The 72,089-nt window shown below is 44.9% G+C and overlaps 3 protein-coding genes across 7 annotated transcripts in view; 1 reads left to right on the forward strand and 2 right to left on the reverse strand.

Moving 5' to 3' along the window:
• LOC127299841 (uncharacterized) overlaps window positions 1-2,659 on the reverse strand; it is a 2,885-nt gene extending 226 nt beyond the window's left edge. The window contains exons 1-5 of one of the 5 annotated variants that reach the window (XM_051329880.1): window positions 2,324-2,659; window positions 1,497-1,995; window positions 1,223-1,264; window positions 982-1,051; window positions 781-854 (exon numbers count right to left, since the gene is read on the reverse strand). In XM_051329880.1, the coding sequence (XP_051185840.1) occupies window positions 781-854; window positions 982-1,051; window positions 1,223-1,264; window positions 1,497-1,631 (321 nt within the window). In that variant the 5' untranslated portion in view covers window positions 1,632-1,995; window positions 2,324-2,659. Of the gene's footprint in view, window positions 1-662; window positions 1,996-2,323 lie in introns of all 5 variants that reach the window. The other 4 variants (XR_007850736.1, XR_011744955.1, XR_007850735.1 and 1 more) reach the window with 4 other exon arrangements.
• Window positions 2,660-25,788: 23,129 nt separating this feature from the next.
• LOC127299839 (IQ domain-containing protein IQM3) lies at window positions 25,789-29,717 on the forward strand. Its single transcript, XM_051329878.2, has 9 exons — window positions 25,789-26,130; window positions 26,459-26,573; window positions 26,728-26,793; window positions 27,046-27,134; window positions 27,286-27,373; window positions 28,228-28,374; window positions 28,493-28,585; window positions 28,789-28,890; window positions 28,984-29,717. Exons 1-9 carry the CDS (start codon window positions 25,925-25,927, stop codon window positions 29,494-29,496), a joined length of 1,419 nt encoding a protein of 472 aa, XP_051185838.2. The 5' UTR covers window positions 25,789-25,924; the 3' UTR covers window positions 29,497-29,717.
• A 422-nt stretch (window positions 29,718-30,139) lies between these two features.
• Window positions 30,140-31,248, reverse strand: LOC127303558 (protein BUD31 homolog 3-like). The gene is made up of 2 exons (XM_051334277.1): window positions 31,084-31,248; window positions 30,140-30,295 (listed from the first exon to the last, which is right to left on the reverse strand). The coding sequence occupies exons 1-2, from the start codon at window positions 31,246-31,248 to the stop codon at window positions 30,140-30,142; spliced, it is 321 nt and encodes a 106-aa protein (XP_051190237.1).
• Between the last annotated feature and the right edge of the window lie 40,841 nt (window positions 31,249-72,089).

Raw genomic sequence — 72,089 nt, forward strand, 5'->3', positions numbered from 1 at the left:
TCCTATTTTAGTATCAAAGTGTCAAAAGCTGGAAGCGTATATTGAATTATACTATTACTTCACAAAACAGGGACAGAATGGATAAAAAATGATCAGTACTCTGGTCCAATGGTATTAACTTCAGGAACGGAACATTTATCAGGAATTCATATGGAAAACTGTTTATTGTCACTTGTCAGCATCCATTTCTCCTCTACAATCATATAACGTCCCAAAGATACATAGTGGTACAGGAATAAAGAACTATAGGATGTACCAAAATTTATATGTCCTTTATTATATGCATATCTAGGTACACGATCCATGACAAAGTTGTACATACAGATATGTTTAACTGCATTCATGAAATGTGTGTTAATATTAACTGAGCCAACTCTTAAATAAAAGTTCATAACTAAGAAGAATTACCACAACAAACAAGTATTGCTTGATAAACATCATAAACTGTTTTTTATGAACTTAGTATATGATTACATACATAGAAAAAGTGTGTCAGGATAAATAAGGGGTGTTGTACAACAATATTTTACTTATCATAATTGTATAGTCAATATGAAGAAATAATTAAACTGGATAGAGATGGATGAAAAGAAATGGTCTATTGCAACGAGACTTCTCCCTGAATTATGCAATGTGGTGTCTATCAAGGATTATGTGTATACCTTCATCAGGTCTGTCGACATTACCCTTCCCTGACGATTCGTGATTTGCCCGTGCTTATTAGTGAGATCAGCCACCCACAGCAAAAGAAGACGGTAACTGCAACTTGCAGATCCTCACCTGGCAGACCCTGCCACACAAGTGATCTTCACAAGGACTGTTCTGAATTTGCGCCACCTCGGAAATGATGTTTCCTATATTATCAAGATCAATTATATGAAATAGTTTAGTTAGCATTAATCCCATCTAGGTAAGCTCCATGACATACATTGTGAGGCGTTATACACTAAGATGATTGAAATAAGTCCAGTTGGTACGTACCATTAATTGGCAGCAACAAACAAAAGCTAGGACTATGAATATTCAAGAAATGGCTCCCTGCATAAAAGAGCTAACAAAAGTACCAAAGAATAAGAATAATATGAGCAATTAAGTTTAGATTCTGCTATGTATTCTTCATTCTTTGAGACAAGTCACACTGGAGCCAACGTATAACATGCAAGGTAGATAAACAATTATGATGAGATGGTTTACAATAGAAAGAGAAAATAGGAACGCTAACCAGTTGTAGATGGACCCCAACAACATTATGAGTTTGTATGGACTGCAAAATTGAAGATTATCTCATAAATCCTCTATAATTTGTTTATCCAAATAAAAACAGAGACATTAATATCTAAATCCTTTAATTAGTGGGAACTGAAACATTAATATCTGAAGCCTTTAATTAGTGGGAACTAAAACATCAGGAATGCTATTCTTTGAAGTGCGACAGGCCTTAATCTGAGAAAAAACACCCAGTCATGTGCATGGAGAGCTTTAAGCAAGGAACATACATACAGTTTCCTGGATTCGACTGCTGAGGCACTGTGGTAGCTCTGTGGTAGCTGTGGCAAGGTGTTGTCATCCTCTCCTTGCACTGCTTTCACGTGACTTTTTAATCCAATCCTCATCGCAAAACCACAGTTCATCTAGCTTCCTCCACGCATTTGGGGATCCTTAGCCTACCAAGGTATTGCCTATACACAACACACTACTGAACGCTAACCCACATGAACTTGGACTAACAAATTACATCACAATGTTTGTGTACATGTATGCAGTATAACTGTTGCAGGATCTGATTGAGCAATGCTGAAGTGAAGCAAAGAATAAATTAAGGCTGACGAAATTTCCACCTCCCCCACCTTGTAAAAGTCTATGAAATGCATTCAGATCACAAGCATGTATCTCACGGTAATATTTCAGATGACTAGAGAGTTTTATTTTAGACCTGGGATGGCTAGAGAATTCAAAACCTTCATATAGGCCACTGATGTTCTCTTCTCAGTTATCCTGCATAGAGAAATTACGTATATATAATCTGAATTCTGAATATGCAAGCAGACTGAGAAAACATGGGGCGTCCAGGCGGAAGTCATAAATATTGTGAAAAATAAATGTAAATGACTCAAACCACATAAAAAATGAACTGTCGGAGACAACAATTATCAGCACATTCCCATCTACTAAACCACGGCAGTTTTCACAAACAGATTTATCGCTAATTCCATTTATCAGAGACAAACTAAAATGGGGAAAGATGGAGTAGCAATAAAATAAAATATCAGATAAATTGTTGGATCTGCAATAAAAAAATAATTGGGGGATGAACTCAGGGCACCTTGAGACGTGCAGAGGAGGTTGTTGGCATTGTAGGGCGACGAGCTCGAGGTCTAGGGAGCGGGGTCGCCGCAGGTCGTCGACAAGGCTGACGGTGGCAGTTGGCATGTTGGAGGTCAACAAGATCGCCGAGACGGGTCACTGGTCGGGGACGACGCCCTCACTGGATCTCATGGATCGACGTGTTGAATGTTTTCTTGTGACGAAGCCACTACAGATCGGAGCTGTGCGTGCTGGTGTGGAGGATCCGACGAAAGAGACTTCGGAAGCGTTGCCTGGTAGGGAGGAGGAGGCGGCGCAGTAGGGTTTCACCTCGGTGGGGAAAAGGATGACTAGCAACTAGTGAGAATAGATCTCGTGATTTCCTTTTCTTATTTTGTTTTGGGTGGGCGCGCGACGGAAAGCAAAAGGAGCGCGACCGTGGGAGCCCGCGCACAACGAAAAATTTCCCTCTAAAACTGAAGGTTTAGCTGCGGACTTTCGCCAGCCTATATAATTCAGAACGGATGAAGCCTGCAACGGTTATTTACGTATCTACGGGAAAAAAATTATACATATATTTAATTCGTTGCAAGATATGTGTTGCTTAAAGGGGGGTTTTCTTGTAGTGATGCAGTGCCGGCGTCCCTGCCGCCGCCTATTTGGAGGCTACCGGTGGAGATGCTCTAAAGTACTAGATAATTCTCATGGACCAACTAGAACCAGGAAACGTGAATGTCGTTTATGACTCACCTAATTATGTTAGCCATGACCCAACGGAGACCGAGTCTACCTTGGTACACAGTATACTATTTACGTGTCATCTAGATCGATGATCGATGCAAATATCTTCATGTGCATCCATGTAGTACAACTGTACCCAAGATGGGGCATGGCTTTGGTTGTGTAAATTCAGAGATTATTAGGTGTCAGGTCAATTACAGTGTTCGTTCGTTGGAGCAATCATGCACATCACCATAGTGAAAAAGTGCGTGAACAAGATATATCGATTCTGTTGCCCGATGTTCCTAGCTAACTAGCTCGACGTACGACGGCGACGTGCAAGATATATAGATCGTCGGTAAATCACGATTTCTCCATGGAGCACCACTGGTCGAGGACCAACGTCCACACGAAGCTTACTACCTGCCAGGTCGGCATCGGTCCCTTGTCTCTTTTACTTTTAGCGAAAATCGATCTCCCCTCCTTTTTTCCTCTTCTTGAAATTGGAAATGGTTCTCCATCCTTCCTTGTCCTTCCCTCCTTGGAGCCACGGGGCGAGGCACGTATGAGCTGCGAACGTCAAATGCTGAACATCGACTGTTTTATATTTCCCTCTCTGAGAAAGGATCTCGTCAAAGCATGATGGATGACCGCGCTGATGGCTAACCGGTCCAAGCACGGAAGCGAAGCAAAGCAAAACAAAACCCTGTCATTTCCTCGATTTTCATGATATACACAGTACTGGGACATCTATTTGTAGTTAATCAGCAAATAGATTTCGAAAAGGCGTATGATAAGGTTAAATGGTCTTTTCTTCAACAAGCCTTACGTATGAAGGGTTTCCCGCCAAAGTGGTGTGAATGGGTTGCACGCTTTGTTCAGGGAGGGAGTGTAGGTATTAAAGTCAATGACGATATTGGACACTATTTTCAAACCTTGAAGGGCCTTCGGCAGGGTGACCCTATGTCACCTATTTTGTTCAATATCGTGGCTGACATGTTGGCCGTTCTCATAGCTAGAGCTAAAGAGGACGGTCAAATCAGAGGGTTGGTACCTCACCTTGTGGAGGGTGGGATATCGGTTCTTCAATACGCGGATGACACTATTTTATTTATGGAACATGACTTAGAAAAATCCATAAACATGAAGTTAATTCTTTCTTTCTTTGAACAATTATCCGGTTTAAAGATAAACTATCATAAGAGCGAAATTTATTGCTTTGGTAAGGCTAAGGAGGTAGAGCATGATTATCGAACAATATTTGGTTGTGAGGTAGGGTCTTTACCTTTTAAATATCTCGGCATACCCATCCATTATCGGAGGTTGCTGAATAAAGAATGGAAGCCTGTCGAGGATCGCTTCGAGAGGAAGCTGGCGTCATGGTTAGGAAAGATGCTTTCCTATGGTGACCGCCTTGTCCTGATTAATTCTGTTCTAACTAGCCTTCCGATGTTCCTTTTATCTTTTTTTGAGATACCCAAAGGGGTAAGAAAAAGATTGGATTTCTATAGGTCTCGCTTTTTCTGGCAAAGTGATGACATAAAAAAGAAATATAGATTAACTAAATGGAACATTATTTGTAGACCGAAAGATCAAGGGGGTCTTGGTATTGAGGTACTCGACATAAAGAATAGATGTTTACTTAGCAAATGGTTATTTAAACTTCTTTCTGAAAAAGGCGTGTGGCAGGAGCTGCTGCAAAAAAAGTACCTACGAGGTAAAACGCTCTCACAAGTGCAAGCCAAACCCGCCGACTCTCCTTTTTGGAAGGGGGTTATGGGGGTGAAAGATGAATTCTTTCATCGAGGATCATTTATCGTAGGAGATGGTAACAGTACTCGATTTTGGGAAGATGTTTGGCTAGGTGATACTCCTCTTTCTGAACAATATCCATCTCTATATAATATTACTCGATCTAAGAATGTCTTAGTATCAAACGTTATGTCTTATGCACCTCTGAATATAGGATTTACTCGTGCACTCACACATGATAAATGGGAGACTTGGATTGTTTTAGTCCGTAGACTTATGGATGTATCTCTTAGTAATGAACCGGATAAGTTCAAATGGCGCTTAAACACTTCTGGGATTTTTTCGGTAAAGTCCATGTATGCCGATTTCTTGAATGGGCATACAGTTTTCCTGAAAAAATATATTTGGAGGATAAAGGTACCAATGAAGATTAAGATTTTCATGTGGTTCTTGTATAAGAAGGTGTTATTAACCAAGGATAACCTTGCAAAAAGACGGTGGAATGGGTGTACGGATTGTGTTTTTTGTGGATCTAAAGAAACAATTGATCATTTGTTTATTTCCTGTTCGTTCTCTCGTCTTGTTTGGAGGGTGGTTCATTTCACTTTTAATATTCCTCCCCCCGCTAATATTACTAACCTGTTTGGCAATTGGTTAAATGGGATTGGTAAAAAAACTAAGGCGCTCGTTCGAGTAGGGGTTTGTGCTTTAGTTTGGGCGATCTGGAATTGCCGTAATGATGTTGTTTTTAACAGGGTTTCAAAACCAAACTTCTTACAGGTTATCCATAGGGCTGCTTCATCAATTCACATGTGGTCCTACCTTCTTCCCACGGAGCAGCGGGAACCTTTGGATACTGGATGCAATCGGCTGATGGCGGTTGTACGGGCTATCTTCAGCCAGGGTGGTTGGCTGCATACTAAACGTATCCATGATGCATAAGCGAGCCATGTTTTTCTTATTTCGTTGGCTGATCTTTATATCAACCCTTGGTGATCCATAAGTTGTAAACCTTGATATTTGATACTCGTGTTGCTATTAATAAGTGAAAAGCCGTGTGCATCGTTTCGATGCAGAGGCTGGGGCTATGCTCCCATTTCTAAAAAAAAGTTAATCAGCAAATGAAAACTGTTGTTGATCTGTGAGATGGGCAACAGCTAAAATGTGATTTTAGGAGAATTTTTACACCACAAATGATGAAAATGTGGCTTGAGTTAGTAGAAATTGCTCACACTATTACTTTTTCTGTAGAAGAGGATCAACCTAGCTATTTGGAAATATGAATCAAAAGGTGTTTACTCCTCTAAATCTCTTTATGCAATAATTAATTTTAGAGGGATCCAACCAGTCTTTCTGCCTTCTGGTTGGGAGCTAAAAATCCCACCTAGGGTGCAGATCTTCCTCTGGCTTATTCAAAAATCTTTGGTTTGTGAGCTTAGACATAGGGGTATTCAAAAATCTTTGGTTTGTGAGCTTTGTAGTGAACTGGAATCTATTAAACACCTGTTATTTGACTGCTTAGTATCTAGATTGCTTTGGGTTGTGGTGCGAGAGATCTTTGAAATATAAATTGTTGATTATTTATCCCTTACATCCAAATGGCTTTGCAATAAGAGGTTTGAGCAGTTTAATATTGTTTCATATGCTGTTATGTGGTGCATTTGGAACAATAGGAACCATTTGGTGTTTAATAGAAAAACTTGGATTTCTATGAAACAGGTGTGGGGTTTGCTCCTATCATACCTAAGGATTTGGCATATTCCTTTCAAATCCCTGGAGTGGGATCTGGTGGAAAATTTCAAAAGCGCCCTGGTGAGAAAACTGAAGATGATGCTGTCGCTGATGCCGGACTGAAGTGCACTTCCTTTGATTGGATCTCGACTTGGAAATCTTCTACGACTTCTCTCCACCAGAGGCGCGCCTCCGAAGCTTACCTGCTGAAGCACCCAGAGGAATCTGACAACATTCATGTGGTGATCTGATAGCTTGTTCCCTGGCGTGAGGCGGCTGTGCTTTAGCTTGCATATATCGTAGAGGTGCTTCGCTGTTTCGAAGTCGGTTTAGCTGGTTTTAAGGAACCGTTGGTTTATGTGTTTTGTATGTTATTTACTCCTGGATCGTTTCAGGTGCTTAAGATCCCAGACTAGCTGGTGGGCTAGATCCTTTTCCTTTCCTTATCGTTAAAACGTTGTTATGTTTCATTTTCAATGAGAATGGAGCTGGGAAGCGCTCCCTGTTAGTCTAAAATTTTTTTTCATGATATAATCTCAAATGACATTCTCCCGTGTAGGGACTTCATGTGCATAAAATCATTCAGTTTCGTTGCATACCAATACGGCTAAAACTTCTAGAACATAATGAAACTGAATGAAAAATGTGGCTGTACGAATCGCCAAGCACGAAACATGCACCGGACCTCCCACACGTGGAACAATGGCCATGTTCGGCTCTCCTCGGAATTAGTCTGCCACTAGGCACTAAGAGCATCTTCAGCCGTACCCGAGGAGGCTCCCGGCAGCCCCTTTTATTCATCCGAACAGTAAAATGGTTTAGTTGCGTTTTCGGTTCCTCGTTTTTGTTCGGATTTAGACTTTATCCATCCGGTGAGTCCAGGTCATCCTCGGCTCTCCGGGACGCTCGGGAAGTCCAGAAGGAAATAAAAACGCGGGAAACGTCGAGGAAAATTCTCGCGCACCTGGTGGCCCCGACTTATCGGCGAGAAAGGCCGATCGTCGTCCTCGTCGCATTGTCTTCCGCGCTGTAAAAGCCTGCCGCCGGTCAGCCTTCGCCGGATGCGTAGTTTCCACGCGGCGAGTTAATATCGTCGCCTCGAATTCACGCGCGGCTCCCTCTATTTATCGCGGAACTACCGTATTCACGCCGTCTCCCTTCTCTCCCCAGCCCAGTCTTCTCTCCCCAATCCTCCTCGAGCGAGCAATGGCGGGCTACGACGACGGCGCGGCGAACAACAGCTTCGGCCGGAGTTCCCTACACCAGTGGGAGGCAAGACTACTCCACATGGTGGGCTACCCGGCGCCGCCGGACTTCCGGGCACCAGGAGGATGGCGCCTAAGCGCGGAGGGCGTCCCGATCCCGCCGCCACCAGTGGGAGGCGACGCCCTCGACGCCGAGATCGACGCCATCCTCGTCACCCTCAGCGGCGAGCAGCGTGCCGCGGAGCGCTTCTTCCCCGACAACTATGTCACGTGGAACGAGTTCTTCCGCCGCAGGTACGAACGAGAACTCGCGGCGTACGACGGTCCTCCCCTCCTCCCGCGCGCAACAACGCCGCCCCGCCGCCGCTGGTGGAGCGCATCGCGCCGCAACCTCGAGAATGTGCTCGCGCACATCAAGGGCGGCAACTACCCCGTCCTGGGGATGCCTTCGCCGGCGGTGCCTTCCGTGTCGTGCCGACACGGAAGCTCCTGGATGCCACGGCGCATGGTGTCGTTGTCCTCGCCGGGGTCGGCGTCAAGGTCTACGATGCGCAGCTGCAGATCCGCTCCTCCAGCAGAGACGCCGAGGACAATGGTGAAGACGGAGCCGGCGTCGCTACCGCCGACCAGAGGGCGCAGCAGCGGCGCCCTCTTCATCCGCGAGGGGGCGCGCACCTCGTTGTCACCGGCGCGCGGGAGGAAGAGGAAGCCGAAGAAGGAGGACGCAGCGGCTGCTGTTGCGTCTGACCTCGCCGCCAAGGAGGTCGCACGGGCCGAGGAGGTGGCGGTCCGCGAGGCGATCGCGAGGTCGCTCAACGATCTCGTCCCCGCCGACAATTCCCTCCCCATGGACGCGGCCCTCGCCTGGTCCAGGCTGGACTGGGAGAGGGAGGAGGTGGAGCAGCAGCGGCAGCTGCTGGACCTAACCGCCGTGAGGCGCCGCACCGCCGCGGCCACACAACCCGCCAGAGGCGTGATGACCCACAAGTATAGGGGGTGTATCGTAGTATTTTCGATAAGTAAGAATATCGATCCCAACGAGGAGCAGAAGGTGTTGACAAGCAGTTTCGATGAAGGATTCACTGTAAATGCTCACAGACAAGTATTCAGGGGGTTTAGATGTAACAGTTGAATAAAGTACGAGTAAGTAAAGTGCGAGAGTAACAATTGCAGCGAATGGCCCAATCCTTTTTAGCACAAAGGACAAGCCGGTTTGTTTACTTATAATGACCAAACGTTCTCGAGGACACACAGGATTTTAGTCTAGTGCTTTCGCTACATACGGCTAAATAATCTTCATTGTTATGATAAGTGTTGTGTGGGTGAACCTATGCTAATGTACCGCCCTTCCTAGGACTAATACATACTTGTGATTATACCCCTTGCAAGCATCCGCAACTACAAGAAAGTAATTAAGATAAATCTAACCACAGCCTTAAACTCTGAGATCCTGCGATCCCTCCTGCATCGATATACCAACGGGGGTTTAGGTTTCTGTCACTCCGGCAACCCCACAATTAACAAACGAATACAAGATGCATTCCCCTAGGCCCATAAATGGTGAAGTGTCATGTAGTCGACGTTCACATGACACCACTAGAAGAATAACACCACAACTTAAATATCATACCATTGAATATTACTCAACCATAGTTCACTACTAGCATTTAGACTTCACCCATGTCCTCAAGAACTAAACGAACTACTCACGAGACATCATATGGAACATGATCAGAGGTGATATGATGATGAATAACAATCTGAACATAAACTTGGTTCAATGGTTTCACTCAATAGCATCAACAACAAGTAGAGATCGATACCGGGAGAGTTTCCCCTATCAAACAATCAAGATCAAATCCAAATTGCTACGGCGGTGACGGTGTCCAGCGGTGGAGACGGCAGTGATGATGGTGGAGATGATGATGATGGTGATGGAGATGATGTCCAGCTCGATGACGGTGACGATGGCGTCGATTTTCCCCTCCCGGAGGGAATTTCCCCGGCGGATTCCTGCCCGCCGGAGAGCTCTTTTCTCTCTGGTGTTCTCCGCCCCGCAGAGGCGGCTGTAACTCTTCGCGAGGTACCCTCTGTGGCTTAGGTTTTCGGGACGAAGGATTTCGCGAAGAAAAGGAGGCGAAAGGGGTCGTGGGCCCCCCAAACCACATGGCGGCGCGGCCAGGCCATGGGCCGCGCCGCCCTAGGGTGTGGGCCCACCCTGGGTCCTCCTGGCTCCTCCTTCTGGCTTCCTTCGTCATCTTGAAAAATAGGATTTTTGGTATAATTTCCTTTCACAGTTGATCTTCCGAAATATTGCGTTCTGACGGTGCTTTTTCCAGCAGAATCCTGGCTCCGGTGCTTGATCCTCCAATAATGATGAAACATGCAAAATAGATGAAATAACATAAGTATTGTGTCCCAATATGAAATATATCAATGAATAACAGCAAATTATGATATAAAATAGTGATGCAAATTGGACGTATCAACCCCCCCCCCCCAAGCTTAGACTTCGCTTGTCCCCAAGCGAAACTGAGCTCGATAAATAGGCCCACATGTTTATGGAGTGAAGAGTCGATAAATAAAATACGGACAAGAAGCATCATATTCATTCGCACAAGATATTATAGTAGTCAACTTCCTCATATAACTCAACTTGAAACAAGTATAAGGTAATCACAAGTAAAGGTGCATAAGAAATCATAATTGGTGATGGCAAACTTCGTTCTTGGTCAGAGAACAATTAACAGATTATATTTATCTCATTGAGCAGCGCTCTCATGTTAAAGTTTATAAGGCACACCTTGCATACTCAATCATAATGGTCTTTTCATGATCATTGATAACTTGAAAAGCTATATTCATTCAGATAAAACTTGTACTAAACAAGGAAGAATAAAAGACATGATGAAGCAAATCACAATATAATGGTTTGATCACAACTACTCAAATGCTTGCTTGAGATGGAGGGAAATAGGTTTACTGACTCAACATAAAGTAAAAGACAGGCCCTTCGCAGAGGGAAGCAGGGATTAAATCATGTGCTAGAGCTTTTTCAGTTTTGCAATCATATAAAGAGAATAAAAGTAACATTTTGAGAGGTGTTTGTTGTTGTCAACGACTGGTAGCGGGTACTCTAACCCCCTTGCCAGACAACCTCCTAAGAGCGGCTCCCATATTATTTTCATTTTGTGTGGCACTCCTTCCAACCTTTCTTTCACAAACCATGGCTAACCGAATCCTCGGGTGCCTGCCAACAATCTCATACCATGAAGGAGTGCCTTTTTATTTTAGTTTTATTATGATGATGACACTCCCCCCAACCTTTGCTTACACAAGCCATGGCTAACCGAATCCTTCGGGTGCCGTCCAACAATCACATACCATGGAGGAGTGTCTATTTTTGTTAATTAAATTGGGACTGGGAATCCCATTGCCAGCTCTTTTTGCAAAATTATTGGATAAGCGGATGAAGCCACTAGTCCATTGGTGAAAGTTGCCCAACAAGATTGAAAGATAAAACACCACATACTTCCTCATGAGCTATGAAACATTGACACAAATAAGAAATACTAAGTTTTGAATTGTTTAAAGGTAGCACATGAAGTATTTACTTGGAATGGCAGAAAATACCATGTAATAGGTAGGTATGGTGGACACAAATGACATAGGTTTGGCTAAGGTTTGGATGCACGAGAAGTATTCCCTCTCAGTACATGTCTTTGGCTAGCAAGGTTAATTAGCAAGCATAAGAGTCGAGGGAAACAAACAAATATACATGTGATAGAAACAATCATACATCTTCCTTGTAAGCACAAACAGTTTTAACTTCAGAATAAAAAGCTATGAGCTAACAAGAAAGACAATGAAACATCTACATGAATTTCTCTTTTCTACTTAAACCTCAAAGTGTTGTTGCTATTGACCAATGCTAAGTTTGCCAAAACCAAATAGATTTATTCAATGCTCCCAAAGTGATACCAATACTAACAACAAGGTAAATCATATGATAGAGATTGCAAACTAAAATAAGATGTGCAATATGTAAATGATAAAACTTCTCATTAATATTCCATAACGATAACTCACACCAAGGGATACATAGATAACCAACTAAAGGAGAGATACTTCCAAACGCAACCCATCTTATATGATAACTTCCCTACTCATGATATGACACTACTTGACAATAAAAGTAAAAGGTAGTGATAATGTGATACCGCGGCACTCCCCCAAGCTTGGAACAAACCAAGGGGATGCCAATACCGATGATGAATTACTCCTTCGGCGATGGTGGTGAAGAATTCCTGACAAGCTTCTCAATAAGCTCCTGAAGCTCATCAATCCTGTATATGAGATTGCGAATCATCTCTGAATTGTGCTCGACGCGGTTAAGGAATCTGTCCGACGGCGAGTCCCAGCTCTTGGAGTTATTTCCCCACTCTTCAGCCTCAGGCTCCTTTTCTCTGCGGTGTTAGAACGATCTATATCCCACTTGGCTAGGCAATGCTGCCTTTGGAGTCCCTTCAATTTGATTATTGACAATTAGATTGTGGAAGGGATGGTGAATGCACGATAGAGATGTTTTTCGAAGCTAGGTAATGACGTGGAACCCTCCTCCAAAGGCGAATTCTTGCGCTCTTGTTTGCACTAAAAGGGTTGTCCACCACCTTGATGCTTGCGATGGTAGCACGCGGGTGTGCGCGCGAATCTTCCTCCCCCTCTTCTTCATCCTCTTCCTTGACGTCCTTGTCTTCCTCTTTCCACCCAAGATCTCGATCATCTTCATCCGGAAACTCCTTGCCCTTGTTCTTGGAGACCATGGTGCTTCTAGACCGAAAACAGATCCCGCGTAAACAGCTCGAAACAAAACACGTCGAGAACACGATATACGGACCTCCAGGGGTCCGGGGGATTATATAGCAAAAATTTCTTGACAAAAGGAAAGTACCGAGATCGAACTGTAGTCGGAAAGGGGCGACGGGCGGCCAGACCATAGGCCGGCGCGGGCCCAGTGTCAGCCGCGCCGCCTCTATGGTGGCACCCCTCGTGCGTCCTTTCCACTCCGTTTCGAACTCGTAATTTTACATATGTTCCATAAACAGCGAAAAGAGTGGTCGGAAAGTAATTTGCGTACTTTACATTACCAAGCATCGTTACCTATTCAAAGTCGAGTTCGCGGATCGTCAATTTGCCCTTTGATGAAAGCCTCCGGTGTTTCCACTTGAATAATATCAACATCAACATTATAGGAATCACCCCGAGATATAATGCTTGAGTCTTTGTCCATTCACCACTTGCGTAGCATTGCCTTGGAGAGAGCTAATTTTGATTGCTCCTGAACGATACACCTCCTCGACAACATATGGTCCTTCCCATTTCGAGAGTAATTTCCCCGCAAAGAATCTCGAGACGAGACCGATACAATAGGACTTTATCCCCAATATTAAATTCTCTTTTGATAATCCTCCTATCATGCCATTTTTTAACTTTCTCTTTAAAGAGTTTAGCATTTTCATAAGCTTCACTTCTCCATTCATCTAGAGAACTTAATTGCAGCAACCTCTTATCACCGGCAAGTATAGGATCTTTATTTAATTCTCTAACAGCCCAATAAGCTTTGTGCTCTAGTTCTAAAGGTAAATGACAAGCTTTCCCATAAACCATTTTATAAGGTGACATTCCCATGGGATTTTTGTAAGCAGTTCTATAAGCCCAAAGTGCATCCTTCAATTTACTAGCCCAATTCTTTCTAGTTTTATTAACGGTCTTTCCCAAAATAGATTTAATCTCTCTATTTGATAATTCTACTTGACCACTAGTTTGAGGATGATAAGCGGAAGCAATTCTATGATTAATACCATACTTAGCAAGAGTTTTTCTAAAACCTCCATGAATAAAATGAGAACCTCCATCAGTCATAATATATCTAGGTACTCCAAATCTAGGAAAAATAATATCTAAAAGCATTCTTAAAGAGGTCTCACCATCAGCACTTTTTGTAGGTATAGCTTCCACCCATTTAGTAACATAATCAACAACAACAAGTATATGAGTGTTACCTTCTGAAGACGAAAAAGGTCCCATGAAGTCAAATCCCCAACAATCAAACGGTTCAATAACAAGAGTATAATTCATAGGAATTTCATTACGTCTGGAGATATTACCAACCCTTTGGCATTCATCACAAGATAAAATAAATTTCCTCGCATCCTTGAAGAGAGTTGGCCAATAAAAACCTGATTGTAGAACCTTTTGCGCGGTTCTTTCTCCGGCGTGATGTCCTCCATAAGCACTACCATGACATTTACTCAATATCTCTTGTTGTTCATATTCGGGAACACATCTTCGCATAATACCATCCACTCCTTCTTTATATAAGTGTGGGTCATCCCAGAAATAATGCCTCAAGTCATAAAAGAACTTCCTCCTTTGCTGAGCTGAAAAGGTTGGAGGCAAGTACTTGGAAACAATAAAGTTAGCATAATCAGCATACCAAGGACTGTCTCGCGAGCTCACCTTTATTACAGCCAATTGTTCATTTGGAAAACTATCATTAACAGGAACAGGATCATAAGCAATATTTTCCAATCTAGACAAATTATCAAAGCAACAGGATTATCAAGACCTTTCCTATCTACAATATGTAAATCAAATTCTTGCAAAAGAAGTACCCATCTAATAAGCCTCGGCTTAGCATCTTTCTTTGTCATAAGGTATCTAATTGCAGCATGATCAGTATGAATTGTAACTTTTGAATCAACAATATAAGATCTAAATTTATCACAAGCAAAGACTACAGCTAATAATTCTTTTTCAGTTGTAGTATAATTTCGTTGAGCAGCATCAAGAGTTTTACTAGCATAATGAATAACATTCAGTTTTTTATCTACTCGCTGTCCAAGAACAGCGCCTACAGCAAAATCACTAGCATCACACATAATTTCAAATGGTAAGTTCCAATCAGGAGGTTCAACTATAGGAGCAGTTGTTAAGGCTTTCTTTAGAGTTTCAAAAGCTTCCTTACAATCATCATCAAAAACAAAAGGTACATCTTTTTGAAGAAGATTAGTAAGAGGCTTTGAAATCTTGGAGAAATCTTTAATAAATCTCCTATAAAACCCAGCATGACCAAGAACACTACGAATACCTTTAACATCCCTCGGATAGGGCATCTTCTCAATTGCTTCAACTTTGGCTCTATCAACTTCAATACCTCTCTCAGAAATTTTATGTCCCAATACAATTCATTCATTAACCATAAAGTGGCATTTCTCCCAATTAAGAACAAGGTTAGTTTCTTCACATCTCTGCAAAACTTTATCAAGGTTTCGCAAGCAACTATCAAAAGAATTCCCATAGACGGAAAAATCATCCATGAATACCTCTACAATACTTTCACAAAAACCATGAAAAATAGCAGACATGCATCTTTGAAAAGTAGCAGGAGCATTACATAAACCAAAAGGCATGCGTCTATAAGCATAAGTTCCATAGGGACAAGTAAAAGTGGTTTTCTCTTGATCTTTAGCTTTAACAGCAATTTGTGAAAACCCAGAATAACCATCAAGAAAGCAAAAATGAGTATTTTTAGACAATCTTTCTAGCATTTGATCAATAAATGGTAAAGGGTAATGATCTTTCTTAGTAACTTTATTAACTTTTCGAAAATCAATGCACATTCTATACCCTACAACTACTCTTTGAGGGATGAGCTCATCATTATCATTAGGCACAACAGTCATTCCTCCTTTCTTGGGAACGCAATGCACTGTGACTAACCCATCTCGCTATCAAGAATAGGATATATAATACACCAAAGCTTTTCAAGAAGTCTTAATACCTCATTCCTTACCACTTCCTTCATCTTCGGAATTAGACGACGCCGATGTTCAACAACGAGCTTTGCATCATCTTCCATATTAATAGCATGTTGGCAAATAGAAGGAGAAATCCCTTTCAAATCATCAAGAGTGTAGCCAATAGCGCCTCGGTGCTTCTTCAATATTTCCAATAACCTTTCTTCCTCAATCTCTGAAAGCTTAGAACTAATAATAACAGGATATATTTTCTTATCATCAATATGAGCATATTTAAGATTATCAGGCAAAGGCTTTAAATCAAAAATAGGATCTTCCTTAGGTGGCGGTGTTGTACCCAAATCTTCCACCGGTAAATCGTGCTTGAGAATAGGTTGGCGAAGAAAAATTTCCTCAAGCTCATCTCTTTCTTTCCTAAAAACTTCACTCTCGCTATCCTCCAAATGTTGCTGCAAAGGATTGTTAGGAACAAGAACAATAGATGCACATTGCTCCATTTTAAAATCATTACTAGGCAAGTCAGCTTTATAAGGAGTTTTGGTAAATTTAGAGAAGTTAAACTCATAAGATTCACCAGCAAATTTAGTCAAAATTTTCTCTTTCTTGCAATCTATAATAGCTCCACAAGTATTTAGAAAAGGTCTACCAAAACTAATAGGACAATAATCACTAGCAGCAGAACCAAGTACCAAAAAGTCAGCAGGATATTTAATCTTACCGCATAAAACTTCCACATCTCGAACAATACCAATTGGAGAAATAGTTTCTCTATTAGCCAGCTGAATAACCACATCAATATCTTCAAGTTCGCAAGAATCAATTTCGTGCATAATCTCTGTGTAAAGCTCATAAGGAATAGCACTAACACTTGCACCAATATCACATAATCCATAATAGCAATGATCACCAATTCTAACAGATAGCATAGGAACACTAGCTTGTTTGGGTTTATTAGGATGTGAAACAATATTAGAAGCATCTTCACAGAAAATAATATGACCATCCTCCACATTTTCGAGTCACAAGATCTTTAACTATTGCAACAAAGAGGTTCAACTTTTATTTGTTCTTCAGGTTCTACAGGTTTCTTTTCACTTTTATGAACCGCACTATTTATAACAGTAGTACTCCTTCATTTTAGCAGGAAAGGAGTTTTTTCAATATAAGCTTCGGGAATAACATGATCAGCAGTTTCAACTACAACGCATTTATTAATAGATGAATCAATTTTATCTTTATAAGGTTCATGATACTTATCAAAATTCTTCTTTGGCAATTCATAATGAGAGGCAAAAGCTTTATAAAGATTTGCAGCAACTTGAGAATCAAGACCATATGTAGCACTCATATTACGAAATTTATCAGTATCCATAAAAGCTTTAATGCATTTATAATCATAAATTATACACGATTCTCTATCCTTGTCGTTCTCCCAACCTTGAGTATTTTCTTGGATCCGATCAAGAAGGTCCCTTTTAAACTCTTCTTTGTTGCGTGTAAATGATCCGAACAAGAAGTATCCGGCAAGGTCTTGTCTTGAAAAGAAAGTCTTGCATAGAAATTATCAATAATAACATTACCAGGAAGCTCATGAATGGGGCATTTGAGCATTAAAGACTTCAATCTCCCCCAAGCTTGGGCAATACTCTCTCCATCATGAGGCCAAAAATTATATATGCGATTCCGATCCTTGTGAATTTCACTTGGAGGATAGAACTTAGAATAAAACCGGGGCACAATATCATTCCATTCAAGAGAATCCCCATTATCCAGTAATTTATACCAATGCGCCACCTTACCGGACAGCGATAAAGAGAATAGTTTCTTCCTCACTTCATCCATAGCAATACCTGCACATTTGAATAACCCGCATAATTCATGCAAAAACAGTAAATGATCACCAGGATGGACAGTTCCATCCCCTTCATAGCGGTTATCCATAACACGTTCAATAATTTTCATAGGTATTTTATATGGTATCACTTCCTCACCTGGCGCCTCATCTACTACCGTTGCAGTAGTAGTAGATTTCCCAAATAAAAATTGAAGAGAAGATCTCTCCATAATGACTTATAGCAGCGACGAGAAATAAAATCAGCACAACAGTAAAGGTTTTCCTTACCAATTCCACTTACCAATAGCGCTTCACTCCCCGGCAACGGCGCCAGAAAATAGTCTTGATGACCCACAAGTATAGGGGGTGTATCGTAGTATTTTCGATAAGTAAGAATGTCGATCCCAACGAGGAGCAGAAGGTGTTGACAAGCAGTTTCGATGAAGGATTCACTGTAAATGCTCACAGACAAGTATTCAGGGGATTTAGATGTAACCGTTGAATAAAGTACGAGTAAGTAAAGTGCGAGAGTAACAATTGCAGCGAATGGCCCAATCCTTTTTAGCACAAAGGACAAGCCGGTTTGTTTACTTATAATGACCAAACGTTCTCGAGGACACACAGGATTTTAGTCTAGTGCTTTCGCTACATACGGCTAAATAATCTTCATTGTTATGATAAGTGTTGTGTGGGTGAACCTATGCTAATGTACCGCCCTTCCTAGGACTAATACATAGTTGTGATTGTACCCCTTGCAAGCATCCGCAACTACAAGAAAGTAATTAAGATAAATCTAACCACAGCCTTAAACTCTGAGATCCTGCGATCCCTCCTGCATCGATATACCAACGGGGGTTTAGGTTTCTGTCACTCCGGCAACCCCGCAATTAACAAACGAATACAAGATGCATTCCCCTAGGCCCATAAATGGTGAAGTGTCATGTAGTCGACGTTCACATGACACCACTAGAAGAATAACACCACAACTTAAATATCATACCATTGAATATTACTCAACCATAGTTCACTACTAGCATTTAGACTTCACCCATGTCCTCAAGAACTAAACGAACTACTCACGAGATATCATATGGAACATGATCAGAGGTGATATGATGATGAATAACAATCTGAACATAAACTTGGTTCAATGGTTTCACTCAATAGCATCAACAACAAGTAGAGATCGATACCGGGAGAGTTTCCCCTATCAAACAATCAAGATCAAACCCAAATTGCTACGGCGGTGACGGTGTCCAGCGGTGGAGACGGCGGTGATGATGGTGGAGATGATGATGATGGTGATGGAGATGATGTCCAGCTCGATGACGGTGACGATGGCGTCGATTTCCCCCTCCCGGAGGGAATTTCCCCGGCGGATTCCTGCCCGCCGGAGAGCTCTTTTCTCTCTGGTGTTCTCCGCCCCGCAGAGGTGGCTGTAACTCTTCGCGAGGTACCCTCTGTGGCTTAGGTTTTCGGGACGAAGGATTTCACGAAGAAAAGGAGGCGAAAGGGGTCGTGGGCCCCCCAAACCACATGGCGGCGCGGCCAGGCCATGGGCCGCGCCGCCCTAGGGTGTGGGCCCACCCTGGGTCCTCCTGGCTCCTCCTTCTGGCTTCCTTCGTCATCTTGAAAAATAGGATTTTTGGTATAATTTCCTTCCACAGTTGATCTTCCGAAATATTGTGTTCTGACGGTGCTTTTTCCAGCAGAATCCTGGCTCCGGTGCTTGATCCTCCAATAATGATGAAACATGCAAAATAGATGAAATAACATAAGTATTGTGTCCCAATATGAAATATATCAATGAATAACAGCAAATTATGATATAAAATAGTGATGCAAATTGGACGTATCAAGGCGCGCCGCTCATCAAGCTGGAGGACTCCAACAAGGATGAGTGGTACAAGCCGACGCCATCGCCGCCAGGCCTCGGCGACCCTAGACAGGGGTCCAGCCGTTGGGCTCCCGGCCAGCGCAGCCAGCAAGTGCCGCCACCGCAGGATGGCGGCGGCTCCAGCGAGGACGACAACAGCGACTACACGGCGTTCTACCGCCGTTTCGGCATGTAGAACGCCGTGTTTTTAGTTTAGTTTATGTTTCCCTCTGGCCGAATTCAAATATATTACGAATTCGGCCTATATATGTAGGAACTCGCCTATATATATTAAATATTTGTAAATTTTGCCTAATTTTGATCGTTTTTCGTCTATTTATGTTTGAATTCAAATATATTCGGTGTTTTACCTAGGCTCGCCGCTGGAAAAATGGGCCTCCCAGACCAAATTTTACATCCATCCGGCGCTAAATAGCGCCGGATTTCGGTCTAGGGAGCCCAACGCTGGAGATGCTCTAACCCATGGAGACAGAACTACGAGCGGTTTACTGCGATGTGGGTTCCACTACCGAGAAACCTTCTTCGCCGTGTGTCAAAAAGACATAGCAAAAGCGCCGCGGAACACGACATGAGCGTTTGGTAGCCTGCGTTGATTTTCTGCACCACTGCACTAGCGAGATGGGCCTTCCTGGGCGTCGTAAACGGGCCATGGGCCATGAAACGCGGGTCGTTTGGTAGCCTGGGCGACCTTTCTGAGCCGGAGAGGGAAGCAATGCCCCATTGTTTGGGTGCCTGCACAGACTACTTTCTTCCCTACTCGTGCAGCCCACACGCAGTTTTGCTGAAGATATGGGCAACCTGTGGTAACCCCTTTCCTTAAAGTGGTAAGGTCACCCAGCACTGCTAATAATTGAATTATAACACACGACAGATTCAGTTCATCAAAAAAGGTGCTGGTAATACACATCAACTACTTCTTGGACGATGCATCACGAGCGAAGCAACTATACTTCGTGATGCATCACAGGTTCATCACACAAGTGGTTAGTATATACCACCTCGAACAAGTTCATCATTACAGACCGGGGATCAGGTTCAAGCAAGTCCTAGCTAATGGAGGGATACGAGACCACCTCTCAAAATGAGCAGATCATGACCAGTGATGCAGAAGCAGTAAACAGGAAACTGCTTGCGAAGCCAGGTCCTAAGCCAGCTCCTCCTCTCCGGTGGCTACATCTTACGGTACTCGGCATAATGTTCTTCGTTGTCTGCAATGAAGTCGATAACCCTAACCAAAAAGTTGGGTTGGAACAGCTGCCTCCTGCAAACAAACCGGGGCGTGAAGATCGTCTTCATCTGAGCATAGTTCGTGATCGTGGTCCCGACGTAAGGGTGATGCCTCGTGTAGCGTTGCAATGCACAAGGAACAACTGTTAGTGCGGATGACATTCACATACAGATATTTGAAGGAACTCAATAAGGCTTACTACCTGAATGTACTCGTCTGTCGTATCTTCATCAGCAACATAGAAGTAGCAACCATCTTCGCTCCAGTCCAGAATGTGATCTGTTTTCATCTTCAGTATGACGCTCCACTTGGTTCTCCAGTTTCTAATGTGGTTGTAGAGCTGAAGAGTGGTCACATGTATGCCAGTGAATGCAAGAACATCAGCAGCTACCTTCTTCACCTGCTTCTCTTTGAATTTCATGTTGAAACATACGCCGCTACGGACGAGCTAACCAACCAGTTGAGCACAAACTCTGAAAGCTCAGGTTTCCAAACCATGGCTGGTTTGCTTGAAATTAGACATTGCTCAGCATAGATAGTAGGAGTAGAAAGATCAGGAGAGCCCAATGGTATGATCGCCTACATGACAAACACTAGCAGATCAATGAACTACCACTATCACATCCACATTCTTAAGCACTACCACATCAATGAACTAAAGTGCCACATCCACATCATTAAGCAGTACCACATCAATGAGGAGCGAGAAAAGTAATAGTGGCCTTACAGTCAAAGGAGCCACACGCAACACCGAGGTCGGGGAAGCAGGGGATCCTGGCGAAGATGCAGGCAGCACCAGCGTTCCAATGGTAGAGTCAGATGCAACCTGGAAAACCTCCACAACCTCGACCTGGGACGAAGGAATGTTCTACAATGAATTCGTTCAGACCCCATTGTACCCACAAGATCTAGATCTAAGGCTAGGGTTTGCATAAGCTTACCACAACCAAAGTCATCGACACAGAGGAATAAGATGACCATCCGCGGCTAGTAGCCGCCGCCACAACCACCGTCTCCGCCGCAAGCCTCGCCGACCTTGCGGGCGAGGAAGAGCCGGCCATGTCGCTAGATCGGGAAGAGTGGATGAGCTCGAAATGGGGGAAAATAGGGGATTTGGATTTTGCGGTGAGAGAGTCGTCCCTATATACGGTGGCGAAATTTCAAGCGCGGGTGACCGAATTCATCCCGCCGAGATTTCGCCGTCCCGCGCGAGCTTGCGCCATCTCCCGCGGTGGCTCTGCGAAAACGCGGCGTTCTCAAGTTCTGCCAGAACGGGGTGGCTCGCTAGAAACGGCCGAACCGAACGTTCCTCTAGGGGCCTAGCCCAAAGGTGCTTTAGAAAGCGGTTCCTACAAGAATGCGGACGAGGCCAGGTAACCAAACGGACTGAAAAAATATGCTGATGCAAGCCAAGAAGCGCCCATGCTACCAAACACGCCCGACAAAGATTTTGCCGTATGTCGAAACACGGTAAAATATACACGGTACAGAATCGCCACGGCAAACGGGCTTTGCCTGGTGGTTAGTAAATGGCAAAGATCTCTTGCCATGTGTTCAGTGTATTTGCACTTAGCTTGGCATAGTGAAGGACTTGACGGGTGAAGTGCGTCTGACGGCGATCGAAACTTTGCCGTGACTCAAATAAAATACACGGCAAATTTTTAAACTTTGTCGTGTGAATTCCCTCCCCGCATAAGTAAACGGCGGGAAACGAAGCCGGGAAGCAATTAATGGGATCGATAATAAGGAAGAATCAACTCAAAGGCTTCTTTGCTGTGTGTACAACCATTACACACAACAATCCATGTCTTTGCCGAGTGTATTCTCATTGCACATGGAAAATATTTGGGCGGGATGCTCTCGACAACACGGGATGAAAACAACGGAAAATCACTCCTCGTCGGGGAGGTACAAGGCGATGTGGGCCTAAATCTTTGATGCGTGTCCGTCATGGGACACTCCACAAAGCACCGTCGTCACGGCTGCATGAAGGGCGGCCACCACGGCCACATGTCCCATAACTTTTCATGTGTCATCCTTTGTCGTGTGTTCTCCCATCTCTTTGTCGTTTCTATTTTCTCTTCCGTGTGTATTTTGCTCAGTGTGTCGTGACCGAGCGTTGCCGTGTGTTTTCTCATCTCTTTGTCGTGTTTATTTTCTCTTCAGTGTGTATTTTTCTCAGTGTGCCGTGACCGGAATGTTGCCGTGTTCTTTTATCTTTGTCGTGATCAGAACGTTGCAATGTGTTGTTTCCTTAGGAAAATAATTTCTTTGCCAAGTTCCGCAGGATGTTGCACACGACAAAGAGGCCGGGAACGCAGTGTTTTTCTGGTAGTCGTTGAACTGAACGCTATCACCGGGCCACCTACCAACACGAAGCGCAAGTAGGTCAAGTAATAATATTTTGCTCTAAAAACTTGTACCGTCTATGGTGGATCATAATGATTTTGGACATTCTTAAGCCCTTTCACCATTGATGATGTGTCTACTTTTCAAATTCCTACATTGTTTTATCATTACATGGATTTATGGATAAAGGAGGAAGTAGTCAGGATAATTTCCTAAATAAACTATTTCCCAATCTGAACAAAATCTGAGTCTGCCATGTAGGATAAGTTATAGGGTATGGTAGTGCTAATATATATGGAAAAAGGATAATCCAAATTTTCAAACCCGGTGCTCTGAATTTCTAAATTTGGTTGACAGCAATAAGTGGTAGTCAGCTTTGTCTAAGTCATGAATTAGATGTTCTCCTCGAGGGACTTGTCCTTGAGGTACTTAATGTATGATGTTGTGTTCAGGTCATCAGGGTCACAATAATATCCTCTCCGAATTGTGGGTTTTTACGATTCTGATCTAAGGAAGGAGATCCTTCTGGCCATTTCACATGTGAATATATTCCCTATCCGACATGAGTTATTTTTATCGTAAATTGTATAGACAAAATATTTATATGTATGTTATTATGTGTCGACAACATCACCTAGCTCTTAGGGAGTGTGTTGTTGTACTTTTCAGGTGTCACATTCTTTGGGTTTGTGCATACCTCTCTTTTTATCAATGCACCAAGCATAGTATTTTTGTTTTATATAGGAAAAACAATCTTTTTCAACATTGATACAAGATACCTTTACCATGCCCGTAAATTATATTTCAAAACGTGATCCACTGCTCATGAAACTAAAAGGACAATTCAAAATTCTGAAAGTCTCAAAATTTAAGGTACTGTTCATACAGTTGGATTTTTATTTTTCGTTTCTCTAGTTTGATCAAAAAAAAATCATGGTAGATACATATAGTATCAATCTCATCAGTTTTTCATTTTTTGTTTTGTTTTTTAGATTATGTTTTGTTGTTATGTAGTGGCATGGAAGAAACCCTCATAGGATGCGGAACTATTAGAAATGTTCATAATTATGGATGACGCGAGTAAGTAGATTCTTAATTAAAATTAAAAGGCTATCAAGAGCATTTCAAGTGACTGTGAAGATGACAATAGTGAGGTATGTGGATAGTAAATGTGTGTCATCCCAAAGTATCATGTACTGAGGTTGGTCGCCTATGACTTCACATGACTAGCAATAGTGTCCCACCTTTAGAAAAAAATCTTGATCACATGTTTGTAGGATTCTAAATTATAAATATACTTATATACAAACAAAATTGCAACCAATTTGAAGTCCATACATCATGAATTGAAATAGGACCGATATCTATAGGGACCGTCATTACCAAGTTGCCTAAATTCTCTTGACTTTGGGCATCTTTTTTTGTTTGTTCAATTGCATCTAATATCTTGTAATCATCTAATATCTTTTCTCCAGTGACATTGCCGCGACTTCTTCCCACTCACGAAAATTCCCTTTGTGTCTTCCCACATGATGTCTTCTAGCTAGGATGACGATATGTTGCCCTTATGACCAGTTGTCAAATTCCATCCATCCCTCTAGTCTCTAGATGTATGGTTGTTCTTATTCAATCGATGGTACATCAAAGAAAATTAGTGAATAGACATGGGTATTCATGAACCTGATTTCAAACCGTACAAAAACTGTATATGTAGCTTGGTTTTAGAATTTTTTTGAGGTAATTCTTGTGCATACATATTGCATTGATACTTACTCGTGCAAATTTGAAGCAAAAAAAATGCTTGTACATGTCCTACACAAAAATAGAAAATATAAATTGCACAATCGAAGCCTTGTGCATGTATGATTCCTCGGTCACTTCATCTTTCTGCACAAGTTACATACTTTTGTATTTAAGTTTCAAATTTGCATGCACATGCCCTCATATATTTCCACATGCATAGTTTATTTCATATTTCAAATTTTATATTGTATCCTTTTCACCATTCTCGTCGGATCCATAATTTTGATGTTGTAAAGATATGTTTTCGTATATCAACACAAATCCTCATCCCAAAACCCCCAATATCGCCTCTAACAAGAAAGAACATGAGCTCTAAAAAGTACTAACTCTATCCATAAAAGGTTATCGCAAGTTTATCTAAATTTAAATGTATTTAGACATTCTTTAGTATAAAGATATATCCGAATTTAAATAATTCTATGGCATACTTTTATGAACGGAGGAAGTACTGCAAACAATCAAATAATAAATTGAAGTCTCATTCATGGGATTTTCTTATGTCTAAGTCAATAACTGTAGATTGATATCTCTATCCCGAGATTTACATATTGGAGAGAGGAATAAGGGTGAGATCACCTAGCGTAGCATAATAGTCTTGGACATAAGAAAGTCTAAGAAAAACATATATCACACAGCTAGCATCACCAAACTCGATATACAAAATGACTAAATCGATCCAAGTATAGGGTGACTCACACTTCAACAATATGTCAATATATCTACGTGCCGGCTCGAAGACAAAACGCACAGTACTCTTCATGTTTCATAGCATTATGCTCGACCCAGCTGTTGGTTAACAACTGGTGTATGGTGTACCGCGTCTGCATATGCCCATCAACCCCGTCACGACCGGCAATGCACGTCAGCGTCCAGTAGGATCCAGTCTCGGGTTTATGGCACTAACTGCAATCCCATCCATTACCGTGGACCAGTCGTATTCATACAGCCACCTGCCACGCCTGGCCTGCTCTCGCTCGGGTAGGTAGTATGCGAAACATTTCTGCGCTTTTGTCGCTCACCGGAAATCTTCCTGTACACTACTATTTCCCGCGAGGAGAACGGAATACATACACCCAACAAACGCATTAAACTATTCTCCAATCCTATCACAGGTTGCAGCGACGCAGCCCAAACTCAGCTTAAATCCCCCCTGCTCCTGCGTCCTGCCTCCTCCTCGAGAGAAGACTAGTGCAACCATTGCTGGGCTGGTCTTGCAGTTGCACAGAGGCTGATTGATTTGCACTCTCGGACCTAGCTACCGAGAAAGAGAGAGAGAGAGAGATGGAGGTCGAGACGGCGATGCCTGCTCCCGCGGCAGCCGGGCTGGACCACGTGGGGTCCGCCCTGCTCGAGCCGTCGCCGGCGGACGGAGCCGTCGTCGGCGGCGGCGGCGTGAATGGCGCCGCCACCAAGGTGCAGAAGGTGTACCGGAGCTACCGGACTCGGCGCAGGCTCGCCGACTCCGCCGTCGTCGTCGAGGAGCTCTGGTAAGCAGATCCTGCAGACAGAAAGAGGAAACATTTATTCCCCCCTTTCTTCATTTCATCCTGGTTACTGTAAAAAAAAATCATCTTGGTTCTGTTTCGCTCTTCATCCGTCCAGTTTGTCTGTTAAATTTGGTAAAAAATTCGGCCAAACCCACCTTTCTTGGGATTCTGCCCATATTTCTCCGTTGTTCTTGCTTCTTGCTGTCTCCTGAGCTGGCTACCATAAACGCCTCCAAGATTTTGATGTCGGCAATGCCTGCTTTGGTTCTTTTGTATGGTAACTGGTGGTGAAAATTAACCTGTTTCATGGTTGGGGGGATTGATCTAGGTGGCAAGCACTTGACTTTGCGCGGCTCAACCACAGCACCGTCTCCTTCTACGACGACCCGGAGCCGGAGACCGCAGCCTCGCGCTGGAACCGCGTCAGCCTCAATGCATCCAAGGTCTTGCCACTTCTCCTTCCCCTCCATCAATCTCCACCACAAGACAGCTCTCCGCCTCTCCGTGGCCTTTTCTCCAGAAGAAAGCTGTTCTTTTGGTTGGAATTATCCTTACCTTTTTAGCTCCAACTAACGCATGATCATGAGCTTCTTGCAGGTGGGTCAGGGTTTATCCAAGGACGCCAAGGCTCGCAAGCTGGCCTTCCAGCACTGGATCGAGGCTGTGAGTACACATCAACTGCCGTTATTAATTTATCTAATTTTAGTGCTGTTCTGTTTGCTGGATATTGCTGCTTTTGTTATGCCCTCGAATGTGTGTGAATAGAATCTGCTTCCCGGTATCAGTTGACTTGGATCTTTTCTTAGCGTGTGAACATGGATCATAAAAATTCCACAGCTTGTGGTCGCTACAATTCCCGTCTTATCTGTTGAGCTTGCACTGTTATTTGCTAAATTCTGATATTCATCTGCGTAGATTGATCCAAGGCATCGATATGGGCACAACCTGCACTTCTACTATGATGTTTGGTGCCAGACACAAGCTGGCCAGCCCTTCTTCTACTGGTAAAGAACATGACTGTGATCGCGTATATGCAACCTTTCTTGTTTGGCAGAAATTATGTGATCTGTATATAGATATTCGCCATTTTTCTAGAAAAAAACTTTGTTACATGTTGCGCAGAAATTGATAGATTTTTTTTTTTTGCATATGCAGGCTTGATATTGGTGAAGGAAAAGATGTAGATCTTCCGGAATGTCCAAGGGCTCTGCTGAAGAAGCAATGCATACGATATCTTGGTCCAGTAAGATTAACTTTATACTGGAGGCTTTCCTTAATTTCAAATCATACTATTCTTATGAAAAATACTCCCGAGGAGAGCTGCATTAGGACTTCAGAGTACTGCATTCTTGATTTCTTTCAACCCTCAAGTTTCTTCATCAAGCCTCAGTTATGATGAAATACATCGAAATTTGTGCTTCTCATGTTTACCTTTTAAAAATAGGTTTGGCTTACAGTAGTAAGGATGTGTTATGTTGTCATGGATGCTTACAGTAGCAGTACAGAACCAAGCTAAGGGCTGTCATGTGCATGAATCACTATTCACGTTAACAATACCATGATCAATTGATAAATTAGATAAGTACTGTAGGGTATTTTAGGTGGACGGATATCTATTTAGTTAGGAAAGAGATAGGTTTGAAATAGGAAGATATATTGATGTGGTTGCTATGAATGATATTTGATTAGGCAGTAGTTAGGTTATTTAGTTGGTAAGGATATCTTGGGGATCAAGACACAACTAAGCCAAAGAGCATCTCTTACCCCGACAGGGATTAGGCCCTGCTGACGGCTACATGACTAGCCCCGGCCTCTCGGCCTGTGCCAATCACTGCACGTGACATACGTCTTAATGCCATTGTAAATAAATCAATATGTATTGAAGTTATATTTTACTGCCAAAAGTTCCACAGATCTTGATTTTTAATCTTTTATACTTATGAGGTTACAGAATTTCTGGCCTGCTTCCATTAATACCTGTCTTCACTTGTTCATGATTGCTACACCACATCTAACTTGTTTTGAAATGAGTTCGTACAACATTGCCATGTGAAAGTATTTAGAAGATAGTAGTAACAGTTGTCTGATATTTTGCAGCAAGAGCGTGAGTACTATGAATACATCATTACAGAGGGAAAAATTATCCATAAGATATCTGGAGAACCACTTGATACAAACCAGGGCCCTAAAGGGACTAAATGGATTTTTGTTATGAGCACATCAAAGAAACTTTATGCTGGGGAGGTAGTTCGCCAACTCTCATAAGAATTATACCCTCTCATCATGCTGTAAAGTGTTATATCATGCTTTGGTAGTTCAGCATCGCTAAATCTGTAACTTGTATGCTTATTTCTGTATCCAGAAAGAGAGAGGTGTATTCCAGCACTCTAGCTTTTTAGCGGGAGGTGCTACCATAGCTGCTGGAAGGTTTAATGCAGAAAATGGAGTTATCAAGGTATGGTTTAGATATACCATTGTATAGAAGTTCTACTATTTACTCAGAGATGTTACATTCCTGGTGAATGCTTATGATGTTATTTCATATTGCATCTTTGCCCGAAAAAGACTAGTCATTTCATACTCATCATTTTGTTCTCGTGCTTCCTCATTGGATGCATCATGCTGATCTGATTTTCCAATGATCTGTTATGGTATCAGTCCATCTGGGCATACAGTGGCCACTACAAACCGAGTGCGGAGAACCTCAGCAACTTCATGAGCTTTCTAGAAGAGAATGGAGTTGATCTGAAAGATATTGAGGTACACTATTTTCAGTTAGCAGAATCTGAAAATAGTCCTTTGTTATTAAATGTAAGACGGTTCCACTTGATGAGCTTATTATTGCATATGCAGGTGCGCTCATCCATCAAGGAAGAAGACTATGAAAATCCAGTGCCTAATATCATCGCATCCAATCCTCAAGAATTGGCTCTTCCTCCAAACATGGTAGAAGAAGACAAGACATCTAGGCCATCTTCACAGACTGAAGCTGATGAGGCCAACAATGTACGTGCAGAGCAAGCAAGGCCTATGTACGAAAGAACATTATCAGGTGGCCTGCAAAGCCCTAGAGATGCTGGAGTCTCAAAGGAGGCAATTCTCGAGAGGGTGAATTCCAAGAGCAAGTCAAAATCCTATCAGCTTGGCCACAGGCTGTCCTTGAACTGGAGTACTGGAAATGGTCCAAGAATTGGGTGTGTGAAGGATTACCCCATGGAGCTCAGAATGCAAGCGCTGGAGATGGTACAACTCTCACCAAGGGCATCGACTCCTCCAGCCTCCTGGAGGGTGCCATCATGCCTCTCACCTACCTTGCCAACACCGCCGCTCGTCCCAGTACAGACCTCCCTGCCCCAGCCAAGTTAGGAACTTGATACTAGGCAATAGATGTATTTTCACATTTGGTATGTGCTGCAAAGGTCAGACACTTTGTTTGTGATTGCTGTTTGTCCCATGTTCCATCAGTCCATTTGTAGCTCTCAGATGATCTTGTGAGGGTTATATGAGTTCCAATCTAGTTGAACTAATTTAACAATCTTTGGTTGCACTTCTTTGTGCTGAATGTCACTATTGCAGACATTGCTTCATCAGAGTTTTGTCTCGTAATATGGTAGGTGTGGTTAGGACAATCAGAAAATATTATGTGACAGAACCTAAAAGCCAGAATCGAATTTAAGGAAAAATAAAGATCATGAGAGTATCTCACAGAGATTATAACAGATGCATCATAACATCAGTGGCCACTAAGCGAGTTAAATTCACTAGCAAACAGGTGGTGCAAAAACACTGCCAGAAACTGGGAAGGGGAACTGGGGAAGCAACTGAAATGAGAAACTAGGGAGGTCGCAAATTCAAGTTCTTTGCGTTACCAAATTTAGCATCTTACAGGAGCATGTGGTTTATCAAAATGGAAGCATGCTGCACATTTATCCGAAGTACATTTTTGCGATATCACCAATTCATCGCACCAGTTTGTACCCATCAACCTTCAGTTCACCTAGTATTATCATCAATCACCACTGGCGCAGCCCTTGCATCCACAGTGAACACAATCTATGACCTGTTCTTCCCTCAGATGCTTAGGAACTCTACAGACACAGGTGGTTACGAAGTTGTGATCTCGTGTCTGGATGCAGTGCAGGCAGCACAGACGTTCATAGCCTGGCTGCAACAATCCAATGCAAATGAGAGATCAGTCAGCAGAGCAAAACAAATCATAACTAAGACCAACATGCAACAGGCTGACGCTTTCCTGGCCTATATATATAGCTGGGCATGTGTCGGGCCAGGCCGGGCCTCGGGCCGGCCCGAGGTAAGCCCGACGCGAGAAAATACGGCCCAAGCCCGGCCCGGCCCGGCCAAATACCCGCCAAGCCCGTCGGGCCGTCGGGCCGCGGGCCGGGCCATAGTGTTAAATGGTGTTTTCGGGCTACCCAGGCCCGGCCCGGCCCGATAGTCGGGCCAACATTTCTCGGCCCAGGCCCGAGTTTTTCGGGCCGGGCTTCGGGTCGGGCCTCGGGCCGGGCTGCCCATGGCCAGGTATGCCTATATATATCAGAAAGAGACACGAGGCAACATCATGTATGCAGCATCATGTAAAACTGGTGAAGAAAAGGACATCAGATTTTATCATAGATAAATAATCCATCATTTCTTTTTGTAGTTTGTGCATTTTTACTTGTAAAACCTAGTACTAGTTAACATAGCACACATCAGTATCTCCTTAAGGCAACATCATGTACGCAAAGAAAAATGGCATCAGATTTGCAGCTATAGGGTGTATGCAGCAACTAAATCGGATTGTAATTTATTCTGACACGGGGAGCAAATTCTCCAAATTAAACAAAGGAAACAGATTAATAGATCATTTCTTCTTGCATCTTTTCTTCAATTTGTACTTGCAAAAACTAACATGGCACACATGGGCATCTCCTCAAGGGAACAAATGAATACCTTCTTCCACTTGGCGATGAGGTTACGGTCAGCACGGCCCTGATCAAGGCAGAACTCATACAGCTCCCGGGAGATCTCCTTGTTGTAGTAGAGTTCATACAAGTATCGGCTCCTCTGGTGATTGATCTTGAAGATGGGCCACTGCGGCTCACTTTCTCTTCCCATCGGGTGGATCACTTTCAGCCGCAGGGCGACACATACAGCCGCATTATTAACAATTGAGATCTCTACAGTACATAGACTGCTGATGTGATTCCTGATGGCCAACCAAACTGACCTTCCCTCATCCTGGAGTGGAGCTCTGAGAGGGTGGGTTCTATGAGCTCCCATCCATCGGGATACTTGACACCGCTCGTCTTAATCTTAGGCATGATGCTTCTTCTTCTGCAGTACTGAGACAAGAAAATCACAAATCTGCAGACTGTACTGTAGGCAGAGATTGGGGAATGTGTGCTATTTAGAATGAATTGCAGAAGTCCATTTGCAGAATGCAGAATATTTTGCGTTTAATTCATCCTTCAGCAATACAATGTTCAGAAGCAGAAAAAGAAACGGCAAACTCAACGCAACTGAATTGTCAGCCTTCGCATCTATCTACAGCTACCAAATAAGGACTCGATGCTACATGTCTACATCTGCAAACAGAACTCCGCTGCAGTAAGCCTAATACTCCATTCGTCCACTGTTGACGAGAACATGTATTCGTTATCCCAATCACAGGTATATTCAGTTACGCTTCTCGCAGTCAAAACATCAACGAAGAACCCTAGATTCTCTTCTCAGATACTCAACCAGACTCAGAACAACAAAAGCTACCACACCTCTGGCAATATGAGAAGAAACAACTAGGGTTGACTTACTTACAAAATCCTGCTGCACGCGGCGTAAATAGATTAGGGCTCGGCGCCGGCCGCCGGGAGAAAGAAATGAGATGGTCAGAGAACGGAGAAACTGAATATACCTAATCCGTTCATAGAAAACAGAAAATTCATATAAAATCAAAATCACTATCATAGTAGAACAAAGAGAAGGATGGAAGGAGTTTGGTTTTCGAGGGGACTTTTCTTTTGGGGAAAATTTACAAGCGGGCTTGTTTTAGGTGGATTGGATCACCAGGCCCAATACAATGGGTTTCCATTCACAAATTGGGCTTGACAAGAAAAACATATACATAGAAGACTGCCGACATAGATTTTTGGATTGCTTGATATGAAAGTGATACCTTAATTTTATCTATGATAGTGATTTTGATTTTATATGAATTTTCCATGACAGTGAATGTACAATTTCATATGTATTTCTGCCGTTTGAGTGACTTTGATGTTTGCCATTAAAATCATTAACTATTTTAAACTGTACCAGCTTAGACTTGTTTTACAATATCCGAATTATATGTGGATTCCATCTAAATTTGCTTGCTTGTGAGGTTAAACTACTATAATACACCTTGTATGTTTTGCCAACCATGGTAATAATAGAACTGAAGAAACAAAATTAGAGTATGACAACATCTCAAAGACAATCATGTTGTACATGACTAAAAAAAATTGATCTTACACATAACCATAATATTGGAACATTTCGTAGTCGATCATATTGTACAGAAATGAAGAAACATAACTTGGTCACCGATGTTCGTGAACTTAACAATTAAATAACTAAGCTCCCCACTTATGTCCTAATTTTTTTACGAATAATCGGTAGCTGTGTTGGGAGGAAGAATAGGTAGTTGATTCGGAAAAAAAAAGAATGCCCCCACTGATTGTTATATATGGTCCACTCCGCCTCATCTACAGTGTCTGGGGTCATACGCACTCCTCGAGAAAGCGTGGCACCATAACGAAGGATAATACATTTACTTGTTTTTCATGTGTGACTATTGAGGACCATGGAAGTGTTCTGCACCCCGCACCCCCCGACCCTCTCCCTCCCGCACCCCAAACCCTAACCCCCCCCCCCCGACGCCGTCGGTGGTGCCACCGGGCAAAGACCGCGGGCATGGCGGCGGCGGCCTTTCCTTGTGTCGCGCTGGGGACGGCGGCCGTGATCTCCCCTTGACGCTGCGGCCAGTTGGACAAGGATGGCTGGGCGGAGGCGGCCAGACCTGCTCTGTGTTGCCCCCCCTCCCGCCTCCTGTCGGCGGCGCGCTGGTGGCTGGCGCTGCACCAGTCGGACGTGGATGGCTGGGCGGCGGCTAGACCTGCTCTATGATGCGGCCCCCGCCTCCCATCGGTGGTGCGCCGGTGGTGGCTGGTGGTGGGCGGCGGCCAGGTCCTTGATCCGCGCCATCCCCCGGCCTCTCGCCGGTGCGTGGTGGTGCTCTTGGGCTTCTCCCGCGGCACGAGGTCGCCCGGGGAAGCAGCCTTGGGTTCGACGGTGGAGGCGGCCCTCTTCTTCGCCGGAGATGGTCGGCCTGCAGATGGTGGTGGTGGGTCTTTCGATCTATCACCGCGTACCGACGGCGAGGTGGTGAGGCTTGGAAGCCGGCGATGGCTGATGTCACCGGTGGAGGGCTAGCGTTCGGCTGTGGCGGTGCCCAGGGCGTCTGTGGTGTCTCTGGACAACACGATTTGCGCTTGTTGTCTCCGGCGGCAACTGTGGCCAGCCTGGGATGGTCGCCGGCGTGGGGGGCCGACCTGAATAAAAGGCGGCGGTCCTAGGGTCTCTCTTGGGCGAAGATGAAGACTGACCTGAGGTTGCTCTTCTCGATCTGGCAGGAGTGTTGAGCTCCGGAAGGCGCCGCCGGCAAATGTAACAGTGCTTTTTTTGCCTGGAGTTTGCTGGATCGGTGGTATTCGGTCGTGCGCACCCATGATTTTATTCCGGCCGATTGGTTCTGGAGGGAGCGGCGCGAAGCTCTGGTCTATGTTGGCATCAAGGGACATTTTGGTCCATGATGTAGTCAGATGAAGGGAATGACATGAAGGCCGGAGTGGAGGACTAACTAAGTGAGGGTCAAGTCTCCGCGTTGTTGAGGGACTTGCTTGGTTTCCCGGGCTCCGCAGCAGTTGTATGGAAGTTGGGGCGGCAGCACATGTGAAGTTCAGAGTCCTACCTTTCAGGGTGAAAAACCCAAGGTCTGGCCTTAACTGGATGTGCCTGGCAATGACCTTGTTGGAGGCATTGTTTTGAGAGCAGGGACTATCTTCAGGGTGAAAACCTAAGATCTTTGGTCGGGCGACGACGGCGCTGGTGCACCGTTTCCTTCTTGAAGATGTCATTTTTGGAGATTGTGTATTTCAGGTGTTGTCTTGGTGGTGCTTGTATTTCTGTTGCTAAGCCTAGGATACTATAGCGGGACTTTTGTTTCTTAGTTTTTTTCTATTTTTTTGGTTGTGTGCATCCATACTGCCATTAGGGTGTTGCGTTGTTGCAGAGGCTAGGTGTAATTGGTATCTTTTGATATTAATATATTCTCTTTATCGAAAAAATGGAAGTGTTCTGCCCCCTTGATATGAATCCACCGGAGATTGAATTGAACAATGAACTATGTCATTGGTGCTAGGAACAAGAAGGGGTGGTCATCAATTTCAGCAACATCTCCATTGCTATTTTCATCTGAAAAACCTCAGCCTCTCAAAGGTGACCAGAGCCTTCCATCGAACAGATTGGAATGACGAAGCTAAATTCAACGAGGAGAGGGATTTGCAAGATTTTGAAGATGCATGAGAGCATCTCCACCGGCGCGCCTCATATAGTCGCCGGCAGGGTCGCCGACAGTGCATCCTCTATTTTGAAGACGTTTTTCCCACACCGGTGCCTCCTAAACGGCGGCCCCCAAAACTTTTTTTCTTTTTACAATAATTTGAAAGAACATATCAATCACATTTTATTCATACTATATTCAGTAATTCATACAATCACACAAATAGTACTTAAAATATTCATGCAATCAAACAAATAGTACTTAAATTATTCATACAATCAATCAAACAAATAGTACTTAAATTATTCATACAATCAAACAAATCATACAATCACACAAATATAAATAAAATCATGCATTATTGGCGGCTCCTCTCCTCGCCCACAAATGCGCAGCTAGATCCGCCTTAAGTTGTACATGGACACATGCATCTCGAATTTCATTGTGCATATGAAGAAAAGCGGCAAATTCTTGGGGTACATGCTCTACCTCAGCAAGTGGCCCTTAATAATCAAATGGTTGATCATCCTGCACAGGTTCGTCGCGCTCGCTCTCATTGATTATGATCCAGCCCGACCTTCGGTCTTCACCGCATCATGTGCTTCATCACCAAGACGACACGCAAAGGTGAATCTTCTCCTTTACGCGTGCCTCGAATCGCCTATGTGGCACGATATACTACTTCATGCTTCGTCATATCTTGATGATAGGAACTCGACGACAAGTACGGAGGGAAGAGTGGATGCCATGGAGACCCGAGGACGCAAGGCCGATGTCACGGAAGCATGGAAGAGAAGGAACTCGACGACAAGTACGGATGGAAGAGTGGATGCCATGGAGACCCGAGGACGCAAGGCCGATGTCACGGAATTGCCTATGTGGGACGATATACTACTTCATGCTCCGTCATATCTTGATGATAGGAACTCGACGACAAGTACGGAGGGAAGAGTGGATGCCATGGAGACCCGAGGACGCAAGGCCGATGTCACGGAAGCATGGAAGAGAAGGAGAAAGAAGAGCTGGACGCTCCAGGCCGGAACTTCCACCCCTCATGGCCGGAACTTCCGCCCAGATTCCATCCAAGACTGAAGATGCTCACACTGAAGAGCTGCGACCGGAACTTCCGCCCCTCATTGACATAGGCATCCCAAATGGGCCTGCCGAAGATAGTACCCAGGGTTTACTGAAGGCCCAATACCCGAAGAATAAAGAAGATTCGGGAGCCCAAGATATATTAAGGAAAGTTAGAGTTGTAATAGGAAGTGTTATTTGTAAATCTGGCGGGATGAGTTAGATACCGTCCCGGACTCTGTAACTTGTACAAAACGAAACCCTCGGCTCCGCCTCCTATATAAAGGGGGAGTCGAGGGACGAAGAGGCAATCGAATCATTGTTACAAACCCTAGTTTTCATAATCGTCGAGTATTTTTCGGCTGAAACCTTCGAGATCTACTTGCCCTCTACTTCTAACTAAACCCTAGCCTACAATCCATAGGCATTGACAAGTTGATACCTTGTCAATTGGCGCCGTCTGTGGGGACTAGAGGCGTAAGGATCTGATCTCGATGGCACGTTCAAGATCTTCGACATCGTCAACCGCAAGCAACACAATGGATCGAGGTAAACAGATCGCTGCTGGTCTTGTCGATTTTGTTCCTCACCCACCCTCCCGTTTGGATGCATATGCGCATCTGGTGGAGCCCATGGAGATGACGTTCGGAAGGTTTCACTTTCGCGTCGAGAAGGAAGGATCGTATCGTGTCGAGATTCCGATTTCGTCGGGATCGTCGGCGGTCGATTCCGATTTTTCAAGCTATGCATCGTCAACCGAGTCAGGAGAAGAAGAAACTTCGTCGACACGCTACGTCAGCACCAGAGCAAGAGAGAAACTCGCCAAGATCTTCAACGACATATCGTTTGAGTCATCTGCGGACTCATATATAAGCGATGGCTCAAGCGATGTCGACAGTTACGACTTCATCGACAAATCTATCACAGTGGGCAAGGTCTTCATCAATCTCAACGATGATGTCACCAAACCCAACATAGATCTGAATACAAAATATCATCAGATTTATGCCATTGAGGATCAAGAGGAAACATCTGAGGCTTTCGACGATCTGGGAAATCCATACGTCGATCCCTCAAATCTGCGACAAGGCCTGGGCAACAAATACGTCGGGCCAGAGCCGCGAGATAGAGTTCAACTTTCACAAGCAGCGTGGGACAGAGCCGCGAGAGCTATGAACGGTACAGAACCAATGGCTACCACGGCCACACCAGAGGAATTACAAGCATATCAATATAGGCTCGCACGAGCTGCCAGAGAATTGGAAAAACAGACAGCCGAGTTAAACAGGAGAAAGGAGGCAGCTTCGCATCCAAGCAGGAGAAGGGCAGATCTAAGTCGACAATCTAGAACTTCGGGTGATAGCCACGGGAGGCTCGGAACAGAGCAAGATCAAGGTTGCAACATATACCCGAGGCAGAAAGAGAGCACTTGGTCCAAAACCTCGACATGTCCTTCATGTCGATAGATACAAGAGGAAATATCATCCCTAAGACACCAGAGGCTGGGTATATGGCGACACATGCTTTTATCCTTGCATCTAAACCACCTCCAGGGTGATCCAAGGGAAACACTATACAATATGGCGGTAGCAGGAGTTGGAGCTATGGGGACAGCGTTTGTATCAACGCCTCCCGAAGGAGCGGCAAGGCAAAATAGTCCACGACACTCCGCAAAGAAGAACAGCCGGCAGACTCGAAGGACCAAGTGGAGCAAGAGACACAAAGCAGCACAAGCAAGGGTCGACGAGCGCGGCAAAGCGAGACGGGATCATCGGCAATCTCCGGAGCTTAATGACGAAGATATGTGCGGCTTGCCATGCTTCACGAGGAGAGTCCGAAAAACTCGAGTCCCCTCAGATTCAAGTTACCCGACAACTTCAAGAAGTTCGACGGCCTTCAAGATCCAGAGGAATGGCTAGTTGATTATCTCGAGACAGTGAAGCTCACAGGAGGACCCAGGGCAACAGCTATGCAAAGCATCCCGGTGCCTCTGAGGGGAGCCGCACGAGCGTGGATAAAGAAACTCACTCCAGGATCTATCGACAGCTGGGAAAGTTTCGAGGATGTGTTCGTCAAGAACTTCAGATCCATGTGCAAAAAACCTGCGTCGTTAGAGGAGTTGAGAGCGTGTCGACAAAAGCCAGATGAGCCAATGAGAAAGTACATTCAAAGGTGGAATATCATCAAAAACTCGGCAGAAAATATATCTGACGAGAGAGCAATAGATGCGTTTGTCGCAGGAATCAGGCGTGGAGATTTTGTCGAGGACTTAGGAAGGACCAATCCAAAGACAGTATCTGCGTTAATGGAGATAGCAAACAGATGGGCAGATGGAGAAGACGCTGCCCACAACAAACGGCACAGGTCGCCAGAGGAGGACCGTGGTCGAAATTATCAACCGAGGCGACGATTTCCTCGGCAGTACCCGAACTATGACGCTCCAGGGCAAATTTCGGCAGGTTTTCGGGCAAACACAGGAGGAAGCAACAGAGATGATTATCAGAGAAGCAGTGAACAGCGAGGCGATAACAGGGATGATTCTCGCAACAACAGACAAAATAGCGGGCCTAGGTTCCCAAGGCCTTTCGTGTCCCGTGAAGAGATGATGAATGGGCCGTGTCAAATGCACTTTTTCCTCGACAGCAACGGAAAAAGACAGTCAGGGCACCTGCAGAAAGACTGTCGAAATTTTCAGGCAATGCTAAGATATGCAGAGAACGCTAACGCGCGGGCAACACAGAGAAATCCTCGAGAACCCAGAAGCGAGATTCACTTGCCGCCTCCTCCCGCGATTACAGACGACAATCGGCATCAGCTTAGAATAGCGGCAGCACCTCCACCACCACCCTATGTTGATCCTAACACCAACGGAGCGGTGTCAATGATTCAGAAGGGAAGGCCGTCCAATAGAGCTCAGAAAGTAATCTCACGACAGGTGTTTATGGCAGAAAAAATGCCTCCACCAACAGTTGAGTATCTTAATTGGTCAGGACAAGATATTGGCTTCACAATAGCAGATCACCCGCAGCAAGTCCCTCGACCAGGGCAGTCAGCACTTATTCTGCCAGCAGTTATCGCAGGATTTGATGTCTCCCGAGTGTTCATAGATGGTGGCAGCAGCCTAAACCTTATGTATGCAGATACATTGAGGAAGATGAACATATCCTTAGCAAACCTGAAGCCAACAGACACAAGGTTCCACGGCATCACACCGGAGAAACCAAGTTATCCATTGGGGAAGATCAATCTCGACGTTCAGTTTGGGACCCGAGAAAATTATAGAATCGAGAGGCTGGAATTTGAAGTCGTGGATTTTCCGTCGCAGTACCACGCTTTGTTGGGACGCCCAGCATATGCCAGATTTATGGCGGTGCCACACTATACATACCTGTTATGGAGATTGCCTGGACCAAAGGGACCAATCACAGTTAAAGGAAGCTTTGCCTTAGCCGATAAATGCGACAAGGATTTTCATCGGCTATCAGAAACTTTCGGGATGCAAGCTGAATATTTGGCGTCAAAAAGCATGACTGATTACGACGTACTGCCAGACGTTGGAAGGCCAAATAAAGAATCAACTTTCAATACCAGGAAAAATTCTAAGGAGGTGCAGATTCACCCGACAGACCCGAAAAAGACGACATCTATCGCAAACGACATGGATATCGCATAGGAAAGCGCGCTCGTCGAGTTCCTCCGTGAGCACTGGAAAATCTTCGCATGGTGTCCAGCTGACATGCCAGGAGTACCCAGGGAACTTGCCGAGCACCACCTAAACTTGGATCCATTAGCGAGACCAATCAAACAACCTTTGCGGCGTTTTTCGGAACCAAACCGCAAAGCTATGCTATCAGAAGTAAATCGACTGGAGGAAGCTGGTTTTATCAAAGAGATATCTACAGAAGCCAAAACAGCGTTCATAACACCTTACGGCGTGTTTTGTTACAGAACAATGCCTTTCGGTTTAAAAAACGCGGGAGCAACATACCAGAGGATGATGCAGAAGTGTCTGGCGACACAGATCGGGAAAAACGTGCAAGTGTACATCGACGATGTCGTCATAACGTCAAAAGAGGGGGCAACACTGATCGAGGATCTCAAGGAAACCTTCGACAACCTCAACAAATTCTGCCTCAAGCTGAACCCGACGAAGTGTTCCTTTGGCGTCCCAGCAGGAGAACTTCTGGGATTTCTAGTCTGAGCAAGAGGGATTGAAGCAAATCCCGACAAAATACAAGCTATCATAACAATGAGGAAGCCAACAAAGTTGAAAGAAATACAGCAGCTAACTGGGCGAGTCGCAGCTTTGAGCAGATTCGTCGCCAGGTTGGGAGAAAAAGCGTTACCATTTTACGCTCTAATAAAGCAAGGAGATAAATTTCAGTGGAACGAAGAGGCCGATAGAGCCTTCGAGGATTTGAAGCGCACAATCTCGACACCACCAATTCTGGTGGCGCCGAAGGAAAAGGAACCTCTCCTGCTGTATATTGCAGCCACGCCCCAAGTGGTGAGCACGGTGCTAGTTGTCGAACGAGAAGAAGAAGGAAAACTCCACGGAGTACAGAGGCCAGTATACTTCATCAACGAAGTTTTATCGCCATCAAAACAAAGGTACCCTCAGTACCAAAAGCTAGCATATGGAGTGCTCACAACAGCACGAAAATTGCGCCACTATTTTTCGGCACACCCGATCATAGTGGTCAATGAAGCTCCCTTGTCAAATATACTAAACAATCCAGAAGCTACGGGTCGTGTCTCCCTTTGGGGAATAGAACTTTCCCCTCGGGACATCACGTATGAAAAAAGAAAAGCAATCAAGTCGCAAGTTCTGCCGGACTTCATCGCAGAATGGATGGAGTTGCAAAACACAGGACCTCCAGATTTGTCGAGAACCTGGACCATGAACTTTGATGGGTCCAAAAGACTACAAGGAGCTGGCGCAGGAGTAGTACTCATATCACCTGAAGGCGACAAGTTGAAGTACATCCTTCGGATGACGTTCCCTAACGCATCTAACAATGAAGCAGAATATGAAGCCCTCATACACGGGATGAAGATGGCGAAAGCTTGCGGTGCAACTCGATTAAAAATATTTGGCGACTCACAATTGGTGGCTCAGCAAGTCATGAACCAATGTGACGCAGTCAATGATAGCATGATGGCATACAAGGAGGTGTACAACGAGCTCGAAAAGTTGTTTGATGGATGCGAAGTAAATCATATTAGCAGATTGAGCAACGACGAAGCCGACGTTCTTGCAAACATCGGGTCGCAATGCCTTGCAGTTCCGCTGGGTGTATTTTGGGAAGAGATAACAGAGAGATCTACAAAATCGACAAAATCAAAAAAGAAGGAGAAGAAACCCTCGGGGGCTACCAAGGAAAAGCAAGAGGAAGAAGAAGAAGAAGATCAGGACCTGGTCATGGTGATACAAATACCATGGATGCAGACGTACATATCGTACATCCTCAGGAAAGAAATACCCGATGATCCAGTTGAGGCAAGACGAGTAATTCGACGCTCCAAAGCTTTCACGGTGGTCAAAGGAGAATTGTACAAGCGAAGTATTTCAGGCGTCCTGCAGAGATGTGTCACACCCGAAGAAGGAAGAATAATTTTGAAGGATGTACACGAAGGAATATGTGGCCACCACGCAAGTAGTCGAGCTATTGCAGCCAAGGTTTTTCGGGCAGGATTCTACTGGTTGACAGCAATCGAGGACGCTAAGGAAATAGTAAGAACTTGCGACGCGTGTCAAAGGTTTGCCGCAAAACCCCACTCTCCAGCAGCAGAACTAACACCAATACCATTGTCATGGCCCTTTGCCCAATGGGGACTTGATATGGTGGGCAAGTTACACAAATCCTGGCCAGGAGGAAAGGAGTACATGCTAGTAGCTGTCGACAAATTTACAAAGTGGATAGAAGCGAAGCCGATAAATTCACCGGATGGAGCATCCGCGATAAAATTCATAAAAGGACTCGTCTTCAGATTTGGAGTGCCCCACAAAGATCGTCACAGACAATGGCAGTTACTTCACATCCCACGAATTCAAAGATTATTGCGAAGAAGTGGGTATCAAGTTGCACTTCGCGTCAGTTGCACATCCTCAAACCAATGGGCAAGTCGAGAAAGCCAATGGCATCATCTGCAATGGCATCAAGAAACGCCTGTTAGGACCACTGTAAAAAGCTCGACATACCTGGCCAGAAGAACTACCAAGTGTGTTGTGGAGCATCCGAACAACACCAAATACAGCGACACAGGAGACACCGTTTTTGCTGGTCCATGGAGCAGAGGCAGTACTACCAATAGAAATAGAGCACGACTCCCCCAGAGTCACAGAGTATAATGAAGAAACTTCCAAGATAGCATTGGAAGACGACGTCGATGCACTCGACGAAGCTCGAGACGAGGTACTATCAAGGGTAACCAAATACCAACAGGACTTGAAGAATTACCACAGTCGACGTTTGCGGCCAAGATCTTTTCAGGTGGGAGACCTAGTTCTTCGGCTCACGCAAAAAAGTCATGAAAAACTCGAGTCACCATGGCTTGGCCCTTACATTGTCACGGAAGTAATCGGAGGAGGAGCATACAGGATAAAGGACAAGAAGACAGGGGTGGAGGAGCAAAACCCCTGGAACGTGGCGCAACTCAGGCGGTTCTACGCCTAGAGTCGAAATATAGTCCTTGTAAAACTTCAATGTACTGAAACGCCCGCGAGTTTTTAGACGCACTCTTTTCCTTTTTCGGGGCACCGAGTGGGGCCGGGAAAGGTTTTTAATGAGGCGGGCTCGCGGTGCTGCAATATAATAAAGATAGTGTCAATATAACTTTTCTTTATCGACATGCTCAAAGTCTTTGACCTGACGAATTTCAATATAGTTCATCGACAAAGAAAAGCCTTGCCTTGGTACTAAACTACCTCGTGAGTCAACGAAAATACAAAATAGTACTCAATAAAGAAGCTCGGGGGCTGATATTCGCCATCAATACATATTAAATAAATGCCTTGGTTCAAAACCTCGCAATAAATAGCCACCGAAACACTCGGGAGCTAGACAAATATAGAAATATAATGATTGCTTCGCAATATAATCACAATCATGGGTTACAAAGAAGAGTTATCTACAAAGGAAGATAATTAGTCTTGATTCAGTATGTCATCAAGGGTAATTCTGTTTTCTTCAGGAGCAGCGCCAAGAAAATCAGCATAATGACCATCGGCAAAAAAGTCGGCATCCATCCGAAGAAGGTCTTCAATCATTTCTTCGGCTACAGGCGAAACCTTCGTGTTAATTCGGTCGACACCAACTCTTCGGCGCTTTACCTTCTGATGGACTTTCGCAACAACTTGGGTCAGGTCAAGATTTGAGTGGCAGATCTGAAGCATGATAAGAGCAAATCTGGCGCCAGCTACCAGTTGAGCTTTGACAAAATCATGAATCCTGTGGGCATCCTTGAATTTCTCCATTAACTCGGGAAGAGTTTTTGGTTGAACGTTCCGAGGAAACATGGAATTATAAACCATGGACAGGGTCTTGGTACAGAAGTCAAGGAAATCGCGAGTTTGAGAGGCGCGATCCTGAAATCTGACAATCTGGCGGGTCCTCTCTGGGGTAGCCCAAAACAGAGAACCATGATCAAGGGAAAGGTTAACAAGGAGGTTCGTCCTAGTATTTACCCTCTCTTCTTCAGCAACAGCATCAGTAAAGGAACCTATTAAAACAACGGAGCAGAAAAATTTTAAGAGACGTAGCATGAAGACGGAAGATATCGAGGATGAAACAAGCATACCCGACATATCCGCACTGGTTTCATTCATCAACTCGAGCATGAAATTTTCTCGGGTAGTCGCTTTTTCAGCTTCGGAAGCAGCGATTTCCTTAGCAGCCACGGCCTCGCGAGCTTGCTGAAGTGCAATTTTTTCGGCTTCAGATGACTTGCGAGATTTTTCCATCATCACAAGTGTTTGCTTCTTTGCATACTGAAGTTGCTGCCGAAGTTCATCCAATTCTCGCGGCAAGGAATCTTCGACAGGTGTAGCATCAGCAAGAGTTCTCTTTGAGCGAGAAGAAGAAGGCGAAACATTGGAAGGAGTGGAAGATGGAGTGTAGTTATCAAATACCAACTGAAATTTAAAAGACAACATCAATCAACAAGCAAAAGATAGAGTTTTCATTAATCTTTCGGAATAATTACAAAGGCATTACAATGGAGCTAACAAAGTACGTGTCGCCAAATAACTACTTTGGCGACAAGAGCAAAAGAAACAGATAAAGAAAAACAAGGAGGCATGCAACTAGACCTCCGGCCTTGATGAGCTAGGAGTCGAAGCTGGTTTGATCCCGAGATATGCCAAGATTGCTCTATTTGATCGGTGCCACCAACTTTCGTCCAATCAACAGTCTGTTGACTGTCAGCAACCAGGGCAACAGTGCTTTCGACAGCAATCTTCATGTTTTCTTGACGCATCTTCAGTCCAAGGTCTTCCGATGAATTGAAGCTCTTGGCAAGGGTAAGGAAAGTCGGGGGCTCCTCTTTCTTTGGGAAGAAGTAGGGGAACAGTGCCGACAATCCTGCATTCGCATTTGCCACGCCTTCACGAATTTCGGACCCATGAAACTCTAGATAAGTAAGTGCGTCAAGGAGGGGGTCATCGACAGGATTCTCCAGATCAAAATCTTGGTTTGTTTGGTCTGCCAAGAAAACAAAACGTTCGTCAACAACAAGAAACAGCGGTTCTCATAAAAATAGAAGGGATCAATAATAGTACTGTGAGTGCGTCGACTTTGTGATTTCAGGCGCTTGAGGATCCCCTGTTCACGAGAAGCTTGTGCAGCTTTGTGCTCGTTTAAGGCAGATGCAGCATCCTCAAGTCTTTTCTGCAGTTCCTCGACACTAGCAGCTTTCGCTTTGGCTTCATCAGCCTCGGTTTTGGCTTCGCTAGCAACAAGTTCGGCTTTCTTGCGAGCTGCCTCACTCTGCTCAAGTTTTTGAGCAAGTACGTCGGCACGTTTGTTGGCCTCTGCAAGTTTCTCTATCGAGATATAAAAAAAAAGGGGAGAAGAAAGATCAAAAATCGCGACAAGCAACAGGAGCAAAAAGTCAAGAAAAAACGGCAAGTATAAAAGTTGTTACCTTCGGCTCTGCTAGCATACTCACGGTACCCAATAAATTGGGATCCGATTCGGAGAAGCTCTTTGATCATGGGCTGTTAAAGAAGAACATAGCAAGAGAAACATCGGCATGAAAAAGAGAGTGAAGGCGTGAAGAAGCAAAATAGAAAAAATATAGATATCGACAAACTTACATCATCTAAGAGCAGAGTCGACGAGCTGCCCAATTGAGGGGCAGGTTCAACAATTGTTTCAATCCTTGTCCTTTTTGGTGAAGGAGCAAGGGGGCTTGACGGCGGACTTGTGGTGACGACGTTTTGTTGAGGAGGCGAGGATTCTTCTCCTTCAACTAGCGTGTCTGAGGCAAGTACAGTATGTGACGTGCTTGTCCGAGGAGCCACGTCAACAGTTGGTACTTCTTCCTCGTCATCACTGTTGATCAAAAATCGGCAGCATAAAAAGTAAGACAAGATAAACACCTCGAGTACAGAAAAAGGGAGAAATAAAGGTGACTTACGAGCTGACGAGGGATTCAATATAAGGATCATAAGCTGCCTTCGGATGAGAAGGAACAACTTTTTCAGCCTTAGAAGTGCCAGAATCCTCGGCATCATTCCTTTTCCTTTTGTTCCTTGGGGAAACAGCAGGAGGAAGGGATTGCGTCGACTCGCTGGCTTCAGATTCAACTTCTTTTTCATGGGAAGCCGCAGATTTGTGAGAACCCGCGACTTCACTTTCAGGAATAGAAGAACCTTGGGTGTCTTCGGCAACGATAGCCTGTTCTTCGACTTCTCCATCCTCAGGAAGAGGAGGAAGGGAAGCCATAGTAGGATGGTTCTGCAAGAAAATAGCGACAAAAGAAAAAATTAGAGAGATATCAATACAATGAGATGCAAGGAAAGTTCGGAACAAGACAGAAACTCGAGAAGACAAAATACCTCGGGGAGAGGATTGGCGGAGCTGTATGGTTCCACGCGACAAGAGGAGGGAATAGGATCCTTCTTGGCCAAGCGGGAAACTCTTCGAATCAACTTCTCCAAGTCCTTTGCAGAAAGATCACTGGAGACTCTATTGGCGTCGTTTTCTCCGGAATACGTCCAAAGGGGATTTTTGCGAGCCTGAAGAGGCTGCACTCTAATCCTAAGGAAGTAGGCAGTGATTTGAACACCAGATAGTTCTTTGCCTCGAGTATTTTGAAGCTGATGAATACGAGACATAAGTGCTTCTGTCGCCTTTTTCTCTTCTTCGGAAGCTTCAGCGTCCCAGGAACGGCGGCGCTGAATTTTGGCACTTCCGTCGAAAGGGATTATGTTGTGTTCCACAGAGTTGGCACTTTCTTCGTGAATGTAGAGCCATCTTTTGCGCCATCCTTGGACAGAATCAGGAAACTTGACGTCGAAATAATCAACGTCAGTTCGGACACAGATAACAACGCCGCCTATGTTATAGGTGGCGTTGTGGGAGCCATTGCGGCGGAGGCAGAAAATGCGTTTCCACAGAGCCCAATTAGGAGGGATTCCAAGGAAGCATTCGCACAGTGTGATAAAAATGGAAATGTGGAGGATGGAATTAGGGGTCAACTGGTGCAGTTGAATCCCGTAAACAAAAAGAAGGCCGCGGAGGAAATCGTGAATTGGGGCCGAAAGGCCGCGGATGAGGTGATCAACGAAACTAACCCGGTACTCCATTGGAGGGTTGGGGTAGCTTTCTTATTTGGGAAAGCGGATGGCGTCTTCTTTCTTCATCAGGCCAAGCCTCTTCAGCGTGTTGACGTCCTGGTTGGAGATTTTAGATCTCTCCCACTCAAGATCTTCGGCGGCCATCTTGGACTCTGGAGTGTTGTGGCGAGTGAGTCGCGTGCGCGGTGGCATCAACGGCAATGGAAAAAGCAATGTTCGTGAGTGCGGAAGATCAGAGAGAGTTGGGCGCAGGGGAAGTTTTTGCAAAGGGGAACAGATGTGCGGCGCAAGCGAAGGAGTGAACGGAGGTTGAAGAAAGGTTTATATAAGAATCAGGCGAAGCAATGCACCGTTGGATGAAGAAATCGTGTGGTGAAAAAAGATCTTCTAGATAAAAGGGTAAAAAGGTATTTTTACTGAGATAGGCGTTACTGTACGTGCGCCAGAAAAAGCGGAGGACGTGTGTCCCCCACTTGCACGATGTGTCAACGTGGTGGAAACAATGGACCCACAAGGCAGAAAAATCACGACTATTAACAGAGATGAAGTAAATTTGGATAAGGGAAGCATGCCGACAAGAAAAATAAAAGAAGATTGGCGACAGGAGAAGTTATTAAATACTTCGGGAGCCTTTGATCAAATACAAGTTTTTGCCCAAATGCTCGGGGGCTACTTCGATAAAAAGTAAAATTTCGAGTATGGCAATATAGAAATTGCGGGAGCCTACAACCAAGCACAAGTCCTTGGCTGTAGCCTCGGGGGCTACTCCCATCGGCAGCGCTGTTCGCGCACCCGAGAGATAAAAAAAAAAAAGAAGAGAGATCATATTGGGAAATAATGACAATATAGCGACAAGGTGGACTAAAATGTTGAGCCTACAACCAAGCACAAGTTTTTGGTTGTAGCCTCGGGGGCTACTCCCATCGGGAACGCTGTTCGCGTGCCCGATGAAATTAACAAAGAAAAGATAGAAAAGCAAGAGAGTATATTTCGAATTATAATTAACTCTACATATACTCCCATCGGGAGAGCAATATAAGTCATATTTGACTCGATAAAATGTGCCATTCCAACAGCCGGAAAAGCACTCGACAATATATTCTCAGAACGCCAAAGTTGCGATCAATTTCTGAATGCCACAAATTTGCGAAGGTAAGACCCCAGATCCGTTCTGCTGGGCGTGGCATCGCCGAAGACTGCGCTCTGCTACTTTTATCCGTATCAACAGATACGAAGAAAAATCCTAACGGACGCGTTAGGTACTCGATAAATTTGACTGGGACTCGACAGAATGGTAAGACCTTAAGCGGCACTGTCGAAGTTTACACCGATATCCCGGAATCATGTCCAGGGACGTGATCTCGAAGTAGGTTTTTGCGGATTGCCACTAGAGCAGTTAACTAGTACCTGATCCGTCAGATGAACTAGCCCCAACTACCAGTATCCCTGTACAATATAGAATTTTATGTGAAGAAATATAAAAAAGTTAAAGCTCTCGAGTAAAAATAAACAGTGGAGATTTTTCCTGACTCTACGATTCAAGCAAAATCTCGGGGGCTACTGACATAGGCATCCCAAATGGGCCTGCCGAAGATAGTACCCGGGGTTTACTGAAGGCCCAATACCCGAAGAATAAAGAAGATTAGGGAGCCCAAGATATATTAAGGAAAGTTAGAGTTGTAATAGGAAGTGTTATTTGTAAATCTGGCGGGATGAGTTAGATACCGTCCCGGACTCTGTAACTTGTACAAAACGAAACCCTCGGCTCCGCCTCCTATATAAAGGGGGAGTCGAGGGACGAAGAGGCAATCGAATCATTGTTACAAACCCTAGTTTTCATAATCGTCGAGTATTTTTCGGCTGAAACCTTCGAGATCTACTTGCCCTCTACTTCTAACTAAACCCTAGCCTACAATCCATAGGCATTGACAAGTTGATACCTTGTCACTCATGGCCGGAACTTCCGCCCCCGACCGGAACTTCCGCCCCTTAGGACCGGAACTTCCGCCCCCGACCGGAACTTCCGCCCCTTAGGACCGGAACTTCCGCCCAATCGAATCTCAGCCAGATCTCAGCCCCTTTTGGCTTGTAACTTACCCCTTCGGCCCCTACCTATAAATAGGCACCTACCCCCACCTTCATGAGGGAGAGATGATGTTTAGATGAATTGGCTTATGCCTCTGTTATCCCCTAGTGGATTTGGGAAACCCCCACCTTAGGTTAATTCCTATTGTACCACCCAGGCTCCGATCGAATCCTATTGTATCTCTTTGGTGACTTCTACCAATCTTGATCTTTTGCTTGCACTTCTACCTATTTGGTCTTTTGCTTGCACTTCTATTGAGTTTGGTCTTTTCACCCTTCTAGATTCATAGGATCTTCGATTCGTCGATCTTTTTGCGGGACTTCTACCGAAAGGTCTTTTCCTGCAACTTCTATCGAGTTGGTGGTTCGGGCCAACGAGGACAAACCGATTGTGTGTGTGCGTGTGTTTGTATCGAGTTCTTCGCGTTCATCCACTTCACACTCACTCGGGTCAAACCGTGAAGATTGGGCACACCCTCGGGCCTAGCCCGCATCATATGGTATCTGAGCAAAGGTTGCCACGGATTTGACCCTCCGATTCCACCAATTTCGCCCAAAAATTTCCCCAAAAATTTTTTTCCCAAAAAATAGCTCGAATTTGGATCTCAGGATTTGTTGCGTTTTTTGTGGTTTTGGTCCACAGATCTGTTGTCTTTGGTGTTGATCTATCATCCCTCAAATTTCGCCGGCCAATTCCACCTATTCCTCGCGAAATCCGCGATTTTCCACCCATTTTTCCGACCCCGTGTTCGTGCTGTTCGTGTTGTTCATCGTTCCAGATTCAGATCTAAAAATCGTGGCATTCCGGGAACTACCGGTCCCACGCAGCGGAACTTCCGCTCGCGCAAATTTTTCCCATCTTGTTCGCCGGCCGCTCGCCTCGCCACACGCGCACCCAGGCCAAACCACCGCGCCGCCCCGAGCCAAATCGCCACCAGCGCCGGGGGGTGCTGTATGCCGACCTGGTCGACGCGGACCAGGCGCCGCACACCCCCCAGACGGGTTGTTGGGCCGGCCCAACATTCCCAGTTTTTTTTGCTATTTCGTTTTTTTTCTGTTCGATTTTTCCTTTTAAGTTTTTTAAAAGCTGATTCTTTATAAAACCGATTTTCAAAATTTGGAATTTTGAAATTTAGTTTTTCTGAAATTTAAATATTTCAAAATTTGAACATTTTTCGAATTTGAAACATTTTTTTAGATTTTTTTTCAAAATTCGAACAATTTTTGAATTTTAACATTTTTATTTTTTGTTCAAAATTTGAAAATTTTCTGTTGCGGTCAGAAACCCACCGGCGAGCAACGACGGGAACACAGTAGAGCCGGGAGGCTCCCAGGACTGCGGCTGGCCCTGGTCCCTCGAGCGACGGCCCGCAAAGCCTCGGCACGCACGTCCGATGCTGGTGCAAAGGCGTGCCACCTGACCTATACCTGGTCAGGAAGGTGATGGATTTGCTTCGCTTAGTTTCCTGCATGGCATACACGTAAACATTAAATACGAGCCTCGATCGGCTCTCAGGTTGTCCTGTGAATCGGCTCAAGGAGCCGATCCACCCATGATCCGTATGAGGTATACGATCACATGGTGGTCCTGCTTGATCAATATAAAGCTAAAACGACCTACGACGATTTAGGGTTTTCACCACATAATCGGAACATCCTACGCGTGGTTGAGCCTGGCAGCCACGCACGGTGATAATAAACCGACCCTAGATAAGGCCTAAAAACCAACGTGAAGTTGATCCCCGGAACATCTCATCTAGGGCTAGCAAACTACACTCTACGTGCTACTGGATCCTTCAACCCGTTTGCAAGGCCTAACTATGCAGATATTAAACTAATCCTTGAAGAACAAGGAGCAATCATAACGGATCGGATCTACTAAATAATGATCAAGCGAGGTGCCGCCCTTACACCTAAGATAGGGGTATGGGCGGCTAGACGTCTAAGGGTTGCATGGACGAAAGCATGTGACACGATAAAACAATGCTAACCCTAACACATCTATGATAACTACGTTGCTCGCCATCAACAAGGCTTCAGCACGAGCAACGCATGAACAACGAATAAACATGTACTGCCTAGATCGCAAGATGCGATCTAGGCAGCATGATGCTTACCCGGAAGAAACCCTCGAAACAAGGGGTTGGCGATGCGCCTAGATTGGTTTGTGATGAACGTGATTGTTGTTTTTCTCAATAACCCTAGATACATATTTATAGTCCGTAGACTTTCTAACGTGGGAGTAATCCCAACCGTGCACAAGCCAAATTCTATCTTAACCGAAACGTATCCTACTATATTTACAGATACACGGGCAAACTAGCCCAAACTTTGTATACAAGGCCGATTCATGTAATTCTTCCAGGTATATTCTTCAAGCCCATCTTAATCGCGGCCCACCTCTGATCCGGTCAAATTCTGGTGATAACACATGCCCCCCTGGTTTTGGAAATGACAATTCCAAAATCACTTTGTTTATTTTCTTCGTCGGGTCATGTCGTGGCAGAGCAGAACCGTCGCAGTATCCTTCATCATGATGCCTTGCCTTATCAACTTCTCTGCAAGATTTGATAGCTTTAACATCACTTCCTCGGAAACCGTAGTGGCATTAAATCTCCACTATACCCCCCTTATTTAACTGTGCCGAACGGCTCGCCTCTTCATCCCAAAAACCCTCTTTCCCTGTAGCAATGTCTTCCTCTTCCTCCGTCTCATCAGGCCTCTCTTTCCAATCTTCTTCCTCGAGCAAGCAAGAGTGGGACTTTGACTATGTGCCAGATGGGCCACCCGAGGCCCTCGTCGGGTCAGATGGTGACTCACCCCTGACCGATGGGGAGGACGACCTCCAGTTCCTCATCGAAGGGGAGCTGGAGAGAGAGAGCGAAGACGACCTCCACTCCTGGGCGAACTTCACCTCCTCCGACGAGGGGTAGGAAGAAGAAGAAGAGGAGGAAGAGGAGGAGGATCCGCTGGGTATCCGCCGGCGAAGCGCTTCCGTGCTTGGGCGGACAGCGAAGACAATGATGATGACGAGGAAGAAGAGGCTCCGACCGAGGGCTGGGGCAGCAGCGACGAGGAACTCTCCGGAAGCAGCGCCGACGGCAGCTACGATGCCGACGACGAGGCCAGCGAGGATTAGTAGTGTAGGATTAGTAGCTCCTGAGCAATCGGCTCTTCTTTTGTTCCTCCTCTCTTGAGCAATCGGCTCTTCACTGTAAAAACCCCTATTATTAATGAAGAAGTGTTTCCAGTTAATTTTGCCGATAGTCAAAGTCAACCAATCCCCCAAAAGAGCCGATGGCATCGCATCGGCCTTTACCATAAAACACGAGTAAGGCCAACCTAATTGCCCCTCCAAACGGTAACCTGCGACCTCCGTCTGAGAAAGCAACCTCAGATCCCCAAATCGCCGCCCAAGCAGCTCCACGAATCTCAGATCTCAACCGCGCCGTCCCAACTCCACAGCGCATCAAATGGCGGAATCATCCAATGCCAACGCCATGGTTTCCGGTCTGAAGGTAATCCTTAACCGCTTCTTCGCCATTCAAATCAATGTTAGGATTAAACAGTAAACACCTGAATTAATGTCCTATTCCATTATTAATTTTAGGCTTCAGACATCTTGCTGCCGCATCCTTCTCTCCCAAACTCTATGTGTCTTGGCCCCCGTTCTTCCGAGAGTCCCGCTCACTTAATCTCATGCGAGGCCAATAGAATCCCCTTCGTGAACCAGAATTTAGATCTGACTTCCTGGGCCGACTGCCTGCGAGCCTGGCCTAATCCTCCTGAAGGTTGGGTGGCATGGTACAGTAGAGTGTCTAAAACCCATTATGCCACCTGGGAAACAATAGGGATAGCCGATGCTTTGTCATTATCATTGTCTCCTCTTGAAAAGAATGAGAACATTCTGAAAACCATCGGCTACTTTTGGTCTGATGCGCTGAATTGCTTCATGTTCGGCCATGGCCCTATGACACCAACTCTGTTGGACGTAGCCATGATCACAGGCCTGGATATTGCATCCTCAAGCCCCTCTGCCTTTAAATTGCCAAAGGTCCCTTTCACCCTCTCCTCTAAAACAGAGTGTACAAGCTGGGGCGCCTACCTGAGGCGTTATATGAAAACCAAAGGCCCTGTGATAGAGAAAGAGCACACGGCCTTCTTGAACTTCTGGCTGGAGCACTTCATATTCTGTGGTCCTTCACTCGCCCCAACCAAGAACTACCTTTCCCTGGCCTATGAACTCGCCAAAGGCACACAACTTGGCCTTGGCAAACTGTTCCTTGGAGAGGTCTATCGATCCCTTCAACTGATGTCTGTCAAACTATTTTCCCAAAAGACAGTTAAAACAGGAGGCCCCTGGTGGTTTATTCAGTTATGGGCTCAGCTGTACTTTCAGAACCAGATCCCAAACTTCCCACCTTTGGCCACCTGCACCTTCCCAGATGCTAATGGGAAGGAGATCCGATGCACTAGCTATGGCCAAGCTCTATATAGCCTCCCAGGCAGCAGGCTGATCCCTAAGGAAGCAGCAGAGTGGTTCAAGATCTTCTTCCAAGGCTTGGACAACCCCCTGTTCCTTCCTTACACTGAATCGGAGAACTTTGAGAATCCAGTCTCCTTCCGGTTAGACAGCTTCGCCGATGACGCTAGCACCCGGCAGTTGTACTCTATCATGATCCGTCCTTGCTTTCTCCCAGTTGGCATGAGTACCTCAAACAGGATCATCAAGCCTGGTTATGAGTCTTACCAACCGGTGGTAGTAGCCCGGCAGCTTGATCTCGGGCAAGTGCCCCCACACTTCTTTCTCCACCACCTGACAGCAAGCAGAGCTGAGCTGCCTGACATTCTTACCGGCCAAAGGTGCTATACCTTCTTTGACGCTCTGGCCGTTCCAATTCCTCACAACCTCTGCTTCACCACCACTACCGATGGTTTCGAGACTTGGTGGTCCATGTGGAAGACCCACGCCTTCAGAAGAGCTCTAGGACCGTTGCTGAAGCAACTTGATGCCGAATATGACGTTCCTACCCACCAGGTACCATTACATATAAATTTCTTGCGATGGCTCATGATGATTGTCCGTAACCTGGCTCTCATCTATTGGTAGCAACAAGATGGCCCAGAGCCCACGCAAGTCGATGGCTCCCCCTTCAAATTCCTTCCACCAGCCCCGGTGGTTCTCTTCTGCCAGAGCTCGCCACCCCTGAAGAAGGTCATAATGCAAAGCCAGCCGATTTCACCGAAATCGGCTCCCAAGAGTAAAGCATCCTCGGGGCCAGTTGCCCCCCGAGCCTCAATCCAAGCGAGGAAGGCCGTGAGGAAAGTAGCTGTCAGAAAGACCCTGAAGCGCAAAGCTCCTGCCCAAGAAAGCTTGCATGTAAGCTGACTCGTGCCTCGACTAAATTTATCTGTTCTCCCAGTCCTTCGCAACATGCTTGAACTTCTTTTTACAGACTTCCACCGAAGAGAATTCCAGCGGGGAGGCACAGTCCAGCCAAAGGGACTCAAACCCGGGCAACTCCGGGAGATCCACCACACAGAGTCAGACGGACTCGCCAGCGTCGGCTTCTGGGAAAAGGTCGACTCCCGAGCCTGTTGCTCCTCAAGCTCCGACCAAAACGGGATCACGCGTGAAGCGTCGATGCGTCAAAAGGGCTCGCAAAGACCCACGAGTTTCCTCGCCAAGCCAGGAGGTTTCAAACGTAATTGCCTCACCAGTTCATATTTCATGCCGTCCCATCGCTACTTGGATCGACTCACCATTTCTTGTGCAGACTAATGAGACCTCTAGCGGGGACGTTGAAGAGGTACTGATGCCATCCGCCACGCTAGACCTAGCCACCTCGACGAGCGTGGCTGACCAAGTGGCTACCCTAGCCAAGTCCACCGAAAAGCCGATTATCACAACATCGGCTGCTCCTCCTGCTTTGGGAGAGGTACACTCCACTCCCTCGGTTCTACTCTTTTCTTTGTTGTATACTAATACTGCTCTTGTTCGTCTGTCAGGGTTGTGATCTTTCAAGCTTGCTGACGTTCGACCCTGAATCCATCGAGCCAGCTATTTCCAAGGCAGGTGAAGAGCCAAGCCCTAGCACGGTCCATGGTCCACTCCAGCGTCTCAAGGCTTTGCTCTCCTCCTCAGTTGAGACCCTGGTCGAAAACCCCGAGGCAGTCAAGGGCATCCTCGAAGACATCCAGCCCCATCTCCCGGTGACACTGCAGGTTAAGCTTTGGCCAGCTGTGACTCTGTCGGTCTTCAGGTCAAGGGTGCAGTCGGCTCGTCGAAGAATTACCCTTCGTCGCGCCCAGCTCCCGTTGAGAGCTGATATTGCAGACAAGTGTCAACGGCTCAACAAGAAGAAGGCTGCTTTAGACGCCAAAACCGACACTTCTGCCAATAGTGCCGAACTCGAGACCCTGCGCAAGGAACTAGAGAACCTTGAAGAGAGGGTCAGGGAGACCAAGCAACTTATCCAAGACAAGGAAACCCTCATTGCCCGCTCTCAAGAGGAAGCAAAAGGCCTCACAGCCGATCTGAAGACCGATCTGGCTGAAATTCGTGCCCTGAGCAGTCAGCTGGTGATGGGCCAAGACGAGGACGACGAGGCTGAGATCGCCGAGGTGGATCGTATCCGTGCCGACGCCCTTCACGCCCTCAACGCGTTTCTTCAGTAGAGTCTCTCTGTGTAAACTGATAAATGTTTTGCTGAACTTGTCTAAAGTCGATGGCTGTGCATCGGCTTTTTACATTCTGAAATCGATATCTGTGCATCGGCTGTGACTTGCATACTGTTGTCTTCGCATCTTTTCTCAAGTCGATGTCTGTGCATCGGCTGTGATTTCGCATTTTTTTTTACTGGCCGATTTTTCTATCGGCCCCCAATATTTCATTGCACATGTATCGCACATGTTCATCTGATTAGGTGCCCCCCGAGCCGAATCTGTCAGGTAACTGCAGATATCGGCTCTGTAGTTAGTCCAGGCACTGTACTTGAACATCGGCTCCGTCAGGACCAATGTTGACTTCTTCCAGCTCGTCAGCCGACGTAAACCTGTATCCCCGCTTTCCGCCGCCCGTTAGATCGACGTTGAACACGGGCAGAACGTATGGTGAGGATAATTTGGGCCGATTGCTGGAATCGGCCTCCATGTTGATTGAATTGCTCAATGAAGGTTTACATCTTGGTCTTGCTTTAGTATAACTACGTGACATACTTGAGACGAGATTATCCCTTTCTATTTCTTGGGGCCGATCACAAGGATCGGCCTTGCCACGTACGTCCATAGATTTTGCTCTTGTTACACGGTCAGGCCGGTGGATAAGACCAGCCTCACCCCGTCCTTCGTCACATCGATGCGCTCGCAGTCGTCCAAAGTGATGCCTCAGAGTGGCTCTTGGCCTGTCGTCTCCCAAACGTTCATGCCAGCCGTTGAAATCTTGGCTGAGTCATCTGCTTGGACGACCTCTACTTCATCTCCATCCCACTGTATTAAACATTGGTGCATCGTGGATGGAATGCAACAGTTGGCATGGATCCAATCTCTCCCTAGCAGGATAGCATAGGTGCTCTTGCTATCGACAATAAAGAACGTCGTAGGGATGGTTTTTCTTCCTATGGTCAGATCCACGTTCAGAACACCTTGTGCTTCCGATGCTTGGCCGTTGAAATCGCTCAGTGTAACGTTGGTCTTGATCAGATCCGAGCTAGAGCGTCCCAGCCGACGTAGCATGGAGTATGGCATGATGTTGACTGCCGCTCCGGTGTACACCAGCATCTTGTTGACAGGCTGCCCATTGATATAACCTCGCAAGTACAAGGCCTTCAGGTGTCTGTAGCTTCTTTCTCGTGGCTTCTCAAAGATAACTGGCCGTGGGCCGCAGTCAAGTTGTGCCACAGGTGCTTCGTCTAATCCTGGAGCACTAAACTCCGCCGGAAGGATGAACACCATGTTTGTGCCAGCCGATGTCTCATCATCGGCTTTCCTTTGTCTGGGCGCCACTCTTTCTTTTGTGGCTGACTTTCTTCGTCCAGAGTTCGCTGAATTTTCGCGGCCAGATCAGGCCGCGCTTTCCTTAACGTGTGCAGGTATAACCTTTCGGCTTCCTCCAAACCACGTAGTCGCTGAACCCTACGCTTTTGGGAACGGCTGAGTCCATCAGGGCACCACCTTGGCCGGTGGTACTTATCTTCTTCTTCTTCATCATCGTCTTCTAACTCCTCGAGATCTTCCACCCGAGAGGACTCAGCGTGCTTGTTCCGAGGCGGGAGAGGCCCTAGACGTTTGAACACGGACACGTCACCTGCATCCTTCTTTTTCTGTCTACATTCTGGGCAGTTGCCGATTGTAGGCAATCGGCTCATTCCTGAATCACAGCAGTGTCTGAAGAAGGGACAGTTCCAGTGCCTATCCACGTCGTCTTGCTCTCTTGACTTTTCCTTGGCGTGGCGCTCGTATCTCTCCTCGTCGCGATCATGCCGACGATGTCTCCTAGCGTCCCTGCTAGCCAGACGATCTCTTTCGTCACCGTTGTCGTATCGTCGGCGTTGGTCGTACTGACTCACGTATTTGTTGAGGAGGTGATCAGAGAGAGGTCGCTGATATCTCACATTCTTCACTTCTCCCTCTGTAATGTAGCGCTTGCCATCGTGCCGGGGCCGGTCGCGTGGTACGGCTTCCTCTTTGTCTTTGTTGTGAGAGCAGCTGCCCTCGTCTCTGTCCTTACCAGAGTGGTGCCCAGGTCCTACCATGTTGATGCTGAACAGGAAACCTGGCTGGCACCTCCCAGGGTAAGTGCACTCCACCATGTTAACGGCGGGGAAGGGGTGTGTGTCGACTTTCATGGCGTACTGGCTAAAAATTAGACGCCCTTGTTCTATCGCCATTTGGATCTGCTGACGCCACACCCTGCAGTCGTTGGTGGTATGGGTGAACGTGTTATGCCACTTGCAGTATGGCTTTCCGTTCAGCTCCTGCGCCGTGGGGATTTTGTGGCCTTCGGGTACCTTTAGCTGCTTCTCCTTAAGTAAGAGGTCGAAAATTTGCTCAGCCTTGGTCACGTCGAAGTCAAACCCTCTTGGAGGACCTTGTGGCTTAACCCATTTGCAGGACACGGGGCTTGCCCCCCGAGTCCATTCAGCCACTGCTACCACTTGATCTCCCGCAGAGCCTTCATCTTCATCTGCCTCAACCAGGACCACCGCACGCTTGAATTTATCCTGGTACACCTCTGGGTGGCGCTGTTCATATAATGACAGCTTCTGCACCATATGCGCCAGTGAAGGGTAGTCCGCTTGGGAGGCCACATCCTTGATCGGTGATGCGAGACCCACCACCGCCAACTCGACTGCTTCTTTTTCAGTCACACGAGCCGAATAGCATCGGTTCCTAACGGTCCTGAAGCGCTGGATGTATTCTGACACTGTTTCTCCGCGCTTCTGTCGTACTTGTGCTAGATCGGCAATGCCAGCCTCGGAAGCCTCTGAGTGATACTGCATGTGGAACTGTTCTTCCAACTGCTTCCAAGTCCGGATTGAGTCTGGTGGCAGCGATGTGTACCACCCGAAAGCCGATCCTGTGAGGGACTGTGCGAAGAACCTCACACGTAGTTCATCTGATGTTGAGATCATGCCCAGCTGCGCCAAATATCGGCGCACATGCTCGATTGAGCTGGAGCCATCTGACCCACTAAACTTGGAGAATTCGGGGAGCCGATATTTGGGTGGTAGTGGGATCAAATCGTACTCGTTGGGGTATGATACGCGTACAACACGCATCCGTTGGGAACCCCAAGAGGAAGGTGTGATGCGTACAGCGGCAAGTTTTCCCTCAGTATGAAACCAAGGTTTATCGAACCAGTAGGAGCCAAGAAGCACGTTGAAGGTTGATGGCGGCGGGATGTAGTGCGGCGCAACACCAGAGATTCCAGCGCCAACGTGGAACCTGCACAACACAACCAAAGTACTTTGCCCCAACGAAACAATGAGGTTGTCAATCTCACCGGCTTGCTGTAACAAAGGATTAGATGTATAGTGTGGATGATGATTGTTTGCAGAAAAACAGTAAAACAGTATTGCAGTAGATTGTATTTCAGTATAGAGAATTGGACCGGGGTCCACAGTTCACTAGAGGTGTCTCTCCCATAAGATAAACAGCATATTGGGTGAACAAATTACAGTTGGGCAATTGACAAATAAAGAGGGCATGACCATGCACATACATATTATGATGAGTATTGTGAGATTTAATTGGGCATTACGACAAAGTACATAGACCGCTATCCAGCATGCATCTATGCCTAAAAAGTCCACCTTCAGGTTATCATCCGAACCCCCTCCAGTATTAAGTTGCTAACAACAGACAATTGCATTAAGTATTGCGCGTAATGTAATCAGTGACTACATCCTTGAACATAGCACCAATGTTTTATCCCTAGTGGCAACAGCACATCCATAATCTTAGAGATTTCTGTCACTTCCCCAAATTCACGGAGACATGAACCCACTATCGAGCATAAATACTCCCTCTTGGAGTCACAAGCATCTACTTGGCTAGAGCATCTACTAGTAACGGAGAGCATGCAAGATCATAAACAACACATAGACATAACTTTGATAATCAACATAACAAGTATTCTCTATTCATCGGATCCCAACAAACGCAACATATAGAATTACAGATAGATGATCTTGATCATGTTAGGCAGCTCACAAGATCCAACAATGAAGCACAATGGGGAGAAGACAACCATCTAGCTACTGCTATGGACCCATAGTCCAGGGGTAGACTACTCACACATCACTCCGGAGGCGACCATGGCGGCGTAGAGTCCTCCGGGAGATGATTCCCCTCTCCGGCAGGGTGCCGGAGGCGATCTCCTGAATCCCCCGAGATGGGATTGGCGGCGGCGGCGTCTCAGTAAGGTTTTCCGTATCGTGGCTCTCGGTACTGGGGGTTTCGCGACGGAGGCTTTAAGTAGGCGGAAGGGCAGGTCAAGAGGCGGCACGAGGGGCCCACACTACAGGCCGGCGTGGCCAGGGCTTGGGCCGCGCCGCCCTGTAGTCTAGCCACCTCGTGGCCCCACTTCGTCTCCTCTTCAGTCTTCTGGAAGCTTCGTGGCAAAATAGGACCCTGGGCGTTGATTTCGCCCAATTCCGAGAATATTTCGTTACTAGGATTTCTGAAACCAAAAACAGCAGAAACAAAGAATCGGCACTTCGGCATCTTGTTAATAGGTTAGTTCCAGAAAATGCACGAATATGACATAAAGTGTGCATAAAACATGTAGATATCATCAATAATGTGGCATGGAACATAAGAAATTATCGATACGTCGGAGACGTATCAGCAACCCCAAGCTTAGTTCTGCTCGTCCCGAGCAGGTAAAACGATAACAAAGATAATTTCTGGAGTGACAAACCATCATAACCTTGATCATACTATTTGTAAAGCATATGTAGTGAATGCAGCGATCAAAACAATGTATATGACATGAGTAAACAAGTGAATCATATAGCAAAGACTTTTCATGAATAGTACTTCAAGACAAGCATCAATAAGTCTTGCATAAGAGTTAACTCATAAAGCAATAATTCAAAGTAAAAGCATTGAAGCAACACAAAGGAAGATTAAGTTTCAGCGGTTGCTTTCAACTTGTAACATGTATATCTCATGGATAATTGTCAACATAGAGTAATATAATAAGTGCAATATGCAAGTATGTAGGAATCAATGCACAGTTCACACAAGTGTTTGCTTCTTGAGGTGGAGAGAAATAGGTGAACTGACTCAACAATGAAAGTAAAAGAATGGTCCTCCATAGAGGAAAAGCATCGATTGCTATATTTGTGCTAGAGCTTTGATTTTGAAAACATGAAACAATTTTGTCAACGGTAGTAATAAAGCATATGTATCATGTAAATTATATCTTACAAGTTGCAAGCATCATGCATAGTATACTAATAGTGCCCGCACCTTGTCCTAATTAGCTTGGACTACCGGATCATCGCAATGCACATGTTTTAACCAAGTGTCACAAAGGGGTACCTCTATGCCGCCTGTACAAAGGTCTAAGGAGAAAGCTCGCATTGGATTTCTCGCTATTGATTATTCTCAACTTAGACATCCATACCGGGACAACATAGACAACAGATAATGGACTCCTCTTTTATGCATAAGCATGTAACAACAATTAATAATTTTCTCATATGAGATTGAGGATATATGTCCAAAACTGAAACTTCCACCATGGATCATGGCTTTAGTTAGCGGCCCAATGTTCTTCTCTAACAATATGCATGCTTAACCATAAGGTGGTAGATCTCTCTTACTTCAGACAAGACGAACATGCATAGCAACTCACATGAAATTCAACAAAGAGTAGTTGATGGCGTCCCCAGTGAACATGGTTATCGCACAACAAGCAACTTAATAAGAGATAAAGTGCATAAGTACATATTCAATACCACAATAGTTTTTAAGCTATTTGTCCCATGAGCTATATATTGCAAAGGTGAATGATGGAATTTTAAAGGTAGCACTCAAGCAATTTACTTTGGAATGGCGGAGAAATACCATGTAGTAGGTAGGTATGGTGGACACAAATGGCATAGTGGTTGGCTCAAGGATTTTGGATGCATGAGAAGTATTCCCTCTCGATACAAGGTTTAGGCTAGCAAGGTTATTTGAAACAAACACAAGGATGAACCGGTGCAGCAAAACTCACATAAAAGACATATTGAAAACATTATAAGACTCTACACCGTCTTCCTTATTGTTCAAACTCAATACTAGAAATTATCTAGACCTTAGAGAGACCAAATATGCAAACCAAATTTTAGCATGCTCTATGTATTTCTTCATTAATGGGTGCAAAGTATATGATGCAAGAGCTTAAACATGAGCACAACAATTGCCAAGTATCACATTACCCAAGACATTTTAGCAATTTACTACATGTATCATTTTCCAATTCCAACCATATAACAATTTAACGAAGAAGAAACTTCGCCATGAATACTATGAGTAGAGCCTAAGGACATACTTGTCCATATGCTACAGCGGAGCGTGTCTCTCTCCCATAAAGTGAATGCTAGGATCCATTTTATTCAAACAAAACAAAAACAAAAACAAACCGACGCTCCAAGCAAAGCACATAAGATGTGATGGAATAAAAATATAGTTTCAGGGGAGGAACCTGATAATGTTATCGATGAAGAAGGGGATGCCTTGGGCATCCCCAAGCTTAGACGCTTGAGTCTTCTTAGAATATGCAGGGGTGAACCACCGGGGCATCCCCAAGCTTCGAGCTTTCACTCTCCTTGATCATGTTGCATCATACTCCTCTCTTGATCCTTGAAAACTTCCTCCACACCAAACTCGAAACAACTCATTAGAGGGTTAGTGCACAATAAAAATTAACATGTTCAGAGGTGACATAATCATTCTTAACACTTCTGGACATTGCATAAAGCTACTGGACATTAATGGATCAAAGAAATTCATCCAGCATAGCAAAAGAGGCAATGCGAAATAAAAGGCAGAATCTGTCAAAACAGAACAGTTCGTAAAGACGAATTTTAAAATGGCACCAGACTTGCTCAAATGAAAATTCCCAAATTGAATGAAAGTTGCGTACATATCTGAGGATCACGCACGTAAATTGGCATATTTTTCTGAGCTACCTACAGAGAGGCAGGTCGGAATTCGTGACAGCAAAGAAATCTGAAACTGCGCAGTAATCCAAATCTAGTATGAACTTTACTATCAAAGATTTTACTTGGCACAACAAAACACAAAACTAAGATAAGGAGAAGTTGCTACAGTAGTAAAAAACTTCCAAGACACAAAATAAAAACAAAGTACTGTAGTAAAAACCATGGGTTGTCTCCTATAAGCGCTTTTCTTTAACGCCTTTTAGCTAGGCGCAGAAAGTGTGTATCAAGTATTATCAAGAGACGAAGTGTCAACATCATAATTTGTTCTAATAATAGAATCAAAAGGTAACTTCATTCTCTTTCTAGGGAAGTGTTCCATACCTTTCTTGAGAGGAAATTGATATTTTATATTACCTTCCTTCATATCAATGATAGCACCAATAGTTCGAAGAAAAGGTCTTCCCAATATAATGGGACAAGATGCATTGCATTCAATATCCAAGACAAAAAAATCAACGGGGACAAGGTTATTGTTAATGGTAATGCGAACATTATCAACTTTTCCCAAAGGTTTCTTTGTAGAATGATCAGCAAGATTAACATCCAAATAACAATTTTTCAGCGGTGGCAAGTCAAGCATATTATAAATTTTCTTAGGCATAACGGAAATACTTGCACCAAGATCACATAAGGCATTACAATCAAAATCTTTAACCTTCATCTTAATGATGGGCTCCCAACCATCCTCTAGCTTTCTAGGAATAGAGGCTTCGCGCTCTAGTTTCTCTTCTCTAGCTTTTATGAGAGCATTTGTAATATGTTGCGTGAAAGCCAAATTTATAGCACTAGCATTAGGACTTTTAGCAAGTTTTTGTAAGAACTTTATAACTTCAGAGATGTGGCAATCATCAAAATATAAATCATTATAATCTAAATCAATGGGATCATCATCCCCAATGTTGGAAAAAATTTCAGCAGTTTTATCACGAGGCGGTTTATTGATTTTAGCAATTTCAGGCAGTTTCTCGCGCTTTGCATCAGAAGTGGAAACATTGCTAACACCAATTCTTTTATTAGTAATAGTAGGAGGTGCAGCAACTTGTGTATCATTAGCATTACTAGTGGTGGTAATAGTCCAAACTTTAGCTACATTCTTCTCTTTAGCTAGTTTTTCATTTTCTTCTCTATCCCACCTAGCACGCAGTTCGGCCATTAATCTTATATTCTCATTAATTCTAACTTGGATGGCATTTGCTGTAGTAACAATTTTATTTTCAATATCCCTATTAGGCATAACTTTCGATTTCAAAAGATCAACATCAGAGGCAAGACTATCAACCTTAGAAGCAAGTATATCAATTTTCCCAAGCTTTTCTTCAACAGATTTGTTAAAAGCAGTTTGTGTACTAATAAATTCTTTAAGCATGGCTTCAAGTCCAGGGGGTGTGTTCCTATTATTGTTGTAAGAATTCCCATAAGAATTAGCATAACCGTTACCATTATTATAAGGATATGGCCTATAGTTATTACTAGAATTGTTCCGGTAAGCATTGTTGTTGAAATTATTATTTTTAATGAAATTTACATCAACATGTTCTTCTTGGGCAACCAATGAAGCTAACGGAACATTATTAGGATCAACATTAGTCCTATCATTCACAAGCATAGACATAATAGCATCAATCTTATCACTCAAGGAAGAGGTTTCTTCGACAGAATTTACCTTCTTACCTTGTGGAGCTCTTTCCGTGTGCCATTCAGAGTAGTTGATCATCATATTATCAAGAAGCTTTGTTGCTTAACCAAGAGTGATGGACATAAAGGTACCTCCAGCAGCTGAATCCAATAAATTCCGCGAAGAAAAATTTAGTCCTGCATAGAAGGTTTGGATGATCATCCAAGTAGTCAGTCCATGGGTTGGGCAATTTTTAACCAGAGATTTCATTCTTTCCCATGCTTGTGCAACATGTTCAGTATCTAATTGTTTAAAATTCATTATGCTACTCCTCAAAGATATAATTTTAGCAGGGGGATAATATCTACCAATAAAAGCATCCTTGCATTTAGTCCATGAATCAATACTATTCTTAGGCAGAGATAGCAACCAATCTTTAGCTCTTCCTCTTAATGAGAAAGGGAACAATTTTAATTTTATAATGTCACCATCTACATCTTTATATTTTTGCATTTCACATAGTTCAACAAAATTATTAAGATGGGCAGCAGCATCATCAGAACTGACACCAGAAAATTGCTCTCGCATAACAAGATTTAGTAAAGCAGGTTTAATTTCAAAAAATTCTGCTGTAGTAGCAGGTGGAGCAATAGGTGTGCATAAGAAATCATTATTATTTGTGGTTGTGAAGTCACACAACTTAGTATTTTCAGGGGTGGCCATTTTAGCAGTAGTAAATAAAGCAAACTAGATAAAGTAAATGCAAGTAACTAATTTTTTTGTGTTTTTGATATAGCAAACAAGATAGCAAATAAAGTAAAACTAGCAACTAATTTTTTTTTGTGTTTTGATTTAGTGCAGCAAACAAAGTAGTAAATAAAACTAAGCAAGACAAAAACAAAGTAAAGAGATTGGGAAGTGGAGACTCCCCTTGCAGCGTGTCTTGATCTCCCCGGCAACGGCGCCAGAAAAAGAGCTTGCTGTCCACAACTGGCGCGTAGTTGACGTGGGAGGTTTAGTGGCGGTTGACGGGCTTGGTGGAGTGTCTTGATTCGTCCCCGGCAACGGCGCCAGAAAAAGAGCTTGATACGCGTACAACACGCGTCCGTTGGGAACCCCAAGAGGAAGGTGTGATGCGTACAGCGGCAAGTTTTCCCTCAGTATGAAACCAAGGTTTATCGAACCAGTAGGAACCAAGAAGCACGTTGAAGGTTGATGGCGGCGGGATGTAGTGCGGCGCAACACCAGAGATTCCGGCGCCAACGTGGAACCTGCACAACACAACCAAAGTACTTTGCCCCAACGAAACAGTGAGGTTGTCAATCTCACCGGCTTGCTGTAACAAAGGATTAGATGTATAGTGTGGATGATGATTGTTTGCGAAAAAACGGTAAAAACGATGTGCGATGGGTGTATTTCAGTATAGAGAATTGGACCGGGGTCCACAGTTCACTAGAGGTGTCTCTCCCATAAGATAAACAGCATGTTGGGTGAACAAATTACAGTTGGGCAATTGACAAATAAAGAGGGCATGACCATGCACATACATATTATGATGAGTATTGTGAGATTTAATTGGGCATTACGACAAAGTACATAGACCGCTATCCAGCATGCATCTATGCCTAAAAAGTCCACCTTCAGGTTATCATCCAAACCCCCTCCAGTATTAAGTTGCTAACAACAGACAATTGCATTAAGTATTGCGCGTAATGTAATCAGTAACTACATCCTTGAACATAGCACCAATGTTTTATCCCTAGTGGCAACAGCACATCCATAATCTTAGAGATTTATGTCACTTCCCCAGATTCACGGAGACATGAACCCACTATCGAGCATAAATACTCCCTCTTGGAGTCACAAGCATCTACTTGGCCAGAGCATCTACTAGTAACGGAGAGCATGCAAGATCATAAACAACACATAGACATAACTTTGATAATCAACATAACAAGTATTCTCTATTCATCGGATCCCAATAAACGCAACATATAGAATTACAGATAGATGATCTTGATCATGTTAGGCAGCTCACAAGATCCAACAATGAAGCACAATGGGGAGAAGACAACCATCTAGCTACTGCTATGGACCCATAGTCCAGGGGTAGACTACTCACACATCACTCCGGAGGCGGCCATGGCGGCGTAGAGTCCTCCGGGAGATGATTCCCCTCTCCGGCAGGGTGCCGGAGGCGATCTCCTGAATCCCCCGAGATGGGATTGGCGGCGGCGTCTCAGTAAGGTTTTCCGTATCGTGGCTCTCGGTACTGGGGGTTTCGCGACGGAGGCTTTAAGTAGGCGGAAGGGCAGGTCAAGAGGCGGCACGAGGGGCCCACACTACAGGCCGGCGCGGCCAGGGCTTGGGCCGCGCCGCCCTGTAGTCTGGCCACCTCGTGGCCCCACTTCGTCTCCTCTTCGGTCTTCTGGAAGCTTCGTGGAAAAATAGGACCCTGGGCGTTGATTTCGTCCAATTCCGAGAATATTTCGTTACTAGGATTTCTGAAACCAAAAACAGCAGAAAACGACAAGCGGCACTTCGGCATCTTGTTAATAGGTTAGTTCCAGAAAATGCACGAATATGACATAAAGTGTGCATAAAATATGTAGATATCATCAATAATGTGGCATGGAACATAAGAAATTATCGATACGTCGGAGACGTATCAGGGTACGGCTTGGAATAGCCGATTGCCCTCCTTTTCGGCACCATGCCGAACTGGTCTCTCAAGATTGTACTGATCTGATCCGCGGTGCTGGCTGCAGGAGTCGAACTCTGAAGATTCGCTGGAGTGGCATACTTAGCCAGCCACGCTTGCTTCTCAAGCTACGAGCCAAGCTGCAGGAGTTGAGCTCACGGAGGTTCGTCGGAGTGGCATACTTAGCTAGCCACGTACGCTTCTCAAGATCTGTTCCGAAGTTCCTCTGCTGTTCCAGAAGTCCCTGTTGTTGCGATGCGGTTCGTGGAGTGCCCGATTCTTGCGATGCACGTATGTGCACGTGTATCCATGAGAGATCTCCTTAGGCGCGTCGTACAAGAACTGGTAATCACTAGGGTCACCACCGATCTTGTAGACGACGAATGCCGGTGAATTCGGCACTTCTGGTGCTGCCAACGCGAACGGCAGCGGTGGTCGGGACTGGAGTGGTATCTCTCCTTGGTGAGTCCCTAGAGCAGGTCCTGACGGAGAATACTGATGCCTCATGATTTCCTGGATCACCCGAAGGGTCAAACGCACCAAAGTTATCACCAGGCTCACAGAATGTAGGTGCAGCGAAAGACCTACCATGAAATTAAACTCCTGACGCATAGACCTTGTGCCTTCTTCTGAAGGGGCGGACAGGTCCACTCCATCGAGCGCGCCTTCAGGTGAGAACCCTTTCCACCTGATGCCGTGTGAGCGGGTTCTCTGGAAAGAGCCGATGAGGTCGGCTTCGAGGATAGCTTTGACCTCATCATACTTCTTCTTGAGCTCCTCAGTCAGATCTTCGTACGTGACTGGAGTACCTTCCTCCATCTCAGATGTAGATGGCGATGCAGTTGATGTCGAAGACTGTCCCACCGGGCGTGCCAGAATGTGTTGCGGTCAGAAACCCACCGGCGAGCAGCGACGGGCAACACAGTAGAGCCGGGAGGCTCCCAGGACTGCGGCTGGCCCTGGTCCCTCGAGCGACGGCCCGCAAAGCCTCGGCACGCACGTCCGATGCTGGTGCAAGGGCGTGCCACCTGACCTATACCTGGTCAGGAAGGTGATGGATTTACTTCGCTTAGTTTCCTGCATGGCATACACGTAAACATTAAATACGAGCCTCGATCGGCTCTCAGGTTGTCCTATGAATCGGCTCAAGGAGCCGATCCACCCATGATCCGTATGAGGTATACGATCACATGGTGGTCCTGCTTGATCAATATAAAGCTAAAATGACCTACGACGATTTAGGGTTTTCACCACATAATCGGAACATCCTACGCGTGGTTGAGCCTGGCAGCCACGCACGGTGATAATAAACTGACCCTAGATAAGGCCTAAAAACCAACGTGAAGTTGATCCCTGGAACATCTCATCTAGGGCTAGCAAACTACACCCTACGTGCTACTGGATCCTTCAACCCGTTTGCAAGGCCTAACTATGCAGATATTAAACTAATCCTTGAAGAACAAGGAGCAATCATAACTGATCGGATCTACTAAATAATGATCAAGCGAGGTGCCGCCCTTACACCTAAGATAGGGGTAAGGGCGGCTAGACGTCTAAGGGTTGCATGGACGAAAGCATGTGACACGATGAAACAATGCTAACCCTAACACATCTATGATAACTACGTTGCTCGCCATCAACAAGGTTTCAGCACGAGCAACGCATGAACAACAAATAAACGTGTACTGCCTAGATCGCAAGATACGATCTAGGCAGCATGATGCTTACCCGGAAGAAACCCTCGAAACAAGGGGTTGGCGATGCGCCTAGATTGGTTTGTGATGAACGTGATTGTTGTTTTTCTCAATAACCCTAGATACATATTTATAGCCCGTAGACTTTCTAACGTGGGAGTAATCCCAACCGTGCACAAGCCAAATTCTATCTTAACCGAAACGTATCCTACTATATTTACAGATACACGGGCAAACTAGCCCAAACTTTGTATACAAGGCCGATTGATGTAATTCTTCCAGGTATATTCTTCAAGCCCATCTTAATCGCGGCCCACCTCTGATCCGGTCAAATTCTGGTGATAACATTTTCGAATATGACCATTTTTTTTAAAATTCGAACATTTTTCACGTTCGAACGGTTTTCAAATTTGAACGGTTTTCAGATTTGAACGGTTTTTAGATTTGAACGGTTTTTAGATTTGAACGGTTTTCAAATTTGAATAGTTTTTAGATTTGAACGGTTTTCAAATTTGAACATTTTTTAATTTAAACATTTTTGAATTTGAACAATTTTTAAAAATTAAAATTTTCGAATCTGAAAAAATATAAACGAAACAGAAAAAAGAAAAGAAAACAGAAAAAGAAACCAGAAAAAAAAAGGAAAAACGAACTCCAACAGACTAAACAGACATAAATGGGCCTGGCCCATACCCGACCAGGGGTGTGCGGTGGCCGGTAGCCACCGACCTGGTCAGTGTATAGGTTTTGCCACCAGCGCCAGCCACGCACGCCTCCGCGAGCCACGCCGCTCCGCTCCAAGGCCCACGGCCTCCTTACATCGCGCACCAACCACCGCCCGCCACTCCCGCTCGCCCCTGGCCACCAACCGCTCGCGCAACGCTCGCCCGCAACGGCCGCAGCAGGCCCTTCCCCTGCCCACCTCGCGCGACGCCCACGCCCACCAGGCCCCACCGCCGCCTTGGCCCATCTCCGCGCACGGCCGCTAGCTCCCGCTCCACGCTGCTCCCGGCCGCGCCACCAGGCCCACCACCGCGCGCCGCCACGCTCGCCAGCAACCGCCGCTCGCGCAGGCGCCCCCAGGCCAAATGGGTGGTGCTATATGCCGACCTGGTCGGCGCCGAACATGTCCCGCACACCCCCCGGTCGTGTGTGGGCTTGGCCCATTATCGCTGATTCGTGTTGGTTCGGTTCCAGCTCGTAACATGTCCTGCTGTTTCCGAACGTTTCGCTGATTCCGGCCGTTTCGCTGCTTTTCTTCTGTTTCGGAATGTTCGCTCGAGGAAGAAATCGCTCAGGCTTTCATATAGAAACAATTCAAAATGCGATAAATGAACTTTTAAAATACATCTAGAAACTGTTCACGTTTATCACTTCATAGGGGAAAACACAAGAATGAGGAAAATTTGATAGTATGATTTTACAAAAACTGGACCAAATTTTTTGGTCTGGTACAATTTTTGGTCTGGTACACTGAATCATGTCCATCACTTCATAAAACAGCACATGCCCCATTTGTTATGTTGGTCTAATACACCTTCCAAGAAATACTAGTCTTGGCTCAATGAAACTCAATTTTCGAAGCTTGTATTACATTTCTTGCCTTGCAGGAGTAGCTTCTCCTGGATAGCTGCTGCTGTGTTCCGGTCTTGGTGGAGATTTCTGTCGAAATGTAATAGGGAAAACAAGTTAACTCTAGATGAATTAAATTCCCTTCTTTTCTACGATGATTCTGGTCAGTTGTAGTTAACATCCCGAAACAGTCCATTACGCAGGGGTGAATCGAACCCCCTTCGTTCATGGATAGTGACAATGTTCTCTGATCTACCCACACTTTTAATTTCAAAAACTTTGGGCTGTTTAAATTTAGTAATGCACTATTAATTATGAGAATCAAAAGTTACCCCTGATCGAACATACATTTAATTCATGCAAAAAAGAGACAAGTTATCGTGTAGAACCAAACCTGTTATCCTAGTTGGTGGTTGTCAGTGTGGTGTAAAACTCATGTTCGAATGAAGTTGCAAAAAAAAAACTTGTTCTGGAGTTTGAACTTCAGTCATCTTCACTGTACAACTTTTAATGAATGGAGTAGATAACTTGACACTACTTTGGCCTCCTAATGTTTCTTCTCCACATTGCTGAAGAGCCATAGGTAAGATAGGATCAATTGATTTCAGTTTTGATGCTGGATGTACAGTAAAGTTGGATGTTAAATAAATAATTTAGAAGAAATGGTTTGTTAAGCTAGTTTGTTAATAGTAAAGAACACTTACCGAGGAATAGGTTTGATCTGAAATGTTTGCATTGTCTTCTTCCAATAAATCAAAAGAAGGGAAAATTCCATGAGTTTCATGGATAAATGGTGCAGTTCTTTTCCCAAGTAACCTTTCATATAGACAGAAGCCCGTTTTAGCAGCAGGAGTACCGGTCAACATATTGCAAATTAGGACCAGGCTTATCTGCTTGAAGAGACTCTCTTCTGAATGAGCATGGATGCTAGCAATTATTGCTTATTTGAATGAAAATGCTTCTGGTTTGGAACAGTTGGAAAATGGTTCTGGTTTGGCATGAACGGATTCTTGGAATGAATATGAACGGTTTCCTAACTTGAATAAAATAAAAGCATGAACGGATTTTTGGCACGAACGATTTCCTACGGTAAACATAAATTAGAAACATAAATGCAAGCATGAACGGATTCTTGACATGAACGGTTTTCTAACTTAAACAAAAATAAAAGCATGAACGGATTCTTGGAATGAACAGTTTTCTACCTTGAACAAAAATAAAAGCATGAACGGTTCCATATCTAAGTTTCGCCCGCCAAGACGTAGTTGCCTTCTTTTTGGGCGTGAAGAAATATCAAAACAAAATACCCAATAAGCATAAGCATTAGCTCTCTCAGCACCTTCCGGTATAGCCCTACCTTGAACAAAAATAAAAGCATGAACGGTTTCTTGGCATGAACAGTTCCCTACCTTAAACAAAAATAAAAAGCATGAACGAATTATTGCAGTAAACGGTTTTCTACATGGGCCATAAATAAAAGCTTGCACGGATTCTTGGCATGAACTGTTTTGGTAGCTTGAATATTAAATAAAAGCATGAACGGATTATTGGAATGAACGGTTTTCCACCTTAAACATAAATAAAAAGAATGAAGGAATTCTTGGAATGAACAGTTCCCTACCTTGAACAAAATTCTTGTCATGAACGGTTTTGGTAGCTTGAACAAAAATAAAAGCATGAACGGATTCTTGTCATGAACGATATTCTACCTTGAACAAAAAATAAAAGCATGAACAAATTCTTGGCAAGAACGGTGTCCTACCTAGAAAAGAAATAAAAGCATGAAGAGGTTCTTGGCATGAATGGTTTTCTACCAAGAACAAAAAATAAAAGCATGAATGGCTTGTTGGAATGAACGGTTTTCTACCTTGAAATAAAAATAAAAGCATGAACGGATTCTTGGAAATGAAAGGTTTCCTACGTTGAACATAAATGCAAGCATGAACGGATTATTGACATGAACGGTTTTCTAGTTTGAACAAAAATAAAAGCATGAACGGATTATTAGAACGAATGGTTTTCTACCTTGACCATAAATAAAAGCTTGCACTGATTCTTGGCATGAACGGTTTCTGTAGCTTGAACAAAAAAAAGCATGAA

The sequence above is a fragment of the Lolium perenne genome, chromosome 5, assembly GCF_019359855.2.
Source record: "Lolium perenne isolate Kyuss_39 chromosome 5, Kyuss_2.0, whole genome shotgun sequence".
NCBI classification, from domain to species: Eukaryota; Viridiplantae; Streptophyta; class Magnoliopsida; order Poales; family Poaceae; genus Lolium; species Lolium perenne.

Coding starts and splice junctions, on each gene's coding strand:
- LOC127299839 (XM_051329878.2), top strand. CDS start 25,925: ATGGAGGTCGAGACGGCGATGCCTGCTCCCGCGGCAGCCGGGCTGGAC. Junction 26,131..26,458: donor GTCGTCGTCGAGGAGCTCTG/GTAAGCAGATCC, acceptor GGATTGATCTAG/GTGGCAAGCACTTGACTTTG. Junction 26,574..26,727: donor TCAGCCTCAATGCATCCAAG/GTCTTGCCACTT, acceptor AGCTTCTTGCAG/GTGGGTCAGGGTTTATCCAA.
- LOC127303558 (XM_051334277.1), bottom strand. CDS start 31,248: ATGGGAAGAGAAAGTGAGCCGCAGTGGCCCATCTTCAAGATCAATCAC. Junction 30,296..31,083: donor TCATCGCCAAGTGGAAGAAG/GTATTCATTTGT, acceptor GGATTGTTGCAG/CCAGGCTATGAACGTCTGTG.